This window comes from Lithobates pipiens, unplaced genomic scaffold (genome assembly GCF_037356315.1).
Source record: "Lithobates pipiens isolate NorthernLeopardFrog02 unplaced genomic scaffold, aLitPip1_a1.2 Scaffold_23, whole genome shotgun sequence".
Lineage (NCBI taxonomy): Eukaryota > Metazoa > Chordata > Amphibia > Anura > Ranidae > Lithobates > Lithobates pipiens.
The window spans coordinates 117,893,731-117,965,819 of NW_027507785.1; the positions used below are offsets into that span (position 1 = coordinate 117,893,731).

The following is a 72,089-nucleotide window of genomic DNA, read 5'->3' on the forward strand; positions in this document are numbered from 1 at the left end:
CACACTGACCACTACACTACACTACACACTGACCACTACACTGCACACTGACCACTACACTACACTGCACACTCACCACTACACTGCACACTCACCACTACACTGCACACTGACCACTACACTGCACACTGACCACTACACTGCACACTGACCACTACACTGCACACTGACCACTACACTACACACTGACCAGGCCACTACACTACACACTGACCAGACCACTGTACTACACACTGACCAGACCACTACACTACACACTGACCAGACCACTACACTACACACTGACCAGACCACCACACTACACAATGACCAGACCACTACACTACACACTGACCAGCCCACTACACTACACACTGACCAGACCACTACACTACACACTGACCAGACCACTACACTACACACTGACCAGACCACTACACTACACACTGACCAGCCCACCACACACACACTGACCAGCCCATCACAAACACACTGACCAGCCCACTACACTACACACTGACCAGCCCACCAGACACACTGACCAGCCCACCACACACACTGACCAGCCCACCACACTACACATTGACCAGACTTACTGACTGCTCCCTCTCCCCAGACCATGTCCAATCCCCCGGGCCAGCAACACGACTCCCAAGGGCCAGCCTGAAATTAAACATGGTGGCCAAAGCGTGGGACACAGATCAAAATTAGGAGGACAGAGCTGGATGGAGACACTCACTGGTGTGGAATGTCGCCCCCCCCCCCCCCCCAAAAGTTGCGCCTGGCCCAAGGCCCCCTTCGCTATGCCAATGAGCAGGACAGCATCAGAAATTTTAGCAGGATCAGCAGGTGAAAATAAAAGAAATAAAATCTAAAAAAACAAAAAAAAAAACACACAAGTGCGGCCACCACATCTAAACTTTGTAAAGCTGCAATAAAATAAATGTTTGCTTTGGAGGTGGGGGTAGAGAGAGAGAGTGGGGGAGAGAGAAGGGGGGAGGGAGAGAGAGAGGGGGGAGAGAGAAGGGGGGAGGGAGAGAGAGAGGGGGGAGAGAGAAGGGGGGAGGGAGAGAAAGAGGGGGGAGAGAGAAGGGGGGAGGGAGAGAGAGAGGGGGGAGAGAGAAGGGGGTAGGGAGAGAGAGAGAAAGAGAGAGAGCAGAGAGAGTGAGAGAGAGCACAGAGAGAGCGAGAGGGAGAGAGAGGGAGAGGGTCTGGTCACAATGCTCACTCACTTGGATGCTCTCAGGCAGGCAGAGGTTTCTCTCGTGGCTGTTGGCTTGTTTAATCATCCCGCCCCCACGTTCCCACAGTTGTAGCACACAGACAGGGAGAGGAAGCTCTGGTTTACTGCTGCTGGAAGTGCAAAGAGACCTGTGGGGATCATCTCCTTCCAGCTTACAGAACAGGACAGCTACATTTCGGCACCAGTAGAACACTGCCCACTTGCTGCGCCGGTCTCGCCAACCCCTTGGTATGGCCCTGCTCCTACCCATTGAAATCAATAGGGCAGCGCGGCTATACCGCCAGCAAAGGCGCTTTGCCAGCGTTTTTAACCCTTTTTCGGCTGCTAGTGGGGGTTAAAACTGCCCCACTAGCGGCCGCATACCACCGCTAAAATGATGGTAAAGTGGCGCTAAAAATAGTGCTGCTTTACCGCCGACGCCGCTCCCGCCCCTCTCCTCCAAGTTCCAACTTGTGTTTTCAGCAGAGATAATAAGCAGCTATGTCCCAACACTGATTGCACAGACATGAACCCCCCCATTGTCATCTTAGGGAAAACCAGACCCTGAGGCAGGCCATGCTGTCATTGCTGGAATGTGTGCAAACAAAGAGGATGCAGGAGATCAGCAGGACCAAATTTTAAAAAATAAATGAACAAAGAACAAAATGTGGGAACTGTTTATAATTGAGTCCTTTAGCAAAAATAATGTAATTTATTAGGGTTTCCATCCACTGCCATACTTCCATAATACTGGAAAAATAATAAATAGGGAGCTTTAGAACAAGAAGCCATGTTACCTCAGGAAGCCCAAGGACAAGGAGACGATGGAGATCACATCCAGAATTCCAACTACAACCCCACCGCACAGGACACCATCAAGGCAGGGACCAGCCAGCATGGAAAGACCCCTGTATGACACCTGACCTACCTAGGACCCCCTGGTCTGGGCAGTTTGCACAAGTGCCTGTCTGTGCTCTGTGGTGTGCAATGCCCCCTGTTACAGAAGAAACAGCAGGCAGTGCTGAGGGGAGCTCAGCTGATCAGCTGACCTATAGCTATGTGACCGGAACAGGAGGAGGGTCAGTGCAGTCTGCTGGCGCCGCCCACTCGCAGCGCTGTGCCAGTGCCACATGAGGAATAGGATGTATATATTCCTCTCCTCCCTCTCCCTCCAGCAGCTGAAACAAAGTGACACCCCCATCCACAGACTGCCCCCCCTCTGACATGACATCCCATCCACAGACTGCCCCCCCTCTGACATGACATCCCATCCACAGACTGCCCCCCCTCTGACATGACATCCCATCCACAGACTGCCCCCCCTCTGACATGACATCCCATCCACAGACTGGCCCCCTCTGACATGATATCCCATCCACAGACTGGCCCCCTCTGACATGACATCCTATCCACAGACTGCCCCCCTCTGACATGACATCCCATCCCCAGACTGCCCCCCCTCTGACATGACATCCCATCCCCAGACTGCCCCCCCTCTGACATGACATCCCATCCACAGACTGCCCCCTCTGCCATCCCATCCACAGACTGGCCCCCTACATACCGTCCTTCACGCTAGTTGCCGCGCGGGTTCTCTATTGAAGACCAGCTTCTGGTCTTCTTAAAAATGGACCTCTAGCGGCCGGCGGCAAAAAAACGGGAAATTCAATTTCCCGGGACAAACCGAATTTCCCGGGACATTTCACGGGACAAAATTAATTTGGGACAAATGTCCTAATCCCGGGAATGTCCAGGAAAATTCGGGACAGTTGGCAACTATGCTACTGGCCTGTTTATAGTCCCATCATACATGTTGTACGTCACCACGTTCGGAACGATCAGATTTTCCGACAACTTTGTTCGACCGTGTGTATGCAAGACAAGTTTGGGCCAAAATGCATCAGAAAAAATCAGATGGATTTTGTCATCAGAGAGTCTGAGCGTGTTTACAGGGCATAACTCTTTGCAAAATAAAGTCCTCACCACACAGGCTGTGTCTCACCAAACACGAGCCGTCTTTCCTCATACAGATAGTTTAGCCCTCCCCAGTCTTCCATACACAGAAAATGGCTCCAGGGTAAAGCAAAATCCCTGGGTAGGCTGTGAAATTTATGAGACTCAGAATAACCAGTAGTCTTTGGGGGTTATTTACGAAAGGCAAATCCACTTTGCACTGAAAGTGCACTTGGAAGTAAAGTCACTGTAGATCCGAAGGAGACGTGCAAGGAAAATAAAAAAAACAGCAATTTAGCTTGTACATGATTGGATGATAAAATCAGCAGAGCTTCCACTTATTTCAGATCTTCCCCTTAGATTTAGAGCGACTGCACTTCAAAGTGCACTTTCAGTGCAAAGTGGAGTTACCTTTCGTAAATAACCCCCTTTATTTTCCCTAAAATTTTGATAAAGGTTGCTGATATCTGTATGCAAACTGGCATGAGTGCCATTAAGAATGAATTGAAATTTAGGATTTTCTCAGAATTGTTTTGCATACAGCAGTCCTTCCTAATTAAATCCCACACCCTGAGATATGGTGTTGTAATACAAATTTTATTGGTTGTAAAGCTTATTCATTTTACGCCCATGAAACAATAGATATGCTGAATCCTGAGGTTAGATTCTCATATTTTAAAGAGTCAAAACAAGTTCTATCACATTAAAGTTTTTCTAAAATCAGAATGTTTTTTTATCTTAACCGATTCAGCCCCGGAAGATTTTACCCCCTTCCTGACCAGAACACTTTTTACAATTTGGCACGGCATCACTTTAACTAAAAATTGTGCAGTCGTTGGACGCTATATCGGAACGAAATATGCGTCCTTTTTTTCCACAAATGGAGCTTTCTTTTGGTGGTATTTGATCACCTCTGCGGTTTTTATTTTGTGCGCTATAAACAAAAAAAGAGCGACAATTTTGAAAAAAACTATATTTCTTAATAATAATTTATTCTGGCCATTAAAATTAAAAGCCTAACTCTTAGGCGTGTCAGGCATTTTTATGCTCAAAAGATCCTGTCCTGAATGCGCCTTTGGTGGGTTTTTATTTCTGCCTCTAAATGCCCCTACCTCTAAACTCCAGTAAAGGCCTATAGTGTGCATGGACACAGAGGCTAATATGGAAGGGGGTTTGAAGGAAAAAAAAGCTCAAACACCTGTAAAAGCAGCGAATTTGAGCTCACATGTGGGTGAGGCCTTATCGTTTTTCCATCTAGGCTAGAGCTGGTTTAATGGCAAGCAAAGTCATAGGCTAGACAGCAGATGTCAGTCACCAAGCCCGCAACCAGTCACCAAGCCTGCAACCAGTCACCAAGCCCGCAACCAGTCACCAAGCTCGCAACCAGTCACCAAGCTCGCAACCAGTCACCAAGCCCGCAACCAGTCACCAAGCCTGCAACCAGTCACCAAGCCTGCAACCAGTCACCAAGCTCGCAACCAGTCACCAAGCCCGCAACCAGTCACCAAGCCTGCAACCAGTCACCAAGCCCGCAACCAGTCACCAAGCTCGCAACCAGTCACCAAGCCCGCAACCAGTCACCAAGCTCGCAACCAGTCACCAAGCCCGCAACCAGTCACCAAGCCTGCAACCAGTCACCAAGCCCGCAACCAGTCACCAAGCCTGCAACCAGTCACCAAGCCTGCAACCAGTCACCAAGCCTGCAACCAGTCACCAAGCTCACAACCAGTCACCAAGCCCGCAACCAGTCACCAAGCCCGCAACCAGTCACCAAGCCTGCAACCAGTCACCAAGCCTGCAACCAGTCACCAAGCTCACAACCAGTCACCAAGCCCGCAACCAGTCACCAAGCCCGCAACCAGTCACCAAGCCTGCAACCAGTCACCAAGCTCACAACCAGTCACCAAGCCCGCAACCAGTCACCAAGCCTGCAACCAGTCACCAAGCCTGCAACCAGTCACCAAGCTCGCAACCAGTCACCAAGCCTGCAACCAGTCACCAAGCTCGCAACCAGTCACCAAGCCTGCAACCAGTCACCAAGCTCGCAACCAGTCACCAAGCCTGCAACCAGTCACCAAGCTCGCAACCAGTCACCAAGCCTGCAACCAGTCACCAAGCCTGCAACCAGTCACCAAGCCTGCAACCAGTCACCAAGCTCGCAACCAGTCACCAAGCCCGCAACCAGTCACCAAGCCTGCAACCAGTCACCAAGCTCGCAACCAGTCACCAAGCCCGCAACCAGTCACCAAGCCTGCAACCAGTCACCAAGCCTGCAACCAGTCACCAAGCTCGCAACCAGTCACCAAGCCCGCAACCAGTCACCAAGCCTGCAACCAGTCACCAAGCTCGCAACCAGTCACCAAGCCCGCAACCAGTCACCAAGCCTGCAACCAGTCACCAAGCCCGCAACCAGTCACCAAGCTCGCAACCAGTCACCAAGCTCGCAACCAGTCACCAAGCCCGCAACCAGTCACCAAGCCCGCAACCAGTCACCAAGCCCGCAACCAAGCCTGTAACTTTTTTCTATACATTACACTCCCCGGTCACTTTATTAAGTACACCTGTTCAATATCTTGGTAACACAAATTGCCAATCACATGGCAGCAACTCAATGCATTTAGGCATCTAGGCGTGGTGAAGGTAACTTGCTGATGTTCAAACTGAGCATCAGAATTGGAAAGAAAGGGAATTTAGGCGACTTTGAACATGGCATGGTTGTTGTTGGTAGACGGGCCGCTCTGAGTATTTCAAAAACTGCTGATGTACAGGGATTTTCATGCACAGCATTTCTGGGGTTTACAAAAAATGGTCCATAAAAGAAGAAATATCCAGTTGTGTGGACCAAAATGCCTTGTTGATGTCAGAGGTCAGAGAAGAATAGGCAGACTGGTTGATAGAAAGGCAACAGTAACTCAAAAAACTCAAAAAAAAAAAAAAACTCATTACAAGCAAGATAAGCAGAACCATCTCTGAACACCCAACATTGGGTGCGGATGCCACTCCTGTCTGCTAAGAACTGAAATTTGAGGCTACAATTCACACAGACTCACCAGAATTGGAAAACAGAATATTGGAAAAGTGTTGCCTGGTCTGATGAGTCTCGAAATCAGCTGCAACATTCAGATGGTAGGGTCAGAATTTGGCGTAAACAACATGAAAGAATGGATCCATCCTGCCTTGTATCAAATGTTCAGGCTGGTGGTGGTGTAATGGTGTGGGGGATATATTCTTGGCACACTTTGGGCCCCTTAGTACCAATTGAGCATCGTTTAAATGCCACGGCCTACCTGAGTATTGTTGCTGACCATGTCCATCCCTTTATGACTTCAGTCTACCCCTCTTCTGATGGCTCCTTCCAGCAGGATAATGCACCATGCCCCAAAGCTCAAATCATCTCACCACTGGTTTCTTGAACATGACAATGAGGTCGCTGTACTCCAATGGCTTCCACAGTCACCAGAACTCAATCCAATAGAGCACCTTTGGGATGTGCAGCCGACAAATCTGCAGCAACTGCGTGATGCTATATCATGTCAATTATGGACCAAAATCTCTGAGGAATGTATCCAACATCTTGTTGAATCTATGCCACCAAGGATTAAAGCAGTTCTGAAGGAAAAAGGGGGTCCAACCTGGTGCTAGCAAGGTGAACCCTTTTAAAAAAATAGGTAGCATCAACACTTGCCACTTGCACTGTTGCTCTGCTGTCCCATCACATTAATTCCATAGTATACCACTTGCTGCTAATGTAGTAAAAAGAAATCTGAGGGGGGCACTGACTGCCACAGTGCTGGGTTGGAGGGGTAGCTGGGTTGGGCCTTGTTTACACTAGTGTGGCTTCTCCTATGTCTGCTGCCCCACTGCAATGTGCAACAATGGAAATCACGTTCTTTTTTATTGTGCCCATTCACATCATGGCAACATGGTGCGGAGTGATTTTTAAAATGGTGCAAGTGCTTCAGCCCCATTGACTTTCCTTTCAGAGACTCTGGGAAGAGATAACTGTGGTGCCATGCATCATACGTCACACCACTATTGCAGATCAGGGACTCGCTAAGTAGGGTCAGTATGGCAACCAAGCTGATAGTATTTTCACAAGGTCGATGAAAACAGTTTCCCTTTATAGAGAACCAATCATGATTTGAATTATGCAAGAATGTGAATTGATAATTCTAGATAATTTATTTGTGCACCAGCACCGACTGCCCTCTAATCCATGCGCCCCTAATCTACACACAGGGCGCCGGACACATGGATTCCAATGTTTTTTTTAATGTTTTTTTTTCGAGGCACATGATTAGAGCCTGAGGCTCTAATTGGCTTCAAAAACAGTGGGCTCCGGGCACAGTGAGCCCACCCAGTTGTGTAGCATTAGCAAATTAATATTCGTGTCTTCCTGTTATTCCTCCCGGCCAGTCAGGAAGCAGCGAATTGGCCACGAATCCTAATTTCTGATTGGTTGGGAGGAGAAGCAACTGATGAGACTCAGGAGGAGACGCAGAGGGGAAGCCGCGACCTGAATGTGGTAAGTGCAGGGTTGGCGGCAGGCCTGGTGGGCGATGGGCAAATGATGCGCTGATCAAGCGATAAGAGGGAAAGCGGAGATCGAGCGAGCACTGGGGGGAGGCGGCGATCAAGCGAACGCGGAGTGGGGGGTTGTTTGGCTGGCTGATGGGGGTGGCTGACTGGCTGGGGGGCCTCATGCCGCCTCCTTCCCCAAGAAAATTGAGCACCAGCCGCCACTGCTGTGCACAGTTACATAAGAAAGGTCTATAGTTGCCATCTTCATTTGTTGTACTTACTATGGGTTGAGTTACTAATGGCAAATAATCAGTTCACTTTGCAAGGGATGTAGCATTTGCCCCAGAGCTTAGTGAATGTGGTGAATTCTGCTTTTTTGTTTGCACAAGATTGGATGATGGGAATCATCAGAGCTTTGCTGCATTCACTAAGCTCTGGAAAAAATTCACGGGCAAAGTACAACTTCCCTTGCAAAGTGAACAACCGATTTGCCTTTAGTAAATCAGCCTCTTTGAGAATGTCCATAGATTTCTGATATTTATTGTACTATCACATTCTAGCCTCATACTGATGATATATGGGGGTTATTTACGAAAGGCAAATCCACTTTGCACTACAAGTGCAAACTACAAGTGCACTTGAAATTGCACTGAAAGTGCACTTGGAAGTGCAGTCGCTGTAAATCTGAAGGGTAGATCTGAAATTAGTGGAAGCTCTGCTGATTTTATTATCCAATCATATGCATGCTAAAATGCTGTTATTTTTTTATTTTTTTCCTTGCATGTCCCCCTCGGATCTACAGCGACTTTACTTCCAAGTGCAATTTCAAGTGAACAAGTGGATTTTCCTTTCGTAAATAACCCCCATGGTGTTAGACAGAACTTGAGTGTGTGGAGTGCATTAAAAATGAATGTAGTAGATTCATTTTTGGTGTGTTTTTGGCAGGGTTTTGTGTTTTACAACCTGGCTCCTCTTACAAAACAAAAAGCATGAAAATGCATCAAAAATGTACAAAAAAACTCACAAAAATACACCACACAAACTCACAGAAAAACACATAAAGACACAGCAGCACTAGTGTGAACCTAGGCTAAGTGCACTTTACCCTTAAAGAGGAAGTAAACCCCACCGAAAAAATCTTAATTTTCAATTGTTTGTATTCTACTAAACATCAGCATTCATAGGATCTATATTTTTTCACAAAACGAGCGTCATAAATACCTTTTTTATAACTTATAAAAATCTGTGTCTTGCGGGTATCGCCCGCACCATTGCTACGTCTGGTTTTCCTCTCCTTTGCGGACGTCATTTCCGCCCTTAGTTTAAGTCCCCTCAAGAAATCTCGCGCATGCGCCGTAGCATCATAACAATCCTAACCAAGCCTAGATCTCGGTTGCCGTTACTAAGGCAACAAAGCATTTCATGTGTGTCTCTATCTCTCGCTCTGCTCTACTCTATGATTCATTTCCCTGCGTGACGTCTTGTTCAGTCACAAGGGGGAGTATCAGGAAGAGCAGGGAGATGTGTACATCGCGAGACTTCTCCTCTGCCGCTCTGAGGAGAATGTCACGTACTAGCAAAGGCAGAGAAGCAGGAAAGACACAGGCGGCAATACAATATATGCCGCGCTCGCAAGTCCATACTGCGCAAGCACACATGACGTAATGGACATCAAAACGGCGGTTTTTACGAAAATGACACAAGTGCACTTTCTCAGGCAGCGATCAGTGCAAAGTGAAATTTCCTTTAGTAAATAACCACTTAGTGTATTAGAGTACCCCCACTCTGGATGAAGGAACATAGGGGGCACCTTTGGACAGCAACCTTGTCAGTTTGGAGGGAGGAGAGCGTTAAATGCACTACCAGATTTAGATACACTAACAAATTGAAACCCACCTGCAAACAGCTTTTTCCTTTTGGGATAAATGTTTTACATACATAAATAAAGGCTGATCATTGTAAGCACCCCTGCTATTGTTAAATTGTTTTTCTCATCTCTAAACTAAAATATCTGGAAGGGAGCTTGTTCTTTTGAAAAACAACAGACTTACTGACTGGTTGATGAAACTAGAAGAAAGAAAGTTAAAAAAAAACAAAAAACGAATGCAGCCATCACATCTAAGCCCTTGTACACACGGACGGAGATTCCGTCGGAATGTGTCCTATCGGACCGTTTTGTCGGATATGTGTGTGGTATGCATCGGACTGTTTCCGTCGGAATATCCTTCGGACCAAATTTTCCAACTTGCTGGAAATATTTTCTGACAAAATGCTCCGATCGGACATACTCCAATCATGTGTAGAGAATTCCGATTGGACAAAGTGCCACACATGCTCAGATCAAATTCCTACATCAAAGCTATTGGCTACTAGCCTGAACGTAGTCCCATCGTAACGAAATTACTTCATCACGTTCTGAAAGGTCGGATTTTCCGACAACTTTATCTGACCGTGTGTATGCAACGGTTTCGGACAAAATCCGACGGGCAAAATCCGACGGATTTGGTTGTCGGAATCTCCGACCGTGTGTACAAGGGCTAAGAATTGGTAATCTGCAATGTAATAAATGTTTGCTTTTGGGTTTAATACTGCTTTGACCTCCCTGGCGATATGATTAGTTCTGATTTTAGGTGCTGAAAGCGGTACAATTATTATGCATGGAAATTTGGCGTTTTATATTGTAGGCCTGCAATTCTTAGGAATAACTCTCTTAAATCTGTTCAAACCAGAGTCTAGCAGACATCCCTGGTTTGATAAAATGTATAATATAACCCCTTCCCGCCGAGCGTAAGCAGATGTGCGTACTCGGCATCCGGGGGGTATACCGGGATGATGCCCACACCTGCAGGCGTCATCCCGGTACCGTTTTTTTCAGCAGGCGATTGGCTATCCAGGCATAACAATCGATGCGGCTAAAAGCCGCTTGGCTGTTATGCCGGAGGAGCGGGAGTGGACGTCCCCCCCTCCCGCCGCTGTTACCGGTGCTCCCGCTCGATCAGGAGCACCGATTCAAGTTCTGCTGCCTCCGGCTGCTGGGGAGGAACTTCGTTCCAGTCTCCTCATAGTAAACACGGAAGCAACGTCATGACGTCACTTCTCATTTACGCGGCTGCCAATGGCGCCGGTTTTAACCACTTGCCGCCCGCCCTATTACAAATAGACGGCGGCAAAGTGGTTTCATAATCCTAACCGGACGTCATATGACGTGATCAGGATTATGAGCCGCTGCGCGCCCCCGGGGGCGCGCATCGCGGCGATCGTTGTTGCGGGGTGTCAGTCTGACACCCGGCAACTACGATCTCGGTAAAGAGTCTCCGACGGAGAATCTTTACCACGTGATCAGCCGTGTCCAATCACGGCTGATCACAGTGTAAATGGGAAGAGCCGGTGATCGGCTTTTCCTCACTCGCATCTGTCAGACGCGAGTAGAGGAGAGCCGATCGGCTGCTCCTCTGACAGGGGGGGTCTGTGCTGATCGATTATCAGCACAGCCCCCCCGAGGATGCCCACACTGGACCACCAGGGACGCCACCAGACCACCAGGGATGCCCAGCAGAGGTAATCCTCCCTAGACCACCAGGGATGCCAGTCAGGCACAATGGATGCCAATCAGTGCCCATAATGGATGGCAATCAGTGCCCACAATGGGCATCACTGATTGGCATGCATTATTGTTTGGCACTGATTGGCATCCATTAGTACAGTATAACACCTGTGTTGCTAATGAGTGCCCACCTGTGCCGCTAATGAGTGCCCACCTGTGCCGCTAATGAGTGCCCACCTGTGCCGCCTATCAGTGCCCACCTGTGCCGCCTATCAGTGCCCACCCATGCCCATCTGTGCCGCCTACCAATGCCCATCTGTGCCACCTACCCATGCCCATCTGTGCCGCCTACCCATGCCCATCTGTGCCGCCCATCCATGCCAATACGTGCCAGCTATCAGTGCCAATTTGTGCCACCTATCAGTGTCCATCCGTGTCGCCCATCCGTGTCGCCCATCCGTGTCGCCTATCAGTGTCGCCTATCAGTGTCGCCTATCAGTGCCGCCTATCAGTGCCGCCTATCAGTGTCCATCAATGCCACCTCATCAGTGCCACTTCATTGGTGCCCATCAGTGCCGCCTTATCAGTGTCCATCAGTGTAGCCCCATCAGTGCCCATCCGTGAAGGAGAAAACGTACTTATTTACAAAGTTTTGAAACTGAAACAAAAAAAAAACATTTTTTTTTTCAAAATTTTCGGTATTTTTTTATTTGTAGCACAAAAAATATAAACCGCAGAGGTGATCAAATACCACCAAAAGAAAGCTCTATTTGTGGGAAAAAAATTATAAAAATTTCATTTGGGTACAGTGTAGCATGACCGCGCAATTGTCATTCAAAGTGCGACAGCGCTGAAAGCTCAAAATTGGTCTGGGCAGGAAGGTGTTTAAGTGCCTTGTATTGAAGTGGTTAAAAAGATATACGGTATTCAGAATCGCCGTTTTCGGCGATCTGAATACATTGAAGTGTAGAGGAGGGGTGGGGGGTCTTCTAGACCTCCGATCCCTCCACAAAGAGTACCTGTCACCACCTATTACTGTCACAAGGGATGTTTACATTCCTTGTGACAGCAATAAAAGTGATCAATTTTTTTTTTTTTTTAAACAATTTAGTCATTTTAAAATAAATAAAAAAAATAAAAAAATTTAAAAAAATCTTTTAAAGCGCCTGCGGTCCCCGCAAGCTCGTGAAGCAAAGAAAACGCATACGGAAGTCGTGCCTGCGTATGTAAATGGTGTTCAAATCACACATGTGAGGTATGGCCGCGATCGTCAGAGCGAGAGCAATAATTCTAGCACTAGACCTCCTCTGTAACGCTAACCTGGTAACCGTAAAAATTTTTTAAAGCGTCGCCTATTGATATTTTTAGGTACCATACTTTGTCGTCAATCCACAAGTGCGCGCAATTATAAAGTTTGACATGTTTGGTATCTATTTACTCAGCATAACATTATCTTTCACATTATGCAAAAAAACTGGGCTAATTTTACTGTTTTTTTTTTTTTTAATTCATGAAAGTGTCCCTTTTCCCAAAAAGTTGCGTTTAAAACACCGCTGCGCAAATACCGTGTGACATAAAATATTGCAACAATCGCCGTTTTATTCTCTAGAGTCTCTGCTAAAAATATATATATTATATATATGTTTGGGGGTTCCAAGTAATTTTCTAGCAAAAAATATGGATTTTAACTTGTAAACACCAAATGCCAAAAATAAGCTTAGTCATGAAAGGGATAATAAATAATAATAAAAATTATTTAATAATGTAATCAAATCCAAAAACACAGAAATTTACTCATTTTCAGAATTGTCGCCGTCATTAGATTTAGTGTTTGATGACGGATCTCCCCACAAATCGCTATCGCTCAATTCTGCAAGTGATTCTAATTTATTATCACTGTTTTCTAGTTGGTCTAAAATCACTTTTGACATAAAGGGACAGTTTTTGGTTGCTATGGACAATCTCCAAATTCCAGGCAGAAAAAAACAGTATAATATAAAAGTGCATGCAGGGCACTGGACAGACCACTAGGGACAAAGGGGGTGTGTCATTTTTTTATGTGTATTGTGTGTTTTTACTTTTTTGAATTTAGCGCCGATCTCCGCTCCCGTGCGTCGTAACGTCGCAGGGAACGGAGCTCGGCGACACTCTGGCACTGTGTGAATTCGAGCGGAGGACAGCTCGTACACACAGAGGGGGGACATCGCTGGATCCAGGGGACAAGGTAAGTAACCTCTCCCTGTATCCAGCGATGCGATCCCGAGTCTGGCTCTGGGTTACTGCTCGTGGTACTGAAATCCCAGCCTGAGCCAAACTCGGGATCACTGCTAGGGAGGTTAAAGCATTCCTTGCATTAGGGTAAAAAATTATAGTTGTATCACCCCCCCCCCCCCCCCCCCATCCCTTACCCGAATCCTTTATGGATCCAGTGTTGTGCCTCTCTGTAGCAGCGCTGCTCTCTCTCTCCCTTTTCTCACAGGACATAGTGGCAGCAGCAGGAGTCGTTAGAAAGTTGCTTAACCATTTGCCACCCAAGGATGTCACTACGTCCTTGAGTTGCAGTGGTTATATTGAGATGATACCTGCAGCTACAGGTATCATCCCTGTATCTTTTCTTTCAGCTCTTTTGTTTTTGGATTCTCTTTTTTGTTAAAACGATCCCAGTGCTAATTAGCCGCTGGGCCGCTTTTACTGCCCGCCACCTTTACGGGCTCTCCTGATGGCAATTTTGCTAGCTGACCATAGAGATCATCAAGGACCAGAAGGTCCCCGATCATCTCTATGGTCTAAGAAATCAGAAGGATTATGTCACTTCCGGTTTCAGTTTTGTGTTTACTGGCTGGGTACTGGCCAGTGAAGCAGCCCATCAGACAGATCTGTGTCTGATCGCCTTCTTTGGAGGCCAAAGGAGAGGTCTGGGGTGAGGATGTAAAAGTGTGAACCTAGCCTTACATAGGATGTTACTATAATTCTATCATGTTTTAATTCCTATTTAATAAATCCCAAAATATTATTTGCTTTGCAGACATTACCCCTGAGCTTACTGTTCACCGGTATTCCTAAATCCATCTGTAGGCCTTCTCCAGGTTCTTGTGTGAATATATCTATTTATAACCAGTTGTCCTCCTTAAAGTTCAGATGTTTCACTTTTTTCTTCTGTGACATTCAACCTGTCCTAATGTGTACCAGCGTTATGTACAGCATGTAACAGTGAAACAGTAAAAAAAAATAAAAAATTGGACTTGAAATGTCACGTAGCATTATTTCACAATTCTGAGCAGTTGAGACAAACGGTTATCTGTGTTGCTATTTCCTCCAGCAATCAAAGGCGTTAAAAAAGAGTTACTAGAGTTTCAGCCCATTGGAAACGATCCAGGAGTGGCGTGATCAGCCTCTCATATAATCTGTATGCTTTAAAAAGCACAAAACACACTGCTGCCTACACAGGACTGCCAGCATGTCTCAGCAACTTCTCTCCCGGGCTCTGGTGACAATAAACTGGCTAGCTGGCACCCTGAAAACAGGTCAATCGGGCCCAGCTCTGCGTGTACTGGATGCATCGTTCTACTACCCACCAATTAGGAATGGACGTGAGGAATATGTAGAAAAGCACATACCAGGAGCATTATACTTTGATATAGATGAATGTAAGGACCAGACGTCTCCCTACGAAATGATGCTGCCCAGTGAATCTGCTTTTGCCAAATATGTGGGCAATCTTGGCATCAATAATGCTAGCCACGTTGTGGTGTACGATGCTGATCAAGTGGGCACTTACTATGCCGCAAGGGTCTGGTGGATGTTTAAGGCCTTTGGTCATAAGAATGTGTTTGTTCTGAATGGAGGGTTCAGGAACTGGGAGAAGCAAGGACATCCAGTAACATCTGAAGTAATAAAACCACAGCCAGAGACTTATAAAGCAGTGCTAAATTCTTCTCTGGTAAAGACATTTGAGGACATGCAAAGGAATCTAGACAGCAAACAGTTCCAGCTGGTGGACTCTCGCTCTGAAGGACGGTACACTGGGACAGAGCCTGAACCAGGAGGAGGTAAGGTGGATTAGGGTATGCTCTTTTGTCTATATTAAAGTAGAACTAAAGGCAAAACTTTCTTTTTAGTTTTGGATAGAGTGGAGGGGGATTAGAACACCTGTCAGGTTTTTATTGCTGTCCCAATTAGGAAGATTCACCATCTCTATTTGTCCCATTTACCATTATGATCACTAGCGGGCGAGAAATGGTTAAAACCTCCGGCAATACGCCGCAATATCAGCGTTTTGCCGGCGGTATTACAGCGCTGCCCCATTGATTTCAATGGGGAGCAGCGGTGGAGGAGCGGTAAACACACCGCTCCTTCACCGCTTCAAAGAAGCTGCTGGCAGGACTTTTCCCTGATGTCCTGCCAGCGCACCGCTGTAGTGTGAAAGCCCTCGGGCTTTCACACTACAAACAATGGTGCAGCTTTTTTTGGGTGGATTGCAGGCGCTATTTCTAACGCTATAGCGCCTGCAAAACACCCTGGTGTGAAAGGGGTCTAAAAGTGAAAGTAAATCCCACATTTTGGGTTATCACCAAAGCAGGAATAGTGGGGAAATCTTCCAAAGAGAAATCTAGTTCTAATGACCCTGGTGACAACGTTATGGAGGGATTTCATCTTACTTCCTGTTGCGGCTATTGGACAGGAAGTGAATAAAAATCTCCCAAATGGGACACAGATGGCAAAAAGGGGTTATAACCTTCACTTACTCTATCCAAAATGAAAAAAGTTGTGCTTTTAATTATACTTTAAAGTGGATGTAAACCCTTACATATACCCAGTGAAGTGAACAGCCTTAGATGATACAGGGAATGAAACAAATCTCCCTACATAAGTTTTAAATGTATATCTGGTGTCTTCATCTTTATATACTGTTTATAAAGTGCATATGGTGTTAGAAGATTTTCTTTTCCTGGTTAGCACAGCAGGGAAGTCTGGGCATACAGCCAAGACAGATGATTGGAGGAAAGGCACACACCCTCTCTCCTCATACGTAGAGACTTTCAGAGCTGATTGTTGAATAGTTCAGGGCTCTGCTAATCTACTTATAGCATCCTCCCCAGCACAAAACACTAGCTGCTTTTATAATATGTGACGAGAACTTGTCAGGAGTTTTCAGGCTGATGACAGAAGAACGGAGCAGCAGACAGCTACAGGACATAGTGCTTTGAAGAGAGATAACAAAACTCTGCAGATATATGTGCCCAGCTCAAATGTCATGAATCAGTTTACATCCACTTTAAGGGCCTGTTCACACTGTCTAAATGCTAAATTAGGGGTCTTTAATTACATTTTTTGGAGGTTCCCTAAAATTTCATTCTGGCAGAGGTTTGAATCCAATGTTTGTGCTATAACACATCACAGCCCCCCTTTACATCACAGTCCCCTATACATCTAGGACTTCAACATACCCTTCATATCACAGTCCACTCTACATCAGTGTCCTAAGTTCCTCTATCACATCACAACCTTCCTTAACATCACAGTCCACAGTGTTCACAGTTCCCCTTTACATCACAGACCCCCTTCACTTTACAGCCCCCTTTTAAAACAACGTCACCATATTTTAAGTTTCCTTTCACATCACAGCCCCCTTTTAAATTGCAGAGATTCTTTACATTTCAGTCCCTTTTACATCACAATGCCCTTCATATGGCAGTACCCCTTCACATCGCAGTACTTTACATCACATTGCCGTTTCAATGGAAGCTCATCCCCCTGAACAGCCTGCAGAGGCTGTTAGCAGCCCAGGTGTCCTCTCCCGGGTATCCCGCCTTGCCCCTTGCTAACATTGTCCACAGGGGCAGCCCATTCATAGGGGGCACCTGTGCGCCACCCCCCCCCCCCCCCGGCAGTAAAAAAAAAAAAAGTAAAAAAAAAAAAAAAAGGTCCTTAAGTGCACTGTGTTTGGACGCCAGACACGGTGCACCTATGGAAAGCGCCACGTCTATTCAATCACGAGATTGGAGACATGGTGCTTCATTTGCAGGCGTTTAGCATTTTGTGAAGCGCCGAGTAGCTTCCGTATCATAGTATATATTATTACAGCCGGTCGGGTTGATTGACATTTGAGTTGATGTCACTTCCTGTTTTCTCTCTCCAATTGCGCCCAGGAGAGAGGAACCAGGAAGTATGAGAGGACGGACCTCTCTACAGGAGACATCCCTGGATAGGACAACACACTGCAAGTTAAGTAAGGTTTGATGTGAGACTGCTGCAACTTGGTGGGACACATGTTGCTACAACATGGTGACACATGCTGCTGCAACTTGGTGGGACACATTCTGCTGCAACTTGGTGGGACACATGCTACTGCAACTTGGTGACACATGCTGCTGCAACTTGGTGGGACACATGATGCTGCAACTTGGTGGGACACATGATACTGCAACTTGGTGACACATGCTGCAACTGGGTGACACATGCTGCTGCAACTTGTTGACACATGCTGTTGCAACTTGGTGGGACGCATGCTGCTGCAACTTGGTGACACATGCTGCTGCAACTTGGTGGGACGCATGTTGCTGAAACTTTGTGACGCATGCTGCTGCAGTTTGGTGGGACGCATTCTACTGCAACTTGGTGGGGCACATGCTGCTACAACTTTGTGACGCATGCTGCTGCAACTTGGTGGGACACATTCTGCTGCAACTTAGTGGGACACATGCTTCTGCAACTTGGTGACACATGCTGCTGCAACTTGGTGGGGCACATGCTGGTGCAACTTGGTGGGACACATGCTGCTGCAACTTGGTGGGACACATGCTACTGCAACTTGGTGACACATGCTGCTGCAACTTGGTGGGACACATGATGCTGCAACTTGGTGGGACACATGATGCTGCAACTTGGTGACATATGCTGCAACTGGGTGACACATGCTGCTGCAACTTGTTGACACATGCTGTTGCTACTTGGTGGGACGCATGCTGCTGCAACTTGGTGACACATGCTGCTGCAACTTGGTGGGAAGCATGCTGCTGAAACTTTGTGACGCATGCTGCTGCAGTTTGGTGGGACGCATTCTGCTGCAACTTGGTGGGGCACATGCTGCTACAACTTTGTGACGCATGCTGCTGCAACTTGGTGGGACACATTCTGCTGCAACTTGGTGGGACACATGCTGCTGCAACTTGGTGACACATGCTGCTGTAACTTGGTGGGGCACATGCTGGTGCAACTTGGTGGGACACATGCTGCTGCAACTTGGTGACACATGCTGCTGCAACTTGGTGACACATGCTGCTGCAACTTGGTGGGACGCATGCTGTTGCAACTTGGTGACACATGCAGCTGCAACTTGGTGGGACACATGCTGCTGCAACTTGGTGACACATGCTGCTGCAACTTGGTGGGGTGCATGCTGCTGCAATTTGGTGGGACGCATGCTGGTGCAATTGCCATGTTTATTTTATTTTTTTAAAGTGTACTGTTGTCCCCTATAACCATCTCTTTTCCATCCCAGTGCTACTGATCTGCAACCTCTTTCCTAGGCACTAAACTTATATTCAGAATGTGTGTGAAATCGCACACGTTCCCAACCTGCAAGAAAATGCAGAGCACATTTGCAAATGCGCAGCAAAGGCATTGCATTTTCATACTGTATGGTGCCACAGCTCTATGCAGCTCAGTGCGACAGGTCTCAAAAAAAGGATAAGGGACTTTTTTAGCTGTAATTGAAAAGAATAGGCTGCCTACACACAGAACATGACTTGTAATAGTGTGAACTGAGCCTAATTTCATTGCACAGGAGCAACTTCCTGATAGTGAAAACAGTACAACATGCTTGCTCAGTGTGTGCTGGCACAGCCACTTAAAGGAGTTGTAAAGTCAGAAGATTTCTTATCTTAATGGATTCTAGGAATTAAGCTAAAAGGCCTTCTGTGTGTGGCAGCCTCCCCAGCACACCCTAATACTTACCTGAGACCCATCTCTGTCCAGCAATGTCCACGAGTGTCTCGGTCATCGGAGACTCTCCCTCCTGATTGGCTGAGACACAGCAGCGGTGTCATTGGCTCCCGCTGCTGTCAATCAAAGTCAGTCAGCCAATCAGAATAGAGAGAAGGGGCTGGGTCATGGCTCAGTGTCTAAATTAACACAGGGAGCTGTGGCTCGGCCCGGGTGCCCCCATAGCAAACTGCTTGCTGTGGGGGCACTCAACAGGAGGGAGGGGCCCGGGAAGCAGAGGATTTGGGCTGCTCTGTGCAAATCCACTGCACAGAGCAGATAAGTATAACGTGTTTGTTATTTTTTATTGAAAAAAGACTTTACAATAACTTTAAAGTCCCCACTGAAAGCACATGTGACACAATGGCAATGCAGGACAACTGGGAGACAGAGATAGAGTGGTGTTACTTTCAGTGTTTGAACAAGAATTTTCATAGTAGGATTTATTGTACTAAAAGCTGCATATTAAAAAAAAAAAAAAAAGACTTTTGAAATTATATTAACATGTTAAAATCGGTATGAGATTTTAGTGATTGGTATAACACCTGTTTTTTTTTTAAAGAGCTTGTTATAATGTTGGATTTCAAGGTTCAGTTGGGGGAGACTGATGCCCCGTACATACGGTTGGCAAGTCCAACAGGAGCTTTTATTGTATATTCCGATCAGGTGTATTCCCCATCGGACTTTTTACGCCGAAAATTCTGACGGACCTAGAAAGGGAACATGTTCTATATTTTTCCGAGTATAAGACGGAAGCTATTGACTACTGGCTATTGAACTTCTTTTTTGTAGTCCCGTCATATGTGTTGTACGTCACCGCGTTCCTGACGGTCGGAATTTGGTGTGATCATACGAAAGACAGCTTCAGCGGAATTCTGTTGGAAAAACCGGTCCTGTGTACAGGGCATGAGTTTCAGTGTAAGGTTACTTATAGATAGATAAGATTTTATTTTTATTTTTTTTACTGTTAAGGAAGCTGCAGATTGTTCACATCACACAACCATATATAAGCTCATCCACCAATACAACATATATACCTGTGTGAAAAAAACTCTTATTTAACCACTTCAGCCCCGGACCAATTGTCAGCCTGCACTGCTTTAACTGGTAATTGCGCGGTCATGCAATGTTGTACCCAAACGAAATTTGCGTCCTTTTCTTCCCACAAATAGAGCTTTCTTTTGATGGTATTTGATTGCCTCTGCGATTTTTATTTTTTGCGATATAAATGGAAAAAGACCGAAAATTTTGAGAAAAAAATATATTTTCTATTTTTTGTTATAAGAAAAATCGAATAAACTCAATTTTAGTCATACATTTAGGGCAAAATTTATTCAGCCACATGTCTTTAGTAAAAAAAATTTCAATAAGCATATATTTATTGGTTTGCGAAAAAGTTATAGCGTCTACAAACTAGAGTACATTTTCTGGAATTTACACAGCTTTTAATTTATGACTGCCTATCTCATTTCTTGAGGTGCTTAAATGGCAGGGCAGTACAACCCCCCCCCCCAAATGACCCCATTTTGGAAAGTAGACACCCCAAGGAAATTGCTGAGGGGCATGTTGAGCCCATTGAATATTTTTTTTTGTCCCAAGTGATTGAATAATGACACAAAAAAACAAAAACAAAGTTTACAAAAAGTTGTCACTAAAGGATATATTGCTCATACATGCCATAGTTATATGTGGAATTGCACCCCAAAATATATTCTGCTGCTTCTCCTGAGTACGGGTATACCACATATGTGGGACTTTTTGGGAGTCTAACCGCGTACGGCACCCCGAAAACCAATCACTGCCTTCAGAATTTCTAAGGGTGCAAATTTTTGATTTCACTCCTCACTACCTATCACAGTTTCGAAGGCCATAAAATGCCAAAATAACACAAAACCCCCCAAATGACCCCATTTTGAAAAGTAGACACCCCAAGCTATTTACTGAGAGGCATGTTGAGTCCATGAAATATTTTATATTTTGCCACAAGTTGCAGGAATATTACAATTTTTTTTTTTTTGGCAAAAAATTGTCACTAAATGATATATTGTTCACACATGCTATGGGCATAAGTCAAATTACACCCCAAAATAAATTCTGCTGCTTCTCCCGAGTACGGGGATACCACATGTGGGGGACTTTTTGGGAGCCTGGCCACGTACGGGACTCTGAAAACCAAGCACTGCCTTCCGGATTTAAATATAAAACGCTACCAAAAAAAAACTGTTAGCGATCGCAGGGATCAGGCCTGACTCTGCGATCGCTGCAGTTATGTGTTTAGTGTTTTGTAAGTGACAGTGATCGATTGATACTGCACTTGGGTAGGCTGGGCGGAGGGGCAAAACGCAGGTGCCAGCAGGTATCTGGGCTGATCCTGCTAACAATGCGTTTTTTTGGAACCATAAACTGCTGGGGACGCTAGTATAGATCTGATCAGATCAGATAGTGATCTCTTCAGATACTATACCACTTTATGGTATATGCTTTGCGCGTGGGTGTTAGTGGTACTGGCACTAACCTAGTGCTGCCTGGGGCGACGCAGACCCTGACCCTAAAACCGAATTGATATAACCCGCCAGGTGATCAGGGGGTTAAACATTTATTGGGTAATGAATGGTGGGTGCCCTGATGCTATAAAAATCAAACTAACTAACCAGAGTCACCCGTAACACTTATACGGTGATCACTGGTGAAAGCGTTAACTAGGGGCAATCAGGGGCTTCAAATTTTTATTAGGTAGTATATGGGGGTCCCTGGCGCTATATAAAAACCTGACGGGAACCTAAATAACTAACTGGCTAACCAGCGTCACCAGTGACACTTATACGGTGATCGCTGGTCAAAGGGTTAACTATGGGCAATCAGGGGGTTAAAACCATTATTGGGTAGTATATAGGGGTACCTAGTGCTATAAAAACCTGGCGGTGAACCTAAAAAAATAACTAGCTACCTAGCGACACCAGTGACACTAATGCAGCGATCAGAAAAATGATCGCTTAGTGACACTGGCAAAAGGGGGTGAAAGGGCTAACTAGGGTCAATCAGGGGGTTAAAACCGTTATTGGGTAGTATATGGGGGTACCTAGCGCTATAAAAACCTGGCGGTGAACCTAAAAAAATAACTAGCTACTTAGCGGCACCAGTGACACTAATGCAGCGATCAGAAAAACGATCGCTTAGTGACACTGGCAAAAGGGGGTGAAAGGGTTAACCCTAAGGGCAATCAGGGGGTTAAACCTTTATTGGGGGGTGGTAGGGGGCTACCCTGGACCTAACACTAACTGCCCTGACACTTTTTACTGTCACAACTGACACTGAATGCAGTGATCAGTAAATAAATGATCACTGCAATCAGTGACACTGTGACTGGGAGGGGGGGCAGGGGGCGATTGGGGGGGGGGGGGGTTTGTGTGCCTATGTGTGCCTACATGTTAGTGTAGTGTTTGGTGCACTTACTTTCAGTGTTCTCCTCGTAATCCGGTCAAAAAGACCTCCCGGAGGAGAATGACATCACTTCCTCCCTGCCTGTGTTTACTATACACAGCAGGAGGAAGCTTCTCATTTGCCAGGAGTGATCGAGAGGGGATGGCCAGAAACCAACGGCCATCCCCTCATCCCGGATCGCTCCTGAAGCGAAACGGAGTGCCGCATCCAGCGGGAGGGGGTCCGATCGGACCCCCACCGGCTGGAAGGCAAGCACGTACATGCAGGCATGTACTGGCCATTGGGACTACCGGGAATTTCCCGGTGGGCCGATGGCTCAGTGGGCCACTCTGATGTAAAAAGGGCTGTTGATGGGACACTCTGATGTAAGGGGGCTGCCGATGGGACACTCTGATGTAAGGGGGCTGCTGATGGGACACTCTGTTGTAAGGGGGTGCTGATGGGACACTCTGATGTAAGGGGGCTTCTCATGGGACACTCTGATGTAAGGGGGCTGCTCATGGGACACTCTGATGTAAGGGGGCTGCTCATGGGGCACTCTAATGTAAGGAGGCTGGTAATGGGACACTCTGATGTAAGGAGGCTGGTAATGGGACACTCTGATGTAAGGGGTGCTGATTGGACACTCTGTTGTAAGGGGGCTGGTGATGGGACACTCTGATGTAAGGGAGTTCTGATGGGACACTCAAAATGTAAGTGGGCCGGTCTAGATGAATTCCAGGGCCAAATTTCTGTCCCAGTCCAGCCCTGCGTATATGTACGTGCTTGTGCCTGTACATGTCATTCTGATGACGTACATTGGCATGCGGCGGTCCTTAAGTGGTTAAAGCGGGAGTTCTGCCGTTTTTTGTTTTTAAAAGTCAGCAGCTACAAATACTGCAGGTGCTGACTTTTAAAATATGGACACTTACCCACCCAGCGCGCCTTGCGGCTTCACTTCCCGGTTCCCTACTGCGCATGCGCGAGTCACGCTGAGCAATAAGGATGGACTCCGCTGTCTCTGGGATCCGTGTGTTTCCCAGCAGACAGCAGGGGCCCCGCAGGAAGTGGTGTAAATACCCGCAGAATCTGCGGCTATCTATGCCGGAAGTGGGTGCAAATACCTGTATTGTACAGGTATCTGCACCCCCCTCCCGGCTGAAAGGTGCCAACCGTGGCACCGGAGGGGGGGAGGGTTCCAATGAGTGGAAGTTCCACTTTAGGGTGGAGCTCCGATTTAATTAAACTCATTGTAAATAAATAAAGAGAAAAAAGGAAAAGACAATAAAAGTCCCCGTGCTCACACTCCTGTGTATTAAAAGAGAAGTACGGGTTAACTTCTTTTTGCATACTGTGAATTCTAGTTCTAGTTCTAGCCTACTGCACACCCTTTGTAAAAACAAAGCAAATACCTGATAGAGCGTCTAAAGTTCATCCTTCAGTGTGATCCAGAATATTTATTTTGACTATTCAACACTTTTCCTTTAACCCGTTCACGCAAAACCTAGGTTTCCTTTAAAGCCAGCCATAGATGGGTTGAATCTTGGCTGGTTGTTGCTGAATTGGCCGAGATTTGAACCATGCATGGGCTGGCTGAATGTACCCACTTGGGTACACCCAGCCAGCCGGATTTTACATAGGATTATCATTAGTGTCTAGTTAATCACTGTTTTCTAACTATAGGGACAGCTTCCCTCTCCCCCCCTCCCCCATGGGAGAATACAATGACAGGCATTCCTCTATCAACACTGTCTGTTCTCTTGTGTATGGCCTGCCTAACTGGGTCTTTACATCTGCAGGGCAAACAAGACTACCTTATCATGAGACCACTATGATTGGCTGTCTTGGAGTAAGCCTGACTTGTGGAAACCAAAGAGTTTCAAGTTGATTAGAGACAAGGACACTGTGGGGGGAGTGACCGGATGTGAGAGCACGAGTGAGCGGTGTGAGATGTGAGAAGGCCGCCGGCAGGCTTCTCACCCCGTGTCGTTCTTTGATCTGACGAATCATTTGCTAGGGAAAGCTGACGGAGATCGGCGAGGCGCCGAGGAAGCCCGAGGAGTGTCGGAAAGCTCCGGAAATTGCCGAGTATCGCCGAGTCCCGCCGAGCCTCTGCCAAATATCGCCGAGCCCCGCTGAGCCCCTACTGAAGCATAGACGGAAGCGGAGGGAGACAGCTGAGCGGCTCCGGCGTGGGCGTGCAACAAGTGCTGCGCTGCAGCATCATCTCGAGTGGCGTTCTCGGTGGAGGTGAGAGGCTGGGAGGAGAGAATCCCCAGTGGGGGGAAAGTGCCTGGATGGAAGACAGACACCTATGAGGCACGCGGCATGAAGCACGAGGTACGAGACAGGACTGAGAGGGGGCCGGAGTAAAGCAGGGAGGTGAACCTCTGTTTTGGCTGCATTACAAATATTGGCTATCATCCCTTACCCTCACCTCATGTATGGCTATATAAGACTTATACGGGCAAGTTTGAACTGTAACAATATACTGAAGAAATCATTGAATAGATGGTATAAATAAACTCACGATATTGTATACTGATAGAGGGACATCAGAATTAAGGACTGTGAGTTTTAAACTTTCTGCCTCAGCAAAACAAAGAGCTCAGGAACGTCAGTGTTTTTCTTTTTTTTTCAGGGAAAAAGAGAAACTTTTTTTTCCTTTTCTTTTTTTTTTTTTTTTTAAGGATATTAACCCTGCGGGGTGTTTTTTAGAGCGAAAGCTGATGGATCCAGCCACTTGTATTTAATATACCCAGCATAAGACCCCTCTACCCCCCCTCCTCCCAATTCCTTTTTTTTTCGCCCCCTCCCTCTTGGCTCATCAGTAATAGCTTTGTACACCGGCACCGCCCTGCTGAGCTTGTATACTTGTATATTTTATAGTGACTTGCAGAAAGATGTCAAGGCGGCGTGGAGATGAGCAGGTAACACAGGAGAATGGGGGGGCACAACAGCTTCACTCCTCCAAGGAAAAGAATGCCCAGGCAGCACAAGCAGCAGCAACAAAGCTAGAACGATATGCCCGTACCCCAGGTCAGTCCCCGATAAAGGGGGAACAGTTGACACAGATGTCACAACAGATCCAATTATCGCAAGTAAAAACACACCAGGGGGGAGTGGCGGACAGAAAGAGCCAAGGCCACACAAGCTCAACTGCTGCCTCTGCACCAGGTCACAGGAACGCAAATAAGCGCCAGGGGATGACTCAGAATGAGAAGGAGAGTGAAACCGCTCCCCGAGGCAGTTCCCCTGTTGAGGAGGATCCTACATTAAGGGATGTCCTACAAGCTGTAAACGCATGCAAACTCTCGCTGGGTGAACTGTGTGGACAATTTAAAAGCATGCAAGAGGAATTATTAATGATTAGACAGGATATGCAGAAGGCAGCGGAAAGAATGGTGGTATTGGAGACAAGGATGAGCCAAACAGAGGATGACTTACATCCCTTGCGTCAAGAGGTCAATAGTATGCGGAAGCAATTGTGCAATCAAAATGCTAGAATGGAAGAAATAGAAAACAGGCTACGTAGGGATAACATTAGGATGCTGGGACTACCCGAGAGATGTGAAGGTCTTGATCAGATAAAATTCTTAGAATCCTGGTTTATTGAACTGTTTGGAAGAGAGAGTTTCTCGTCTTTTTTCTCAATAGAACGGGCCCACCGAGTCCCTTTCAAAGCACCTCCCCCCGGGGGTTGCCCCAGACCAATGATCCTTAAATTCTCTAATTATAATGATAAGGTGACTCTGATGCGTAAGGTAAGAGAGATGGGCAATATCACATATGATGGAGCAAGGGTTTCTCTGTACCCAGATTATTCAACGGAAATGCAGAGGAGAAGAGCTGAATTTTTGGAAGTCAAACGTACCTTAAGGACATACAAGGTCACATACGCACTGTTATACCCAGCACGGTTGAGAATAATAGCACTTGGTGGCACTCAGCTATTTGACTCTCCAGCAGAAGCAACCTCATGGTTGGAAGCAAATAAGGGACTGTTGTAGATGTGCTAGGGGGATGGAGTGGGGGGGGGGGGATTGGGGTTTGGAATATTGGCACACGGGGTGAGAGGTGGGGGCGGATTGAATGAGATTTGAATTTAGGATAGATAGAGTGATAGGGGAAGGGGATGATTACTTTTTTCTTTTTCTTTTTTTGCTCCTCTCCATCTTAACCTAACCTATCCCCGGTTGGAAGTAAGGTGGTATGAGAGAATGAAGCTGGAGGAGAGGTGGGATGGAAGGAACGAGTGTGGAAAGGTCACGTGTAATCCCCTAGGGGAACACCTAGATAGGTGGAGGGTAGGGGGGGGGGGGTGGGAGGAGGGAGGGGGGAGAGGGGAAAGGGAGGGCGGGAAGGGTCAAGAAACACTGTGTTTGGAAAACCACAAGAGGGTTAAAGCTGAATTTAATATAGTTTATACACAAATATTAATTCAAAGGGAAAGTATGGAATTTATTAAAATAGTGGTAATGTATTTGGTAAGAATATGCACTTTAATTGGAAGCGTATTGTGCACGAGTGGAATGAAAAACTATAATGCCGCGTACACACGATCGGACTTTTCAACATCCAAAGTCCGACAGACTGATTCCGTCAGACTATTCGATCGTGTGTGGGCTGCAACGGACTTTTGATTCACAAAAGTCTGACGGACTTTAGAAATGGAACATGCTTCAAATTTTTCCGACGGAACTCCGCCGGACCCGGTCCCTTTGAAAAATTCACTCGTGTGTATGCTATTCCGACGGACTAAAACCGACGCTAGGGCAGCTATTGGCTACTGGCTATGAACTTCCTTATTCGAGTCCAGTCGTACGTCATCACGTTCGAATCCGTCGGAGTTTGGTGTGATTGTGTGTGGCCAAGTCCGCTCAGTCGAAAAGTCCGTCAGAACTCTGTCGGAACTCCAGCAGAACTCCGGCAGGACTCCTTCGGAAGTCTGTCGGACATAAGTCCTCTCGTGTGTACGGGGCTTAAGGGTTCTTCATCTGAAGTTTATGTATTTGCACTTTCGGTCTCTTTTTTTCACTGATGTTATTAATCTGCTATGGTTGAGTAATGCAGGATGAAATACTAAAAATGGCCTCATGGAACGTCAGAGGCCTGGGTAGTCCAGTCAAAAGAGCTGTAGTATTCTCCACGCTGGAGAGGTATGGGACAGGACTGGCCTGCCTGCAGGAGACACATTTAACTAAAGCAACTATACCCCAATTTAAAAATAGGAGGTACAAGGTTCAGTATCACTCTACTTATACATCCTACTCGAGAGGAGTGAGTGTGATCATAGGAACTGGGGTGAGATTCTCCTGCAGGCAGGCCAGTATTGATGAATTGGGTCGTTTTGTTTTTTTGTATTGTACTCTGGAGGAAAGACTATATGTTTTGACGGGGGTTTATATACCGCCCCCGTTTAAAATGGAGGTGGTGTACAGGCTCATGGATTTTCTGGTGGATAAGGAGGACGTGCCAGTCATAATTTTGGGAGATTTCAATGAAGTGCTTGATAGTCGGATTGATAGATTCCCCATTAGAACTCGAGAGACAGGGACAACGAGATTAAGTCAATTTCTGAAGGAGGTCGGATTAATAGATATGTGGAGAGTGGGGAATGTCGGCGTCAAGCAATATTCGTGTTTCTCAAGTTCATACTCAACACTCTCCAGAATAGACCTGGCCCTTGGCAATGAAGAAGCATTACAAACTGTGAGAAAGATTGAGTATATGCCCAGAGGAATATCAGACCATTCACCTTTGATATTATCAGTAAGCATAGGGAGAAGGGAAAAGATGATGGGGGCTTGGAGAATCAGTCCATTTTGGCTCGAGCTAATGAAGGATACAGAGGAGGTTTTAAAGAATTTAAAAGAGTTTATAATGTTCAATACAAATACTGCCCCAATCGACATAACTTGGGATGCATTAAAAGCATTTGCCAGAGGGATACTGATTCAACAGGTGGTTAAAATTAAACAAGAATCCAGGAGTTGGGAGGAAAGAATTAGGAAGGAAGTAATAGAGGCAGAGGTTAATTATATTAAGGACCCAACATATGAGAAACGAGTAATTTGGGAAAATAAACAACAGGGGTATAAATCGGTAATTACTAAAAGAGAAGAAAATAAACGTGTATTTCAGAAACAATGTCGTTTTGGGGAGGGAGAGAGGGTGGGGAGAATGCTGGCTCAATTAGTGAAAGCTAACTCCCCCCCTTCCACCATCCCAATGATCAAATCTATGGATGGGGTAGTCACCACCAGTGGGAAGGAAATAGTTGAGATTTTTAGGGCCTACTATGTAGATCTATATAGAACAAGGGAGCAGAGGAAAGAAGAAGATATGGTGTCCTTCCTGGAGAAAGTGAAGCTTCCAGCTCTCACCCAAGAGGAGAGAGAGGATTTAGAGGCCCCTATAACTTTGAGTGAGCTACAGCAGGCGGTGGCCGGAATGGCCCCCCAAAAATCTCCAGGCCCAGATGGACTGCCGGTGGAGATATATAAGAAATATAGTGAGATCCTACTGCCGGAATTGCTCAGGACTTTGGAAGGGGCAAAGCTAACGGGGAGATTACCAGCTTCCATGATGGAGGCGATTATTATTGTGATACTTAAAGAAGGGAAGGACCCCCAGGACGTAGCATCGTACAGGCCAATATCGCTCTTATGCTCTGACATTAAAATACTGGCTAAGGTACTCTCAAACAGGTTAAATAAAATCATTAAGAGGCTCATACACCCTGATCAGACAGGATTTATCATGGGAAGATCAACTAGTATGAACATAAGAAGGGCATTCTTGAATATACAAACACCAGCGATGAACGAGGGAGCGAGAGCCATCCTATCTTTGGACATGACCAAGGGCTTTGACAGCCTAGAGTGGAGGTATTTATGGCATGTCCTGGAGGGGTTTGGATTCGGACCCACGTTCATCGATTGGATTAAAATGATGTACAGTGCACCAAGCGCAAAAATAAGAATTAATAGGGATCAGTCTGAAAAAATAGAAATGAGTAGAGGTACACGACAGGGATGCCCACTCTCCCCGCTGCTCTTTGCTATGGCGATGGAACCGTTGGCAATTGCCGTTAGGACACATTCTGAGATAGTCGGGTTCCAAAGGGAAGGGGGCAGGGAGGAGAGAATCGCTTTATATGCGGATGATGTCCTCCTTTTCTTAGGAGATACTGGCCAATCCCTTGAGAAGGTAATCAAACTGGTAGAAAACTTTGGAGGATTCACGGGCTTGTTAATAAATTAGGGGAAATCATAGCTGCTCCAAATTGACAGCTCGAGTGCGGTGACTGCACTGGGAACACCACAAATGGAGGTGGTAGGGCATTCAAATACCTAGGGATATACTTAACAACAAATGTTGGCCAATATGTGGACAAAAATATAAACCCGTTACTAAGTAAATTTAAGCGGAACTGCGATGCCTGGAGTCGGCTTCCTTTGTCGGTGGCAGGCCGTTGCAGCCTGATTAAAATGATATGGCTACCACAATTGTTGCATGCCTTACATAATGCACCAGTTTGGATATGCAAGAGATGGTTTAGAAAGGTTGAAACCCTCTTTCGGGAGCTGATTTGGAAAAAGTGACAGGAGAGAATCTGGCTACAGGCGTTGCAGTTACCAACGGACAGAGGGGGAATGGCGGTACCTTGCCCCAGGAATTATTATCTAGCAGCTCAGCTACAACATATGGTGGACAGTGATCAGGAGTAGTGATGGCCGAACGGTTCGCCCGGCGGTCGTTTCGCGGCGAATTTCCGACTTTCGCCGTCCGCGGGTTCGAACGCCTTTTTCCGTCGTTCGCCCCGGCGGACTTACGTGTTTAATGTATACAAGAACTTTAACCTTTCGTGACACGTTTATCATGTGTTACAGGACAACCAATTGAGACATGACAGCTCATGGACACTTGGACATTCCCCCTAACCTATAAATACACCCGATCCGGTGGCCATTTTACATTCTTTCTTCTGTCACTGTAGGGAAAGGATCCTGTGTGGAGTAGGGACAGAGAAAACGCTAGCTATTTGGTACACAAAAGTTCTTTTCAGGACTGGTATAGGTGTTAGGTCAGCAGCCTGAGTTTCTTTTGTCAGTTTAGATAAAGGGACAGAGCGCTGTATGCTGCTATTTTAGGGACAGCTCAGCCAGATTAGTCTTTCTTCATCATCATCATCATCATCATCATTAGCTGTTACTATCAGGTCCACAAAAGAGCTGTTCCAGCTAATCGTTCCAGCCTACTCTTTTTTGCCAATTTGTATAGGGACAGGCAGGAAGCAGTGTGTCAGGCAGTGAGGATAATTTTAAAGACTTGCTGTTACTATTAGTTCCACAAAGGTTCTTTTCAGGACTGGTATCAGTGGTACGGTAATAGGCTTGTACACGTATAATATTCTTTCTTCCAAATATAGAAAGAATATTATACTTGACTGCTGCCCTTCTGCTGCAGTCTGCTAATCATTCACAACTCACTTGTTCCACAAAAGTTCTTATAAGGACTGGTAACTTGGTCTGTCTAGGGTGCTACGGTACATAGGCTTGGGTGCGGTACAGTCTGCTGTTCTGTAAGGACCGCTATCGGTCCACAATAGATAGGGTTGCCGTGCACTACTGCTGACCGCTGCCCTATACTGCAGCAGTCCTTCAGCGGTATAGGGACTGACGCACAGTCTGCTAAACACTAATACACAACCTGCTTGGTCCACAAAAGTTCTTATAAGGACTGGTAACTTGGTATAGGGTGCTACGGTACATAGGCCTGAGTGCGTTACAGTCTGCTGTTCTGTAAGGACCGCTATCGGTCCACAATACATAGGGTTGACGTGCACTACTGCTGACCGCTGCCCTATACTGCAGCAGTCCTTCAGCGGTATAGGGACTGACGCACAGTCTGCTAAACACTAACACACAACCTGCTTGGTCCACAAAAGTTCTTATAAGGACTGGTAACTTGGTATAGGGTGCTACGGTACATAGGCCTGAGTGCAGTACAGTCTGCTGTTCTGTAAGGACTGCTATCGGTCCACAATACATAGGGTTGCCGTGCACTACTGCTGACCGCTGCCCTATACTGCAGCAGTCCTTCAGCGGTATAGGGACTGACGCACAGTCTGCTAAACACTAATACACAACCTGCTTGGTCCACAAAAGTTCTTATAAGGACTGGTAACTTGGTATAGGGTGCTACGGTACATAGGCCTGAGTGCGTTACAGTCTGCTGTTCTGTAAGGACCGCTATCGGTCCACAATACATAGGGTTGCCGTGCACTACTGCTGACCGCTGCCCTATACTGCAGCAGTCCTTCATTGGTATAGGGACTGACGTACAGTCTGCTAATCACTAACACACAACCTGCTTGGTCCACAAAAGTTCTTATAAGGACTGGTAACTTGGTATAGGGTGCTACGGTACATAGGCCTGAGTGCAGTACAGTCTGCTGTTCTGTAAGGACCGCTATCGGTCCACAATACATAGGGTTGCCGTGCACTACTGCTGACCGCTGCCCTATACTGCAGCAGTCCTTCATTGGTATAGGGACTGACGTACAGTCTGCTAATCACTAACACACAACCTGCTTGGTCCACAAAAGTTCTTATAAGGACTGGTAACTTGGTATAGGGTGCTACGGTACATAGGCCTGAGTGCAGTACAGTCTGCTGTTCTGTAAGGACCGCTATCGGTCCACAATACATAGGGTTGCCGTGCACTACTGCTGACCGCTGCCCTATACTGCAGCAGTCCTTCATTGGTATAGGGACTGACGTACAGTCTGCTAATCACTAACACACAACCTGCTTGGTCCACAAAAGTTCTTATAAGGACTGGTAACTTGGTATAGGGTGCTACGGTACATAGGCCTGAGTGCGTTACAGTCTGCTGTTCTGTAAGGACCGCTATCGGTCCACAATACATAGGGTTGCCGTGCACTACTGCTGACCGCTGCCCTATACTGCAGCAGTCCTTCAGCGGTATAGGGACTGACGCACAGTCTGCTAAACACTAATACACAACCTGCTTGGTCCACAAAAGTTCTTATAAGGACTGGTAACTTGGTATAGGGTGCTACGGTACATAGGCCTGAGTGCGTTACAGTCTGCTGTTCTGTAAGGACCGCTATCGGTCCACAATACATAGGGTTGCCGTGCACTACTGCTGACCGCTGCCCTATACTGCAGCAGTCCTTCAGCGGTATAGGGACTGACGCACAGTCTGCTAAACACTAACACACAACCTGCTTGCTCCACAAAAGTTCTTATAAGGACTGGTAACTTGGTATAGGGTGCTACGGTACATAGGCCTGAGTGCAGTACAGTCTGCTGTTCTGTAAGGACCGCTATCGGTCCACAATACATAGGGTTGCCATGCACTACTGCTGACCGCTGCCCTATACTGCAGCAGTCCTTCAGCGGTATAGGGACTGACGCACAGTCTGCTAAACACTAACACACAACCTGCTTGGTCCACAAAAGTTCTTATAAGGACTGGTAACTTGGTATAGGGTGCTACGGTACATAGGCCTGAGTGCGTTACAGTCTGCTGTTCTGTAAGGACCGCTATCGGTCCACAATACATAGGGTTGCCGTGCACTACTGCTGACCGCTGCCCTATACTGCAGCAGTCCTTCATTGGTATAGGGACTGACGTACAGTCTGCTAATCACTAACACACAACCTGCTTGGTCCACAAAAGTTCTTATAAGGACTGGTAACTTGGTATAGGGTGCTACGGTACATAGGCCTGAGTGCGTTACAGTCTGCTGTTCTGTAAGGACCGCTATCGGTCCACAATACATAGGGTTGCCGTGCACTACTGCTGACCGCTGCCCTATACTGCAGCAGTCCTTCATTGGTATAGGGACTGACGTACAGTCTGCTAATCACTAACACACAACCTGCTTGGTCCACAAAAGTTCTTATAAGGACTGGTAACTTGGTATAGGGTGCTACGGTACATAGGCCTGAGTGCGTTACAGTCTGCTGTTCTGTAAGGACCGCTATCGGTCCACAATACATAGGGTTGCCGTGCACTACTGCTGACCGCTGCCCTATACTGCAGCAGTCCTTCATTGGTATAGGGACTGACGTACAGTCTGCTAATCACTAACACACAACCTGCTTGGTCCACAAAAGTTCTTATAAGGACTGGTAACTTGGTATAGGGTGCTACGGTACATAGGCCTGAGTGCAGTACAGTCTGCTGTTCTGTAAGGACCGCTATCGGTCCACAATACATAGGGTTGCCGTGCACTACTGCTGACCGCTGCCCTATACTGCAGCAGTCCTTCATTGGTATAGGGACTGACGTACAGTCTGCTAATCACTAACACACAACCTGCTTGGTCCACAAAAGTTCTTATAAGGACTGGTAACTTGGTATAGGGTGCTACGGTACATAGGCCTGAGTGCGTTACAGTCTGCTGTTCTGTAAGGACCGCTATCGGTCCACAATACATAGGGTTGCCGTGCACTACTGCTGACCGCTGCCCTATACTGCAGCAGTCCTTCATTGGTATAGGGACTGACGTACAGTCTGCTAATCACTAACACACAACCTGCTTGGTCCACAAAAGTTTTTATAAGGACTGGTAACTTGGTATAGGGTGCTACGGTACATAGGCCTGAGTGCAGTACAGTCTGCTGTTCTGTAAGGACCGCTATCGGTCCACAATACATAGGGTTGACGTGCACTACTGCTGACCGCTGCCCTATACTGCAGCAGTCCTTCATTGGTATAGGGACTGACGTACAGTCTGCTAATCACTAACACACAACCTGCTTGGTCCACAAAAGTTCTTATAAGGACTGGTAACTTGGTATAGGGTGCTACGGTACATAGGCCTGAGTGCAGTACAGTCTGCTGTTCTGTAAGGACCGCTATCGGTCCACAATACATAGGGTTGACGTGCACTACTGCTGACCGCTGCCCTATACTGCAGCAGTCCTTCAGCGGTATAGGGACTAAGAGTTTTGTCACAGGGTGATTTAAAAAATGACAGGCAGAGGAAGAGGCAGGCCCTTCCGCAGGGGTGGTAGGGGTAGGGCAGGAGCAACAGCCTTGAGCCAAAGTGGGAAGTTGCAGAAGGTGCGTTCAATTACTTTAAAGGACGCACCAGACTTGGTTGAGTGGCTCACTCAGCCTTATTCTTCTGCACCCTCCTCATCCTCTCGATCTGCACCCTCTTCTTCACTCTCTGCTATGTGCACCCCCAAAGACACTACCACCAACAACACCACCACCACCACATACCTTCCGCTTGAGTGCAAATGGGGGCCTTCATGCTCCAGTGTTTTAATAGGGACCCCCGTATAAAAAGCATGAGGGTCAAGGACCAGTACTGGGTGGCAACGTACTTAGATCCCCGGTACAAACACAAAATGGCGGAAATGTTACCGCCGTCGCAGAGGGCTGTCAGAATGCAGCACTTCCAGGCCTTGCTTCGAGAAATGCTGCATTCTGCTTTTGCGTGCGCTGGCAGAGGAGCAATTCCCACTCCCAGAGAAGGATTTGCGGGTACCAATCCAACAGCGCCTGCAAGAAGAGGCCGGTTTGAAGATGTGTTGGTGACTTCGGATATGAGGTCATTCTTTCAGCCGACCCATCGACAGGTGTCATCCGGATCCAGCATCAGGGAACGCCTAGACCGTCAGGTGTCCGACTACATTGGGTTAACGGCCGATGTGGACGCTCTGAGGAGTGATGAACCCCTAGACTACTGGGTGGGCAGGCTTGACCTCTGGCCAGAGCTTGCCCAATTTGCAATCGAACTGTTGGCTTGCCCCTCATCCAGTGTCCTGTCCGAAAGGACGTTCAGCGCAGCAGGGGGGATTGTGACCGATAAGCGTACTCGCCTAGCTCACGACAGTGTTAACTACCTCACATTTCTAAAAATGAATGAGGCATGGATCTCGGAGGAATTCAACACATGTGATCAGTAGACCATGTATATGTCTATAAACAATTTTTGGAATCAATCACACAGACCTTCTTAATTCATTTGGCTCACTTCCCTGACCCAAAAAAGCACACCGTACTATATGCCCCTACCCTCCTCTTTGAAGAGGTTGAGCGGTGTCATATTTCTACTGGGGCTGCTTATTATGAGGGGTTCCCACCATCCCTGTGCTGTGCTGACTTCCTCCTGGGTGTTCTTATTATGAGGGGCTCCCACCATCCCTGTGCTGTGCTGACTTCCTCCTGGGGGTTCTTATTATGAGGGGCTCCCACCATCCCTGTGCTGTGCTGACTTCCTCCTGGGGGTTCTTATTATGAGGGGATCACACCATCCCTGTGCTGTGCTGACTTCCTCCTGGGGCTGCTTACGGTGCTGCTGTCAGCGCTGTATGTCACGGAGCTGCTGTCAGCGCTGTATGTCACGGAGCTGCTGTCAGCGCTGTATGTCACGGAGCTGCTGTCAGCGCTGTATGTCACGGAGCTGCTGTCAGCGCTGTATGTCACGGAGCTGCTGTCAGCGCTGTATGTCACGGAGCTGCTGTCAGCGCTGTATGTCACGGAGCTGCTGTCAGCGCTGTATGTCACGGAGCTGCTGTCAGCGCTGTATGTCACGGTGCTGCTGTCAGCGCTGTATGTCACGGAGCTGCTGTCAGCGCTGTATGTCACGGAGCTGCTGTCAGTGCTGTATGTCACGGAGCTGCTGTCAGCGCTGTATGTCACGGAGCTGCTGTCAGCGCTGTATGTCACGGAGCTGCTGTCAGCGCTGTATGTCACGGTGCTGCTGTCAGCGCTGTATGTCACGGAGCTGCTGTCAGCGCTGTATGTCACGGAGCTGCTGTCAGTGCTGTATGTCACGGAGCTGCTGTCAGCGCTGTATGTCACGGAGCTGCTGTCAGCGCTGTATGTCACGGAGCTGCTGTCAGCGCTGTATGTCACGGTGCTGCTGTCAGCGCTGTATGTCACGGAGCTGCTGTCAGCGCTGTATGTCACGGAGCTGCTGTCAGTGCTGTATGTCACGGAGCTGCTGTCAGCGCTGTATGTCACGGAGCTGCTGTCAGCGCTGTATGTCACGGAGCTGCTGTCAGCGCTGTATGTCACGGTGCTGCTGTCAGCGCTGTATGTCACGGAGCTGCTGTCAGCGCTGTATGTCACGGAGCTGCTGTCAGCGCTGTATGTCACGGAGCTGCTGTCAGCGCTGTATGTCACGGAGCTGCTGTCAGCGCTGTATGTCACGGAGCTGCTGTCAGCGCTGTATGTCACGGTGCTGATGTCAGTGCTCTGTATTACGGTGCTGCTGTCAGTGCTCTGTATCTCCTGCACCCTCTTGTTTGCCTACCCTGGTCCCTGACCTTCCCTCTCCTCCATTGCCTTCATTAGCTCCATAGTCCTGAATTGTCAGAACAATTTCCCAAATAAAAAAAAAATGCTTGTAGTTATCGATCCCAAATTCACCTCATACATGTATTATGCTATTGTCCAGGTGGTGGGACTACGTGCTACCCCCTAATAATTACCCCGTGGCCGCAAATTCGACCTAAAGGTTTGCGAAATTCGCCTCCCATTGAAGTCAATGGAGCCCGCGGCGAACGGTCGTTTTCGCGAACGTTTGTGCCCGTTCGCGTTTCGCGTTCGCGAAACGTCCCGTCGGAAGTTCGTCCATCACTAATCAGGAGGAAGTGGGTAGTTCAAAAAGCAGCGGGAGGCTGGTAGAGGCTCCACATGAAATACTGACTGATGCTTTAGAGGCAAGCTCTTTTAAACGTAAGGACCCTACAATAGTAATGATGAGTAAAATATGGATAACTGCAAAAAAACTGACGGGGAGTAAGGAATGGTCAGAATATACGCCCCTATGGGACAATAAGAACTTGCAGGAGGTATTATTAATAGGGAAGATTAATACATGGGAGGAGAAGGGGATAATAAGACTGGGTCAATTATATGAGGGTGGAACCCTGAAATCATTCATGGACTTAAAAAAGGAATATAACATTCCACAGCAGACATTTTTCCGATACTTACAGCTACGGCATGCTTTGGAAGCACAGTTTGGTTCCCAGACGCCCGAGCTGGATAAGACCTCTCTGTCACAGAAGATACATAAGATAGATAAATCCAGGGGGTTTATATCTATCATGTATGAACTATTATGTAAAGGCCCCAATAAGGAACTTGTTCTGGTAAGCAAAAGGAGAAATGGGAGGCGGATATAGGAGCAATTACAGAGGAACAGTGGAGGAGAGTGTTGGAATTAGGACCATTGACCTCGGTCTCCCCATCACAAAGAATATCGCACTAGATACTGATTCACCGTGCCTATTTTACCCCCAAGAGGTTGCTTATGTTTGGAAGGAGGACAGACGCTGACTGCCCCAGATGTGGGGGCTTTGGAGACCTCATACACATGTTGTGGAGATGTCCAAAGCTGTTTCGGTACTGGGAGGAAATAGTGGAAACCATAAACAGGATCTTTGGGACAAGGCTAGACCTGGACCCAGGAACCTGTATATTGGGTTATAGGAGAGTCCCCGGGGAAGGGTGGAACATAACAACTGCAGTCACACGGTGCTTGTTTCAAGCACGGAAACTGATCGCACAGAAATGGCAGGCGACGGGAGCACCTCTTTTGAGGGAATGGACCCAAGCTATGAATGACCTGATGTGGAAAGAAAGGACGGTATATATACGTAGGGGAAATCTTAAAGGGTTCGAGAAAATATGGGCCCCTTGGTGGAAGGAAATGGAGCATCCACTTGATTAGTTATATCAGATGTGCTAAGGATAAGATAGGCTATAACACCTTTTAATAATCGACTCGTAATAATGAGGATTATAGAGTTTGTGGTGGTAGTTGCACGAGGGGGGGGGGGACTGAGGGGGGGAGGGGGAAGGGGGAGATAAGGGGGATGGATCCATAGGTTAGTAAATTCCATATTCCATATTCTTTTATAATATGTATTTTTATTTGTAAAGTAATTGGATTGTGATATGATGAAATGAAAAATAAATAAAGAGAAATTAATACAAAAAAGAGACAAGGACACTGTAGAGTCTGTACTGGGCCTACCCCGAGCCACTTGCAAGTTTGTATGGAGGAATAAACTCACCAACAGGCACAACGATCTGGCATGGAGGGCAATCCAAGGATTACCTTTGCGAATATTAATGCATTCTAGAAACCTGAGCAGATAGCGGCACCATGAAGAAACTACTTTGCCTGTCTTCTGGTAGTGCCTCTTTGCTCAGAACCTATTGAGGGTTCTGGAACCAGGTCTCAAAGACTTTGTACCACAAACAGCCACCCATGGCTGGGACAAGGGGTGGGCAGGAGGGGCAGCAAACTGCCCTGCAAACTGTGGTACCATGTGAGGTGGGGGGCACCACAAGGAGAATAGGGGGAGGGGATTTGTGAATGAATGAATGAATGAATGAATGAATGAATGAATGAAATACTTATATAGCGCAAAATGCGAACTGAATCGCCTCTAGGTAAACCATTACAGTGATCTGCACCCCGAGCCCACCCTTTTTAGAAGCCTGTTATATCCTCTGTCTCTAATCACGTTCTTCAAACCCCCCTCCATTGGAATCCATGTTTCGGCATCCTGTATGTAGATAAGGGGGGCCGGTCGCATGGATGGGGGGGGGTGGCGCCCGTGTGCCCCTAATGGGCGGGCCACCACTGATTGTCAGTCTGGGGGGAAGGGAGTGCTAGATGTAGATATACTAACAAATTGAAGCCAAATTCCAGCTAACACATTATAAGCAGTTAATGTCCATAAGTCCCTTTTTGATTCTTCTTTCACAATTATAAGCAGTTACAGCAAACAGTTTTTCCCTTTTGGAATAAAGGTTTTACATAAAAATATAAAATAATCATTGTAAGCACACCCGCCAGTGGTAAATGCTTTGTCTTATTGTAACTAAAACATTCTGCTGGAGAGCTTGTTCTTTTAAAAAACAACAGACTTACTGGCTGAGGTAAGCAGGTGAAAAACAGAAGAGAGAAAGCGCAAAAAAGAAAATGAATGCAGCTATTACACCTAAAAAATGATAAGCTGTAATATATTAAATGTTTGCTTTTGGGTTTAATACCTCACTACCCTGTTTCCCCCAAAATAAGACCTAGCGTGATTGTCGGTGATGGCTGCAATATGAGCTCTACACCCCAAATAAGCCCTAGTTAAAGTCCTTGTAGATCTTATTTTCAAGGTAGGGCTTATTTTTGGGGAAACAGGGTAGGGCTTATTTGGGGGGTAGGGCTTATATTGCAGCCATCACCGACAATCATGCTAGGTCTTATTTTCAGGGAAACAGGGTATGGAAGCCATATTGTCCAGAGTTGTGGGCTGGAGACATTGTTAAATCTTAGTTCTATTACAAAATGAAGAACTGTGACAGATTTAGCCTGTGATGGGCAATATACCAATGCAAATAATTAAAAAAAAATAATAGGAGGAAATAATAAAGGATAAGACTTACAATTTTTATCATTTTGTTCATGTTTCTAATAATTTGTTTTGTTGAATTTACAGAAATTTTCCCCGGACACATTCCTGACTCCTTAAACCTCCCGTTCACCAGCTTTTTGACAGAAGAAGGATTTGAGAAGTCACCTGAGGAGATGCAATGCCTTTTTCAGGATAAAGGAATTGATCTGAAGAAGCCCCTGACAATTACGTGTCGGCGTGGCGTAACAGCCTGTCAGCTGGCCTTAGCTTCCTACATTCTGGGCAAGGAAGATACTGCCATCTATGATGGTTCATGGTATGAATGGTTCCATCGGGCCAAGCCAGAACAAAAAATCACTGTCTGGAAAAATGACAAATAGCTTGGAGTCTATCTGACTATCTGTGGTATCCTGGCATTGTCTTGATCACTAGAAGCCGTGTAACAAAGAGATAGCCAGCTGCAGAGGAGTCAAGTGATACTTTTTAATTGTAGGTGGAGGTTTAGGGCTGTTCGCTATGCCAGGCTAAACCAATTCTTTTCTATTTTACCAAAAGACAATGAGTCAAAAGTTCCTAATTAACCCCCTTGGCCCCAACAGAAGGAGTCACCTTAGAAGAAGCTACCCTGTTTCCCTGAAAATAAGACCTAGCATGATTGTCGGTGATGGCTGCAATATAAGCCCTACCCCCCAAATAAGCCCTACCCTGTTTCCCCAAAAATAAGCCCTACCCTGAAAATAAGATCTACAAGGACTTTAACTAGGGCTTATTTGGGGTGTAGGGCTCATATTGCAGCCATCACCGACAATCACGCTAGGTCTTATTTTGGGGGAAACAGGGTATCTCTGTTTAAGACCCCATTCACACTTGTGCAACTTGTCATGTGACTTTCACAAGATAATTACAATGTTCGTTTTTTAAATCGAATGACATAGTGTGCTATGCCAACCTCCAATAGAAGGGCTGGCATAGACTTGTGTATCTGGGTTAACAAACCCTTTAAGCTTTGATAAAAAATACTGGAAGCTGATTGGTTTCTGTGAATAGCTGCACCAGATTTTGCACTGTCCAGTTTTAGTAAATCAAGCCCAATGGCTTCTTGGGTTTGCCCAAAAGAGTGGAATCCCCAGATTATCAATAATCTGAATGTTTTCTAATGATTGTCCAGCAGGCGCATCCAGCAGCGGTCACTACAAATAATTACTGGCCTTGCAGAGAGTGACCTGTCATTATAGTAAAGGGAGCCCGAGGCTGTACCCTCTCTCATCCACAGCTGGGAACTAAAGATTTCTGCCACTACATTTCATACCAGCCTTAGAGCCCTTTCACACCGTGCCACCTATGGTGTCAGTGATAAAGCGACGCTTTACAGTAGTTTTAGTGGCGCTATTCGGCTAGTGGGGTGGTTTTAACCCCCCGCTAGCAGCCGAAAAGGGGTTAAATACGCCCGCAAAAAATGCTGCCGGAGCTGCGTTTTGCTGGCGGTATTGCAGAGCTTCCCCATTGTTTTCAGCGGGGAGGAGCGGTGGAGGAGCCGTGAGTTCCCCGTTCCTTCACCGCTCCAAAGAAGCTGCTGGCAGGACTTTTTCTCACACCCTGCCAGTGCACCGCTCCAGTGTGATAGCCCTCGGGTTTCCACACTGGCGTGAATGGAGCCGCTTTTTTCAGGCACTATTTTAGCGCTGTATCGCCTGAAAAACGCCCGCAGTGTGAAAGGGGTCTTAATAGCTGGTGTGAATATAACCTTACACTCCATGTAAACAGTAGCCTGTCTCTGAAGCAAGTTTGTACTTGCTTGGTCTGCATACGCGGAATCTCAATAGAAGATCATTTAACTTCTGTACTTATTTTGATGCCTGTGCTGGGCTGTTTCATTGAAACACTGATGTTTATGCAGAGACAGCCACAATAGACAAGGCAATCCAATGGGGGTAATTCTATAGTAAGGATGAGTAAAGAGAACATTATGCCCCCGTTCACACCAGTGCACTTGACAGTTCCAAATTGCAAGACAAGTTGCCCCTATTGCATACCTCCCAACTTTTTGAGATGAAAATGAGGAACACCGACCAGCAAAAGTATGCAGGCATAGGACACACCCCTTGCCACACCCCCTTAAAGGAGAATTGTACAAAAAAATAACAAGATTGGTTAAACGTGCTTTTTTAACACTACTATTCCTTTATATTGGCTTTTGGAATTTACAAATGCAGCATTTTAGAAATCAGATGAAAGGTTTAGCACAGAAATATAAAAAGTGCATTTTATATACATCTATATGGATCAGACCAAAATGAGGGACAAATGAAGGGGAAAGAGGGACAAAGGGACATTGCTCGAAATCAGGGACAGTTGGGAGCTATGCCTATTGTTGGAAATGGAACTGTTCCAATTGGTGTGACTCCAACTTTGCGGTGCTGAACTGATTTAAAAAAAAGGTTCCTGCACTATTTTTTGCGGTTTCAGATGCGACTTGCATAGATATCGGCTTATGAAGTTGCACAGATGTCAGGCAAGTCGCACCTAAAATCTCAGCTTTAAAATTGTGCTACTTCAAGTGAAGTAGCACGTCTTCAAAGTCACATTGAGTGTGAAGACTTTTAACACACATTTCGTTTTGATACACCTGGAATGTATTTAGCTGATTAAAAATAGAGGTTCAGGCTAGGTTTACACTGTGGCTTGTGGGAATCATGCTGTTCCCGCATCCGTAACTAAGCTTGCCACCTTTTCTTCAAATCAAACCCAAACACTTTAGTGGTGCACAGCAATTTTTATAGTATAAACTATACATATATTTTTCTATTAAATAACATTTCTAATCATATGACGTTAAAAACAAGAGTCCCCCTTTACATCAGAATCCACAGAGTTCCCCTTTTAAATCTGAATCCACAGAGTTCCGCTTTTACATCTGAACTCACAGCGTTCCCTTTCACTATAAGGGAGAACTCTGGGGGCTCTAACATAAGGGATGCTCTGAGAACCCTGGTTTAAGGGGAACACTGAGTACTCTGATGTACGGAGAGGACTTTGCTGTAAGGGGGAACACTGTGGCCTCTGGTGTAAAGGAGAACTCTGATGTAAGAGGTGCTCTGAGAACCCTGGTTTACCTTAGTGTACTCACTCAGAAGCAGGAGAGAGAAGGGGGAGACTTCAGTCACAGACAGGAATGGATGGTGAGCTCACTCCCCCCTTGGCTGTCAGCACCTCTCATCCAGATGAATCTGAGGCTGCTAGACTTCCAATTTCCAGCTCCCACTATCCCTTTCTGAGGCACAGCGCTGGAGATTTAAGTGTGGGCAGACACAGGGGCTAGGGGCGGGAGAGAGGTGCATAGCAAGCCCTCTTTCCTCTCCTGTCTGTGTGTTTTTTTTTGGGGGGGAATTGTTAGTGCTAGCTTTGGGCAGTGTGAAAAAGAGTGTAACACTCTCAGCTTAGCCAACTGCAACCAGCAACCATGAGAAGCCATAGTCCAGACTGAATAATGTGTCCGGGTTTCAGGCAGTCTGAAACCTGGACGCATGATTCCAAACCCAAACTGTCCAGGTGAATCCCAGACAGGTGGCAACCCTATTCGTAACCACCTGCAGCCAAAACATGATGCTTGTTAGAGAAGCATGGGGCTGCCATTCATTCCCACACATCTCAACCAGTGTTTGTGAGTGCGGGAGCCGCAAGAAAATCGCATGGTGCTTTTGCACCGTATAATTTCCCTGCCGTCGCATTGTTTCAAAAGTGCAAGCACCTGTTTTTTGCAAAAAACGCAAGCACAGCAACCCAGCCAAAAAAATGGGCTGTTGTGCCCACACAAACATGTGCTGCAAGCCTGCACAAGTGTGAACCTAGGGTCAGTTGGGTTTAAATAATTTTTTGTGAACAATAGGCTTGTGTATATTTTGAATGGAAAATAATATTAAATAAATATAATTGATTTATTTCTAAGAGCTAAGAACTTCATTTGTGATATTGTGTCTTTGTGCCTTTTTTGTATATAAGGATATGAAAAGCACAGCTTAGTGCAGGATGCCATGGTTATATTATCTAACAACTACCTTAATTTATTACTCAACACTTGTTATGATATATTGTGGAACTAATTAAGAGTTTTACACTAAGGCCCCTTTCACACTTGTACGACTTGTCCTGCGACTGCAAAGTCGCAGGACAAGTCGTACCCCATGATTTCCAATGAGTGCCATTCATATCTGTGCGACTTCAAAGTAGTCCCTGTACTACTTTGGTCCGACTTTGATGCGAGTGGAGGTCCATAGACCTCAAGTTTATACAGGCATTCCCTAAAATCACGTCAAAATCACAGGAAAATCGCACATCTTTAAGTCGCAGCAATGTGAAAGGGGCCTTAAGCAGAGGAGGGTTCAATTGTCTTAAACAAAACATGAATCAGTGCCAAGTATACTGGGTGTAAGGTCTGGTTCACACCTGTGCATTTTGCAGATTTGCACTACAGAACGTGTTCTATAGGAATCCATGTTAAATGGACTGTAGTGCATCAGGCCTTAAGCTCAGCGATCAATGGAGTTAAGAAATAACACATCAGTGATATTTAAGGAAATTGTCAGCCATTTAAAGAATATAGATTGGGGGGATTATATCATAGGTCTCTGAATATTGTATACAAAGAAAGCCTGGGACTTGGTTACAGACAGAAAGCATCCTTGAACCAAAAAGAAGAAATGTTTATTGGTACAAAAAAAGATAAAAAAATTAGTCTATACAAAAAATATTCTAAACGCACAATATCATCAACTTTTCTTCCCAACAGGGAATGATAACAACAAGCACCATACAGAAGCAAGTAATTGTGTCATCACCAATTTCCCAACGCGTTTCAATTGTAGACAATCTTCCTCAGATGAGTCAGGTGGAGCATGCATAAATAGACCAGATTCACAAAGCTTCGTGCTGCTGCAGCGCATCTCAAGGGGGTCACATCCATATGTCCCACAAGGGATTTAGGAGAGATGGCCAGGTGGAATTAAGCCAATATGAACAATCAGCCCACCCAATAATCCAGCCAGTGTTAATGAAGGCGTGTGTGAGGATGGCAAGGGCTGGATACGGGAGCCACAATCAGCCCTGCATGATAGCAGTCTATGGTATATAAACTGGATGTCTCGGACTGCATGTGTGTGCCATTTAAAAAAATAACATTTAATCTAGTTATGTTTTCATTAGAAAATCATTAAGCCCCCGTTCAAATCGGCAGAATTTAACATGAGATTTTACAGGTCGAATCGGAGTCTATTGCCGGCAATAGGAGCGTCCCAATCTGTGCGACCCCGACTTGATGGCACTGCATCGATTTCCAAAACTCATTCCTGCACTACTTTTGGTGACTTCAGGAGTGATTTCAATAGACATCTGTACATGAACCCACACAGATGTCTTTCAATTCACCCCTGAAGTCAGACTGAAATGAGGCTTTGAAATTTTGCGAGTTCAGTTGAAGTTAAAAGATTTTAAAGCTGTGTTCAGTGTGAACGAGGGCTAAAAAAAAATTTTTTCACATACAACTAAGGGCGCGTACACACGGGCGGATTGTCTGCCCAACTAAGTTCGTCAGACAATCCGACAGACAGTCCGTTCAAAATTTGCATGAACGGACTTGACCACACACGATGAGCAGACAGTCCGCTAAAAGCGTGCGCGATGACGTCTACAGCACGTACGACGGGACTAGAAAAACGACGTCCTATACACTGCAATGCAACCTTCGGCCGTGTAAATCCTTTCTGAGCATGCGCCATACTTAGTCCGTCCAACTTGCCTACACACGAGCGGACTGTCCGCTGAAACCAAGTTTGGACGGACAAAACCAAGTTTGAACGGACTGTCTTACGGAAATTCCGTAAGACTTTGTTCGTCAGATTGTCCGCTGAAAAAGTCCGCTGAAGCCCACACACGAGCGGATTGTCCGCTGAAACACTGTTCAGCGGACTAAGTTGGACAGACAATCCGCCCGTGTGTACGCGGCCTAAGACAACTACCTGCTATCTTCTTTATAATAACACTATACACATAATTGCAAGAGAGAAGAGCAGGATGACCTCATCAATTTGCTGATTCTCCCTCATTGTCCCCTCACAGACTGGGCCAAAATAATGACTGGGTTGAATTGCTTAACTGCTGAGGAGAAAAGTGATGTAACCAACCTGTTTTTTCTGTCTGGCAAGGGTACCAACAATTGATCAAAAGTACTTGGCTGAATATACTTTCCCCATGTAACACCATTGGGTGCCTGAACAGTTAACCACCAACACTGTAATGTAGGAGTGAGTTTTATACTCTGCATTCCGAATGCCGCGTACACACGACCAGACTTTTTGGCGGACTAGCTCCAAGGTCTTCCCGACGGACTTTCGACAGAGTTCCGATGGACTTTCCAAATGAACGAACTTGGCCACACACTATCACACCAAAGTGCGACAGACTTGAACGTGATGACGTACGACCGGACTAGAATAAGGAAGTTCATAGCCAGTAGCCAATAGCTGCCCTAGCAACGGTTTTTGTCCGTCGGACTAGCATACAGACGAACTGATTTTTCGACCAGACTCGAGTCTGTTGGAAAAATTTGAAACATGCTTTATTTCTAGGTCCGTTGGATTTTTGGGAAAAAAAAGTCAGCTGGAGCCCATACACGATCGTAATATCCGACGGATTCATTCTGTTGGACTTAGTCTGTCGAAAAGTCCAGTCGTGTGTACGCGGCATAAGAGTACCAGGTTTTTCTCATATTCATAGCGACTAAACAAGAGAAGAAGAGAAGCAGAATACCAACTGTAAGGTAAGTACTGTATATGCAGCTGGGTAGGTTGGCAGTTAAAGTGGGAAAACTTTTTTAACCTTCTGGGGACCAGAGTTGGCCTTCAACTTGAAGATTAACACCTAATTTAAAGAATGACGTCCTCCTGTTGACAACCGTGACATACAGTGTTCTACTGTATGTGTTGTATAACAACCTTCTCCAGACAATCCCAGGGTTAGAGCTATAGAAAACAAACAAAAGTCACCACATTATAAGTGCTTTGGCCATGAAGGTTATAAATAATGTGATAATTGGAAACCAAACAAAACATCCATCTATGACAGATGTGGAGGCATGCAGAATATATACATCATATACATAATATCAATGGTACACAGAGCAACATAAAACCTATTCAATTCATTAATGGATTTTTTCTTAATATGTATGCTTTTAAAATTGTGGATTTATTATAACAAAGATGTATGCTTTTACTGTTCTGTTTGTATGCATACCATTCATGGAAGAATGTTTTCTATAGTTTCTATACATCATATTTTTTTAACATTATCATATAGGAATTGCTGTGGGAAAAAAGGACTTCCAGGAGGCACATCCTTAGCAGGGCAACGTTAACTAAATACAGGTATACCCCACTTTTAAGTACACAATGGGGTTTATTTACTAAAACTGGAACGTGCAAAATCAGGCTCATTTCTGCATAGAAACCAATGAGCTTCCAGGCAGAAGTGATTTTGCACTTTACAGCTTTAGTAAATAAACCCCATTGTGCACTTGAAAGCGCTATGAATAATATTGTACTTCAATAATTACTTACATATATTGTTGATACATTACTTATTTTAACAATGTATCGACAATATTGTAAGATATGCAGGTAGACAGGACATAGCAAAAAAAGACTTAAAATCCTGTGTTTTATTGAAAATCGTAGGTCACATCACATCAAATAGTCCACAGCAAAGGAAAAGCGTACAAGCTGACGCGTTTTGCACTGGGATCAGTGCTTACTCATAGCTGCTATGAGTAAGCACTGATTGCAGTGTGAAACGCGTCAGTATTTTTGTACCCTTTTCCTTTGCTGTGGACTATTTGGTGTGATGTGACCTACGATTTTCAATAAAACACAGGATTTAAGTCTTTTTCCGGTGTGCGGCTATCCAGAGTTTTGTCCTGTCTACCTGCCTATTGTGTATGTATCAGCCAGCACCTGGGGCTCACTGATAGGAAGAAGAGCATTTGCCCTGGAGGGCTATCTTGGAGCGGTGGTTCCCCTTTTTCTATCTCCCACAATCTCTGGACTCTAAATATATGTAACATAACTGTGATTGTGTGTGCTTATAAAAATACATGAAAGAAGGTGTCATTTATCTGCGATGAAGTGCTAAAGTGCTTCCAAAAATTTAATTAAAGTGGATGTAAACCCAATGCCATCCTTTCTAAACTACTGTCATAGGGGCTATCTATAAGGATAGACATGTATCATGTACCTCTACCTGTCAAATGTCTCCCCCGTCTGCTATGAGAGCTGAAAAACTGAAGATTCTGTGGGTGGGTCTGTTGTCTAGAGCTCGGTGGGTGGAGTCATGATGTCAGTAGACGCCCCGCCCACCTCTACACTCCCCTTGTCAATATGCATTTTCTCCTGTGTATTTCTTACACTGAACTTCTGCTATGATCTCTAACATCCAGTGAAAAGACACAGGAAAGTAACTACATGACTTCAGCATGCCTAATTATGCTGAGGTGTGGAACATCCAATCCTTGCAGAGCAGCAGAAGAAAGGAGTGGGGGAGGGAGTTAAAAAATAATGCATGTCTCTTAGGTTAGTGCACGAGATATGTAAATCACCTGTCACTCACAGCAAGGGGGAGGATTTGACAAAGTTTTTCTCTGTCAAGATTTATCTCTCTGAACAATAAAAGAGGATTGCTCAGAGATGGATTAACTCTTTGTGGCAAGATTGGGCTCAAATGATAGGAAATCTTATACTATACATTATAACATAAAAAAAAAAAAAAAAAAATTGAGTTTACATCCACTTTAACTAAATAGTGCAACAGTCAATAGTGTCAACACGTAATAGAAAAACAGAAAACGCATACCCTTGACCAGGGTAGTTATGGTCTTACAAGGAAAAAATAAATTTCAAACATTTAACAAATGACAAGTATAAAAGGTAATCTGTAAAATAATGTTTAACAAAAAAATACATAAAAAGTGTGGAGGGGTTGGAAAAATGTTAATTTAGAGCAAGTGCAGGTTATGAGCTAGCAAAAGGGGACTATTTTTACTAGCTGGTATGGAAGCAATTGAAGTGTTTTTGAGAACATTATTTTTCTCCTCAACTTAAAGCAGACCTTCGGTTATTTTTTCAACTTTCCATCTATTAAATCTTCAGTCCTTTTTGATTTAACTTTGGATAGTAAAACATTTTATTTCTGCCAGTAAATACCTTATACAGCCCACTTCCTGTTTCTTGTCTGGTCATTAGCCTAGGCTTATGACATCATGCACAGCTCTCTTACTCACTCTTATGAGAAATTGCCAGGAAGGGGGAGGGCTGAGTCATAAGAGGGCTAATGAGAGCTGCAGAGCTGGGGGTGTGCCTCTGTGTGTCTGTGTAAATTCAGGAAGTGAACAGGCAGCAGCTTCAGCTGCCCACGGTTAAAATGGCTGCAGCCAGACTTAGTGGAGGGAGATTTCTGCAGCATATTTGGCAAATGCAGAATCACAGTATATATATAAAATATTCCAAACCTGCGTGCTGAAAATTTATCGTCCCTAACTACAATAGCACACTGCTCAGCGCTTCAGGATTCCGATTTAAAAGAAAAATAATAATAATATTTGGACCAACACTTGTGATCACTAAGAAATTCAATTAAATCAGAAGAATAATAGTAATAGCTGCTGCTTATTTAAAACATACATAATATAAAATAGTATATATATATAAAAAAACTGATAAAACTTCAAAACAGAAAGTTCACTAATTAAATATATATATATAGCAGCACTCAACATGCAAGATCTTGTTCAGATGTTGTTCATATGTGCTCTTGAAAAAATGGTGATAGAGTCCAACACGTGAAAAAAGAAGAAGAAAGATCGGAACCACCTTCCACCTTTGAGAGCACATAAGGTGGAAAACGTCAGGGGGAAGGTGGTTCCGATCTTTCTTCTTCTTTTTTCACGTGTTGGACTCTATCACCATTTTTTCAAGAGCACATATGAACAACATCTGAACAAGATCTTGCATGTTGAGCGCTGCTAAATATATATATATATTTAATTAGTGGACTTTCTGTTTTGAAGTTTTATCTGTTTTTTTATATATATACTATTTTATATATATAAAATAATATGCAAAGTGGTTGGAGGGAAGCTTCACAATGGCAAAGATGTTTTTATTACAAATTATGTGAGCAGACTGCAGTTCCTCTTTCAGCAAAAACCTGTCATAGGAAGGTTGTTACAGCAGGTGAGGGTGTTGGCGACTGCTGCTTGCCTGCCCTCCCCCCTAGCCATAGCATTTTTCTTCTACATTTGCTGTCGCCTGCCCTACCCTCTGCATTGTATGTTGGCTGTGTGCCACCCTACTACTATATCCATAACAAATGATGATGAAAAATAAATAAATATAATAAAAAGGGAAAAAAGCCCAACAAGTGAAAACAAAAACAAAAATGGTGTCATGGAATCCGTCACTCTGGAGCCACCCAGGCTAGGAACTTTCTGCTAGATTACCATTCCCTGAAAGAGTATTCAGACCCCTTGAAATCTTTCACATTTGTTACAACCAAAAACGTAAATGTATTTTATTGGGATTTTATGTGATAGAAAATGATAAATGGTTTTCAACATTTTTTACAAATAAATATGTGAAAAGTGTGGTGTGAAATTGTATTCAGTCCCCTTGACTCTGATACTCCTAACAAAAATCTAGTGGAACCAATTGCCTTCAGAAGTCACCTAATTAGTAAATAGAGTCCACCTGTGTGTAATATAATCTCAGTATAAATACAGCTATTCTGTGAAGCCCTCAGAGGTTTGTTAGAGAACAGTAGTGAACAATCAGCATCATGAAGGCCAAGGAGCAGACCAGACAGGCGAGGGATAAGGTTGTGGAGAAGTATAAAGCAGGGTTAGGTTATAAAAAAGCATCCCAAGCTTTGAACATCTCACCGAGCACTGTTCATTCCATCATCGGAAAATGGAAAGACATGGCCATCCACCTAAACTGACAGGCCGGACAAGGAGAGCATTCATCAGAGAATCAAAATGTGGAAAATGTCAAGGGGTATGAATACTTTTTTTCAAGGGAGGGCTTGCAGCACAAGGAACTCAACCAAAGAATTTTTAAATACATTAAAAGAGATTAAAAAAAATATATATATATATTACGGTATATATAGTAGCGTGCATTAAGACGGCTCTCGTTCACTTACATTGATTTTTACATGTTGTCCGACCTGAGGCGACTAGGGGCGACCTGAAGTCGTATCTGAGTCGCCCCTGTGTGAACCGGTTCTAATAGTTTTCCTGTGGACAGTTTCTCCCGCCTGAGCTGTGGATCTCTGCAACTCCTCCAGAGTTACCACGGGGCTCTTGGCTGATTGTCTGATGAATGCTCTCCTTGCCTGACCTATCAGTTTAGGTGGATGGCCATGTCTTGGTAGGTTTGCAGTTGTGCCATTCTCTTTCCATTTTTGGATGATGGTTTGAATAGTGCTCCGTGAGATGTTCAAGCTTGGGATATTTTTTATAACCTAACCCTGCTTTAAACATCTCCACAACTTTATCCCTGACCTGTCTGGTGTGTTTCTTGGCCTTCATTATTATTATTTTTATTATTTAAGGTATTTATATAGCGCTGTCAATTTACACAGCGCTTTACATATATTAGAGCTTACAATCTAATGTCCCTAACTCACATTCATATACTAGGGCCAATTTAGACAGAAGCCAATTAACCTACCAGCATGATGCTGTTTGTCCTCTAAGGTTCTCTAACAAACTTTTGAGGGCTTCACAGCACAGCCATATTTATACCGGGATTCAATTACACACAGGTGGACTCTAGTTACTAATTAGGTGACTTCTGACAATTGGTTCCACTAGATTTTAGTTAGGGGTATCAGAGTGAAGGGGACTGAATACAAACGCACGCCACACTTTTCAGATATTTATTTTTAAAAAAATTTGAAAACCATTTATTATTTTCCGTCCACTTCATAATTATATGGTCTATCAAATAAAATCCCAATAAAATCCATTTACATTTTTTGGTTGTAACATGACAAAATGTGGACACTTTCAAGGGGTATGAATACTTTTTTAAGGCACTGTATGTACTCAATGCTGCATGCTACTGCTGTGTGTTTTAGACAATAAACACATCCATATTACATTGTTTCATTGTTGAGCCTCTTCATACACAGCTCATTTAAAATCCCAATCCTCCTTTTTATGTATGTATATAAACCCAGTTCCCTGGAGACTCTGCTCAAGCCATAATCACATAGGAGGAAGAGGAGTAGAAGGAGGATGAGGCCAGTGAGGGAGGAGGAGAAGAATGTAAGTATGTGACTTTAAGAGGATTAACATGTCTTCCTGTGTAAGTTCTTGTTTTTCCTGTCTGTACTTGTGCCCTCATGTTAATTAACCGGTTCCCGACCAGCGCACGCTGATGTAGGTCGGCAGAATGGCACGGGCAGGCATATTGGCGTACAGGTACGTCCAGTCTCTAATGCCGTCTCACGGGGCGGCTGAACGGAGAGATGCCGTTGTAAACAGCATCTCACCGTTCTGCCTAGCAACTAGTGACACTGATCTCTGCTCCATGTGATTGGAGCAGAGATCAGTGTTCACTAAATGAAAGCCCAGCCCCCAACAGTTAGTAACACACCCCTAGGAACACTTAACCCCTACACTGCCACCGACTGGTTAACCCCTTAACTGCCAGTGTCATTTACACAGGAATCAGTGCATTTATATAGCAGTGATTGCTGTATAAATGACAATGGTCCCAAAAATGTGTCAAAAAATGTCCGATGTGTCCGCTATAATGTCGCAGTCACAATAAAAATCGCTGATCGCCGCCATTACTAGTAAAAAAATGTATTAATAAAAATGCCATAAAACTATCCCTATTTTGTAAACACTATAACTATAACTTTTGCGCAAACCAATCAATAATCGCTTATTGCGATTTTTTTTACCAAAAATATGTAGAAGAATACGTATCGGCCTAAACTGATGGAAAAAAATGTTTTTTTATATATTTTTGAAGGATATTTATTATAACAAAAAGTAAAAAATAATGTTTTTTTCAAAATTGTCGCTCTATTTTTGTTTATAGCGCAAAAAATAAAAACTGCTGGGGTGATCAAATACCACCAAAAGAAAGCTCTATTTGTGGGAAAAAAAGGACGTCAATTTTGTTTGGGAGCCACGTCGCATGACCGCGCAATTGTCAGTTAAAGCAACGCAGTGCCGAATCGCAAAAAGTGGTCTGCTCTTTGACCAGCAAAATGGTCCGGGGCTGAAGTGGTTAAAGGGATTGTAAAGTAAATTTTTTTATTTTTTTTTAAATAATAAACATGTTATACTTACCTCCACTGTGCAGCTCGTTTTACACAGAGTGGCCCCGAACCTGCTCTTCCGGCTGTCTCTGATTCCTCCCGCAGGTACTTCTCAAGTTCATGCGAGCTCCCTCACATGGTGAGAAGCACCCGTGGGCGCACTCCCGTGATACAGCCGGCGGCTATAGCTGCTCGCGGTATCACACGGCCCCTCCCCTGGCGCGGTGCATCATTGGATGTGATTGACAGCAGCGCGAGCCAATGGCTGCGCTGCTTTCAATCCATCCACTCCAGCCAATCAGCGGCCAGGCTGAGTGGCGAAGAGGACGGCGGGGGCGAGGGCGGGATTTTCAAGGGGTCAGGTAAGTAAAACGGGGAGACTGGGGGCGCCGGCAGTGTGAGATGTTTTTTCACCTTAATGCATAGAATGCATTAAGGTGAAAAAACATTTACCTTTACAACCCCTTTAAGTGAGACAGGTGCAAAATGTTACAATGGTATAATTTGATGTTACACTCTGTCCTCAGGTTGACCCCTGAACTGGAGGTAACCAAGCTGGAAGGGTTAACATTTTTTCCTGCCGCTTTTAGCAAGGTTACCAACACACATAAAAGGGGCTACAGTACCTCCGAGCCTCTAGTGGGGCTCCTGGAGTATTTCTGCCAAAACGATGAGAGGGGATGATGAGAGAAAAATCAGGGTTCCTGGTGAAAGTCTTAAACCTGGAGAAGTTCATAGACTCGTAACTGTTAACCACTTGCCGCCCGCCCTATAGGCAATTGACGGCGGCAAAGTGGTTTCATAATCCTGACCGGACGTCATATGACGTGATCAGGATTATGAGCCGCTGCGCACCCCGGGGGCGCGCATCTAGGCGATCGTTGTTGCGGGGTGTCAGTCTGACACCCGGCAACTACGATCTCGGTAAAGAGTCTCCGACGGAGACTCTTTACCATGTGATCAGCCGTGTCCAATCACGGCTGATCACAGTGTAAATGGGAAGAGCCGGTGATCGGCTTTTCCTCACTCGCGTCTGTCAGACGCGAGTAGAGGAGAGCCGATCGGCTGCTCCTCTGACAGGGGGGTCTGTGCTAAACGATTATCAGCACAGCCCCCCCGAGGATGCCCACACTGGACCACCAGGGACGCCACCAGACCACCAGGGAAAAGGTAATAAAGGTCATAATCCTCCCTAGACCACCAGGGATGCCAGTCAGCACAATGGGTGCCAATCAGTGCCCATAATGGATGCCAATCAGTGCCCACAATGGGCATCACTGATTGGCATGCATTATTGTTTGGCACTGATTGGCATCCATTACTATAGTATAACACCGATGCCGCCTATGAGTGCCCACCTGTGCCGCCTATGAGTGCCCACCTGTGCCGCCTGAGTGCCCACCTGTGCCGCCTATGAGTGCCCACCTGTGCCGCCTATGAGTGCCCACCTGTGCCGCCTATCCATGCCCATCCGTGCCGCCCATCCGTGCCACCCATCCGTGCCGCCCATCCGTGCCAGCTATCAGTGCCAATTTGTGCCACCTATCAGTGTCCGTTCGTGTCGCCCATCCGTGTCGCCCATCAGTGCCGCCTATCAGTGCCACTTCATTGGTGCCACATTGGTGCCCATCAGTGCCGCCTTATCAGTGCCCATCAGTGTAGCCCCATCAGTGCCCATCAGTGAAGGAGAAAACGTACTTATTTACAAAGTTTTGAAACTGAAACAAAAAAAAACATTTTTTTTTTCAAAATTTTCGTTATTTTTTTATTTGTAGCGCAAAAAATAAAAACCGTAGAGGTGATCAAATACCACCAAAAGAAAGCTCTATTTGTGGGAAAAAAATGATAAAAATTTCATTTGGGTACAGTGTAGCATGACCGCGCAATTGTCATTCAAAGTGCGACAGCGCTGAAAGCTCAAAATTGGTCTGGGCAGGAAGGTGTTTAAGTGCCCTGTATTGAAGTGGTTAATCATGGACTTGCTACTTTATGGACTTGCTTTCTGCCTAATTTGTGCATGTTTTACAGGGCACTAAAGAGATCTTTACATAGGAACTGTATTGATGATGTCTTTTGAGAACTGTACTGGTATTAGCAACCACCTCAGTAAGGGTAATACTTACCTTACAACTTGGTCTCATGGTAGCTGGTGCTGTAGTCTGGGCGCAGGCCCACAATGTCATCACGTACGTTGTACAACACAGGACCAGCTGTAGCTGCTGGTTCTGCATTGGGCTTAAAGACAGGGCAAGATGGTGGACACAACCAGAGAAGAGGAGCAGCTTTGTGGGATCAGTTGTCACTACCAAAACCAGAAGGCAAGAAACCTGTGGAAACATGAAAAAAAGGTAGGTAATCCCCTCTATTGGACCCACCTAAGCTAAATAAGCAATTTTGGCTGATCTGAAGTTGGTCTTTATTTAGTGGTAGTATTACTGTGCTTCTATATTTTTCTTATATTATTTCTATAGGGACCAACAGAGTTTTTATTTTAACTGAGCCTTATTTAGCCTCCCGATCAAAGAAAACCGGTCATGAGAGAAACACAGAGACTTCTGTTCCTTACCTCTCCTTCTCAAATTGCTAGTTGATTGGCTGTCATTTTGACCCTCTTGATCGAATACTTGAGTCATTAACCTAAAATACGTATGCAGATTAGGGATGAGCTTCGTGTTCGAGTCGAACGTACGTTCGACTCGAACATTGGCTGTTCGTCCGTTCGGCGAAGTCCGAACATTTTGGTCCGTTCGCGTCAAATTCATGTGGCGCTCACGGCCCACAATTCACTGCGATGGCGCAGTGCATTGCTGGCTCATGATTGGCCAAGCATGCACTGTGACCCCGCATGCTTGGCCAATCGCAGCGCCAGCAGCGAGGAGAGCCATGATTGGCCACAGGCAGGATGCCTGTGGCCAATCATAGCTCAGGCTGTGTAGTGCACGCCCCACACTATATAAGGCCGCCATCGCGGCGGCCTCGTGTAGTGTGTTGGTGTCTGAAGCAGTGGGTGTTCTGTGTACCTTCAACACAGTACACACCGATCGTTTTCGGCCGATTTTCTATCTTGCTGTTGTGTAGTGGTTATTGTCTGCGTGCCCTGACCGCAGTATACACCGCTATATTCACCTCACCTATATAGCTAGTGATCTAACTTTTATAATAGAGCTTGCAGTCAGTAGTGTTAGGAGTGCGTGCTGTCTGCGTGCTCTGTACCCAGTACATACCGCTATATCCACCTACATAGCTGTTCTCTATTTGAGCCCACTTGCCATCTGCAGGAGTTATTGGAAGTTGTGTGTGCCTCCAGCACAGCACAGTATACATCTGTATATACCCCTTTATCTCTGGTGTTCTCTGGTTATTGTCTGCGTGCCCTGACCGCAGTATACACCACTATATTCACCTCACCTATATAGCTAGTGATCTATCTTTAATAATAGAGCTTGCAGTCAGTAGTGTTAGGAGATAGTGCGTGCTGTCTGCGTGCTCTGTACCCAGTACATACCGCTATATCCACCTACATAGCTGTTCTCTATTTGAGCCCACTTGCCATCTGCAGGAGTTATTGGAAGTTGTGTGTGCCTCCAGCACAGCACAGTATACATCTGTATATACCCCTTTATCTCTGGTGTTCTATAATAAAGGCATCTGCAGGAGTTAGTGGGTGTTGTGTGCCTCCAGCACAATATACACTACCCAACTGCTGTTTTACCCAACTCCCTTCAGGCCATTACCATGTCTGGAAGGCCAGCAAGGAGAGGCAGACAGGCGCGAGCCGATAAAAGAGGGCAAGCAGGCTCTGTGTCTAGAGACAACAGTGCTGGTCGTGGACGCGGTGCATTGTCATCAGCACGTGGCCATGGGACATGCTTGTCCTTCTTTTCGGCAGCTGGACATGTTGAACCGCAACATGCCAACGACTTGGTAGAGTGGATGACCAAGCCCTCTTCATCCTCCTCATCCTCTCTCACCCAGTCTCAGGGTAGTAGCAAAGCAGCTGCCAACGCATCGTCTTCCCTCCTCTCAATGTCATCATCAGTGACTCCTTCCCTAGACCCACCACGTCCTCCTGAGGAGTCTCCTGAACTCTTTGAGCACAGTGTTGGGTACATGCTCCAGGAGGATGCCCAGTGTTTTGTGGGCTCTGATGATGACACTCAGCTAGAGGAAGGCAGTAGCGTGAGCGCAGAGAGAGGGGATGCTCAAGAAGTACAGCAATCTGGCAGTCATGTTCCACAAGCTGCAGCATACTGCCAGGTTTGCTACAGCGATGAAGAGGGAGGGGATGATGAGGGCACTGACTCCACGTGGGTGCCTGGAAGGAGGGAGGAGGAGGAGGAGGAGGCACATGTCCAACGAGGCAGGATGCCCTCCGGGGGCCAGCTTAGGGCAGCACACCGACTGAATCACACCGCAGAGCTCCGCCTGCGCGTTATTCTAAAAGTTCTTTGGTGTGGGCCTTTTTTGAGACGAGTGCATCAGATCGCACCGCTGCTATTTGCAACATATGTCTCAAGCGTATCTCACGTGGCCAAAACATCAGCCGCTTGGGCACCACATGCTTGACGAGACATATGTTGACCTGCCATGCAGCTCGTTGGCAAGCGTACCTCAAAGACCCACACCAAAGAACAAAGCGGACCTCTCCTTGCTCCTCATCAGCTGGCATCTCCAACCCCACTAGACCTTCAGTCCTCTCTGAAACCTGCTCTGAGAGGAATGAAGGTGTAGAATTAGGTTTGTCACAGCCAAGTGCTTCCGGGAACTCTGCTAGCGGTACACCCACGTCCGATTATAGCAGGCAAATGTCCCTGCCCCAGCTGCTGGACCGGCGGAAGAAGTTCACTCCCAGCCATCCACATGCCCAGCGGTTGAATGCTAGCTTGGCTAAATTGCTAGCACTTCAACTGCTGCCTTTTCAGTTGGTAGACTCGGCCCCCTTCCGTGAGTTTGTACAATGTGCGGTTCCTCAGTGGCAGGTCCCCAAACGCCACTTTTTCTCACGGAAGGCGATTCCGGCTCTCTACCGGCATGTGGAAGGCAATGTCCTTGCCTCGCTGGACAGGGCGGTCAACGGTAAGGTGCATTTTACCGCTGACTCATGGTCCAGCAGGCATGGACAGGGACGTTACCTGTCTTTCATGGCCCATTGGGTCACTCTTCTGGCAGCTGGGAAGAATGCAGGACAAGGTGGAGTAGTGTTGGAGGTTGTTCCGCCACCACGCCTCCAAAATGCTACTATTGGTTGTGACACACCTCTCTCCTCCACCCCCTCCTCTTCTTCTTCCTCCATGGCCTCTTCCAGTGCTCTGTCCTCAGAACCAGCGGTGCTCCGTAGGCGTTCCAGGGGCTACGCAAGTACGCAGGCAAAACGATGCCATGCCGTGCTTGTGCTGGTTTGTTTGGTGGACAGGAGCCACACTGGGGCGGATGTTTTGTCAGCTCTGCAGGGGCAGGCCGAGAGGTGGTTGACGCCACGCCAGCTTAAGCCAGGAATTGTGGTTTGCGACAATGGCACCAACCTCCTCTCCGCCCTCCGACAGGGACAACTGACCCATGTGCCCTGTGTAGCTCACGTCCTTAACCTGGTGGTGCAGCGGTTCTTGGGCAGATACCCCGGCTTACAGGATGTCCTGAAGCAGGCCAGGAAAGTCTGTGTGCATTTCCGCCGATCATTTAATTCCTGTGCTCGGCTGGCTGAGCTCCAAAAGGAGTTGAACCTGCCCAAGAACCGCCTTATATGTGACATGCCCACCAGATGGAACTCAACATTGGCCATGCTGCAGCGGCTGCACACGCAGCAGAGGGCCATCAATAAGTACCTGTGTGACTACGGCACCAGGGCAGGGTCAGGGGAGCTCGGTTTTTTCTCACCACGCCAGTGGGGCATGATCAGGGATGCATGCACTGTCCTGTCACCATTTGAGGAGGCCACAAGGATGGTGAGCAGTGACAGTGCATGCATCAGTGACACTGTACCTCTTGTCCACCTCTTGGAGCATACGCTGCGTGGAATAATGGACAGGGCACTTGAGGCAGAACAGAGGCAGGAAGAGGAGGACTTCCTTGCCTCTCAAGGCCCCCTTTATCCAGACAGTGTTCCTGCTGTGCCACCCATCACACAGGAAGAGGATGAGGAGGAGGAAGAGGAGGAGGAGGATGATTGTGTCAGCATGGAGGTGGAGGCTGGCACTCAGCATCAGCAGCAGCAGCAGTCTTGTAGGGATGATTTACAGTCCCAAGAAACACGTGGACTTGTACGTGGCTGGGAGGAGGTAGCTGCTGATCATGTTGTCCTTAGTGACCCAGAGGACTCCGGACCGAATGCCTCAGCTAACCTACGCTGCATGGCCTCCCTGATCCTGCAAAGCCTGCGGAAGGATCCTCATATTCTTCGGATCAAGGAGAGGGACCATTACTGGCTGGCCACTCTCCTTGATCCACGGTACAAGGGTAAGGTTGCCGACCTTATCTTGCCATCGCAGAGGGAGCAGAGGATGAGACATCTCCGGGAGGCCTTGCAGAAAGGTCTGTGCAACGCGTTCCCAGAGACTGGGAGGTTACAAACTCCTGGTCCTGGACAACGTGTTGCTGAGGCATCGGTCAGAAGGAGCGGTGGAGAAGGTGGCCGTCTGACTGATGCTTTCAGACAATTTTTTAGTCCGCAGCCCCAAGGTATGATCGGTTCCAGCACCCATCGCCAGCGTCTGATTTACATGGTGCAGGAATACCTAGGGGCAAGGTCAGACTTGGACACCTTTCCCACCGAAAATCCTCTGGCTTACTGGGTCTTGAGGATGGATCACTGGCCAGAGCTTGCACAGTATGCAATTGAGCTACTGGCCTGTCCTGCATCCAGCGTTCTTTCGGAACGCACCTTCAGTGCTGCTGGTGGCTTTGTTACCGATCACAGGGTGCGCCTGTCCACCGAATCAGTTGATCGACTGACCTTCATCAAGATGAATCAGTCTTGGATCACCCACAGCTACCAAGCACCTGAAGCTGATGTAACCGAATAATTTTTTTTGAAATACCACATCCCTTCAAGACTGCCTATGCTGATGCTGAGTGACTGTCCTGTTATGTTGATTGTCTATCCTCTTCCTCCTCCGCTGATATGTTGGAAGAACATTTCTGGTTCTGGTTGATGCCATCAGCCCAATTTTTCTGCCCCTGTTTAACAGGGGCGTTTAAGTACAATTTTTGATGCAATGCTTTGCAGCAGGGCTAATTCCTGCAATCAAACAAGAGTATATGGGAGAGGTTGCAGTGTGGTGGCACCAGCACCAGTGCCTAAGGCCCAATTTTTCTGCCCCTGTTTAACAGGGGCATTTAATTACAATTTTTGATGCAATGCTTTGCAGCAGGGCTAATTCCTGCATTAAAACTAGAGTATATGGCAGAGGTTGCAGTGTGGTGGCACCAGCATCAGTGCCTAAGGCCCAATTTTTCTGCCCCTGTTTAACAGGGGCGTTTAAGTACAATTTTTGATGCAATGCTTTGCAGCAGGGCTAATTCCTGCAATCAAACAAGAGTATATGGGAGAGGTTGCAGTGTGGTGGCACCAGCACCAGTGCCTAAGGCCCAATTTTTCTGCCCCTGTTTAACAGGGGCGTTTAATTACAATTTTTGATGCAATGCTTTGCAGCAGGGCTAATTCCTGCATTAAAACTAGAGTATATGGCAGAGGTTGCAGTGTGGTGGCACCAGCACCAGTGCCTAAGGCCCAATTTTTCTGCCCCTGTTTAACAGGGGCGTTTAAGTACAATTTTTGATGCAATGCTTTGCAGCAGGGCTAATTCCTGCAATAAAACTAGAGTATATGGCAGAGGTTGCAGTGTGGTGGCACCAGCACCAGTGCCTAAGGCCCAATTTTTCTGCCCCTGTTTAACAGGGGCGTTTAAGTACAATTTTTGATGCAATGCTTTGCAGCAGGGCTAATTCCTGCAATAAAACTAGAGTATATGGCAGAGGTTGCAGTGTGGTGGCACCAGCACCAGTGCCTAAGGCCCAATTTTTCTGCCCCTGTTTAACAGGGGCGTTTAAGTACAATTTTTGATGCAATGCTTTGCAGCAGGGCTAATTCCTGCAATAAAACTAGAGTATATGGCAGAGGTTGCAGTGTGGTGGCACCAGCACCAGTGCCTAAGGCCCAATTTTTCTGCCCCTGTTTAACAGGGGCGTTTAAGTACAATTTTTGATGCAATGCTTTGCAGCAGGGCTAATTCCTGCAATAAAACTAGAGTATATGGCAGAGGTTGCAGTGTGGTGGCACCAGCACCAGTGCCTAAGGCCAAATTTTTCTGCCCCTGTTTAACAGGGACATGTAATTACAATTCTTGATATAATATTTCACAGGAGGGCCCCTTCCTGTGCCCACCCAGAGTAACGGTGAGGACTTATAGTGTTGTGGCACCAGCACCACAACCACCAAAGGTCAATTTTTCTACCACTGTTCAACAATGGCATGTAATTACAATTCTTGATATAATCGTTCACAGCAGGGCGCTCCAGCGCCCACCAAGAGTCACTTTGAGGGCTTACAATGTTGTGGCAAAACCAACACCTTGTTCCGCCATTTCTGCAGAGCATATAGGGCAGGCCCCTACTTTCAAACATCCAACTTACAAACATCTCCTACTTGCAAACGGAAGGAGACAACAGCAAGTGAGATGAAAAAAGATGGACGACAAAACAAATTATACAGGGGTGATAACCCTTCCCTATGTTTTCCAAAAAGCTTAAAAATAGTTTTTTTGGCTGGAGCTACACTTTAAAAATGTACCAGTTGAAAATTACAAACAGATTCAACTTAACACAACAAACCTACACAGTCCCTGTCTTGTTTGCACCGCCTGTATACTGCTGTTCTGAGTATATAGGGCCTGGGGGCCACACGCATTTCCTTTTTTTAATATGGGTACAGGGTTCCCCTTAATATGCGTACAAGACCCAAATAGGCTGGTAATGGGCAGGGAGGGCTACCCATGCCATTTTTCTCAATGATTTTCAACCATATTGCAGGAACCAGATATAACATTAAAACCGCAAGCAGTTTTAAATGGTGTTATTTCCGTTTAATGTCATTTTGTGCAGGGACTGTTCTAAACACGGGAAAGACGTGGCACTTCACAGGCATACTACAGACACCCCCCATGCACCATATTTAAAGGAATATTTCACTTTTTTTTTTCACTTTAATCGTCATTAAAATCAGTGCTCCCGCCAAAACGGCCATTTTTAAAAACATTTTAGGCATTGACCCATGTCCCCTGGGGCAGGAGCCAGGTCCCCAAACCCTTTTTAGGACAGTATCTTGCATATTAGCCGTTAAAATTAGCACTTTTCATTTCGAACGTTCGAGTCCCATAGACTTCAATGGGGTTCTAACGTTCGTTCGAATTTGGGGTCCGTTCGAAAGTTCTGGTGCGAACCGAACCGGGGGGTGTTCGGCTCATCCCTAATGCAGATAAATAATGCTGGCTTTTCTTTAACTTTAGTGGGCTGCATAGTTGTTATAAGTAGTAGTTCTGAAAATAATGGAGCAAAGGGTCAGGGTCAGCATACTGTAATAGCAAAGCAGCTAGCATTTTCAGAACTATAGCAGACTGTATATTCCTCTTAAGACATGTTTAACAACTATTAATAAAATATACAAGGCCCATACCTTATAATTTAAAATAAATATACCAGTAAGAGTCACTACAACCAATATTTGGTAAATGTCACATTCACAGCTTTTGTATATGCCTCAAAATTGTAATGAGGAGGAAAAGTAAAGATGTCAATGACAATTGTGTAGCAGTACAATACATTCAGCCAGGGCCGATCCCAGGGTCACAGACGCCTGGGTGCAGACATTTTTCCGGCGCCCCCACATTGGCGTGGTCATCTTACTAACTCTTTCCCTTTACAAATGTTTCTATGGCTACTGCTCAAACACAGAGATGCTCCCCTAAGAAGTCTTCATTACCCTGGGATCCTCCTATGATCTTTTAACAATAAAAAAAATGAGTACAATAATGTCCCCCATCAGAGTCCCCCCGCAGCAGGTGTCCACCATCAGAGACCCCCCACAGCAGGTGTCCACCATCAGAGACCCCCCACAGCAGGTGTCCACCATCAGAAACCCCCCACAGCAGGTGTCCCCATAGATCAGTACCTATCCAATAGATCCCTGTAGCTCGGCCGCGCTGGGAGCAGAAGCATGTTGCAGGGGGCGGGCATACGTGGCATCTTTGGTTACTAGGAGGGTGGCACTCGGAGAGCATTTATGGGAGTGCACTGGATGATTGGTAGCAGCTCCGGCCAACCCAGAAGCCTCTCATCACACCGCCTATGGGAGAAGAGCCGACACATGCAGAGGGGGCGGGGCAGACAGGAGACTGCTCCACGCGCACTGGACAGAAAGATTAGTGGAGTCTAGTATCGGAACGTGTTCCGGTACTAGGCTCCACTGCGGTACTCAGCACAGATTCCGGGGACAGCGGGAGCGGTATGCCGCTCTTGCCAGTTGCTGTTGGAGAGAGCAAGCGGGATGGGGAACAGCAGCACATGCGCTCTGCCTCTGGACACAGACAAGGAGGAGGGAGGGGAGCACTCTGGAACTTCGGTGCCACCACCTCTGCAGCGCCCATGTGTGGAGCACCCCATGCACCAGCCTAGGATCGGCCCTGCATTCAGAAGAATCTGCATGGGTTAATAGTAAATATCTCTCCCTCCATAAAAATTGATAGTAGCAAATACATAGAATCACATAATGTTTCATTTTCTACAATTAGTACACACTGATAAAACTTGCATTAGGCTGCTTTTTTTGTTTGTTTTTTAACAATACATTTTTATTGAAACTTATTAATTAACAATACAAATTGTCATTTACTTGTGCCATATGTATCCAACATGGTTACATTGATTTAAAAAGGTTTTAAGCTGTTTTTTTTTTTTTTACATTTACAGGTATATTGTGTAATTTCTTGAAAAGAGAATGCATTGCAAATTGAAAAATGGTCTAATTTAACACAGGACATTATTTAAAAAAGGTGTTCAAGATCACTACACAGTTTGGATTTTGGTATGGGATGTAGGTAACAACATGGGTTTTATTCCATTTTGCACATCTTGTGTGCAATTTTGTGTGAAAATATTCTAAGGACTCGTTCACACTGTTTTATATCAGTTTCACACATTTTGCACTCTTAAAGACAAAGCAAATGACAGTCTTTGAGGCTTGAAAAAATTAACCACTGTAAGAAAACTAAGGATTTGTGATACTGTTTATAATACAAGGTGGATAACATTTCAACGAACAATTGATCAAACTGTCAACAAAGCATGTTTTAATCATTGTGAGAACGTGATCGGAAATTTTTTCAGACATAAAGCAAAAGCAGCTTCTACTAATGCAATTAAGTGGAACCCTGCTCTACCAGAACATCATGATCTTATAAAATGAGTTGTTTACTAAATACGTCACAGAACGGTTCGGTTGACTAATTACGGAGCTAACATACAGTAGCGCTCAAAAGTTTGCAAACCCTTGGAGAATAGGTAATATATGTAACATTTTTAAAGAAAAAGAGTGAGCAGGCAAAACACATTTCTTTTATTTCTTATGGGATTCATAATCAACTGTAGGTCATAATGGAATGCCACAATTATAAAACAAAACATGGCAACAAGTAAACAAATAGTCACGTGAAATTAGTTTCAGTCTGAATTTAAATTCTGACAAATTTTTGGTTATTCAAGTTTTTAGATGTATAGTAAAGATTTGGATGTATAGTAAAGAATTTATTCGAAATCAGTTTAATTTCTTTTCGTATATTTGTTTTCTTAAGAATTCCAAATTTTCAGAGTGTTTTGAAGGCGAATGAGTCAAAAATTGATCGACCGTTTTGAATTCTGTGTGAAGAATATCGTTGTTAAGGAGCGGGCCGGGAAGCCGCCGCCGTGTCCTTAAAAACCGATTACTCATTAGCTATCCGCGTGCTTTCCCGCTGAGAAATGACATGTAAACAAAAGAATGCCGGCAAAAGAAAATTCAGAAAAAACGGCGTGGGGTCTCCCCCAACATCTATATCAGACCCTTATCGGAGCCTGCAGCCTGGCAGGTCAGGAAAGGGGGGCGCTCCTCTCCTGAAATATACCAGGCCACATGTCCTCAACATGGAGGGGCCCTGTCAAAGACCTCTTCCCCACAACCCTGGGCGGTGGTTGTGGGGATCTGCGAGTGGGGGCTTATCGGAATCTGGAAACCCCCTTTAATAAGGGGGCCCCCAAATCCCGGCTTCCCTCTATTTCTTAAATAACTAAGGTGTAAGCCACGGAGCGATGTCGCCGGGTGGCCCTGCCTTCTTGTGACATTATCGACCAAGGCACGCTGGGCCATTGACTTCGCAAGGGGGCGGGGTCACCAGATAACATCATTGGGTGACTTTGCCCCTTAGTTATTTAAGAAATGTCCGACAGAGGAGCAGACAGATGAGCGGGAGCCTTTGATAAGACTGTCGCAGGTGATAAAGCTGCCCATTCGTCTTGCTAATATGCCTCCAGGTCAAGCAAAATCTGATTGTCTTGCATGAACTGCACGTTTGAGATCTTTCCAGGGGGGGTCAACTTTGTCTTGTTATTAGGGCCATTGTCATGCTGGAAAGTCCAAGAATGTCCCATGTGGAACATTCATGCAGAAGAATGCAAATTGTCTGCCAGTATTTTCTGATAGCATGCAGCATTCATCTTGCCATCAATTTTCACAATATTTCCCATGCCTTTAGAGCTCACACACCCCCAAAGCATCAGTGAGCCACCACCATGCTTTACAGCAGAGATGGTATTCTTGTTGCTAGAGGCCTTGTTGACCCATCTCCAAACATAGCACTTAAGGGTGTGACCATAAAGCTCTACTTTGGTCTCGTCACTCCAGATTACAGCGTGCCAGAAGTTGTGAGATGTGTCAAGGTGTTGTTGGGCATAATGTAAATGGACTTTTTTGTGCCATTGGCGCAGTAAAGGCTTCTTTCTGGCAACTCGACCATGCAGCTCATTTTTGTTCAAGTATTGTCGTATTGTGCTCCTTGAAACAACCACATCATCCTTTTCCAGCGCAGCGTATACTGAGTTTACCTATACAGTAGGTTTTTCTTTGTATGCCAATCAATTCTTCTGGCAGTTGTGGCTGCAATCTTTCTTGGTCTACCTGACCATGGCTTGGTAACAAGAGAGCCCCTAATTTTCCACTTCAAGTGATTGAACAGTACTGACTGGCATATTTAAGGCTTTGCATATCTTTTTATATACTTTTCCATGGTTAAAAAGTTCCATTACCTTGTTACACAGTTCTTTTGACAGTTCTTTTCTGTTCCCCATGGCTCAGTATCTAACCTGCTCAGTGCATCCACGTGAGAGCTCACAAACTCATTGACTATTTATACACAAACACTAATTGCAATTTAAAAAGCCACAGATGTGGGAAATTAACCTTTAATTGCCATTTTAATCTGTGTGTCACTTTGTGTGTCTGTACCAAGTCCAAACATTCCAGGGTATGTAAACTTTTAAGCAGCTCCATTTGGGTGATTTCTGTTTATTATGATTTTAAAAGGAGCCAAAAAAAACTATGATAATAAATAGCTTCACCTGATCACTATCCTTAAATAAAAGACAGTTTTTTTGGCACGATCAGTCATATTTTCAATATCAATGCCAAAATGTCATGATTTCTCCCAGGGTATGCAAACTTTTGAGCAAAACTGTACACCGTTCGGCTATAAAATTATGATCACCCACCATACCCATCAAGGCATATATTCCATTAAACCTCTGATGGTATGCTATGGTGTCTGGCACCAAACTCTCAGTAGCATATCTTTTAAACTGGTCGTTAACCTCACACATGAAATATAAGCAAAGCATATGCCTCTATAGTGTGTACTTGTCTCAATCCAGACACTAAGTGTCATTTCATGTCTTCTGCTTTGTTCCTCTGCTATTGGCATGAGTCACTCCTGACAAGTTTTCCTGACACCAAGAGGTAACAGAGGAGGGAGCCCCAGCACACCGCTTGTGATTGGCAAACTCAGCTCTGCTCCTTTTCATTAGGTAACAATATAGGAAATAAAGACTAAAAAAATAAAAAATAATGCAGTCACCAAATCTAAGAATTGGTAAGCTGCAATATAATAAATGCTTGCATTTGAGTTTATTACCAATTTAGGATCTTACTCTGAGGTCCTTTGACTCACATTTTCTTGCGAGTATGATGCCTCTTAGACTATGGGTTGTATTAAGTGGAATTCACATAATAAGATATAGTTTATAAAGCATAATATTAGAGATTATAATTATTGATATCATTCCAGATAGCACAATCACCAGGCAGGCTCCCCTGGATATTCACCGCAGCCTCTGCTCCATTCTCTGGATGTCTGTGCCTATATCTTTATGATTAAAGCATTTTCTGATTATGTTAGAACACGTTAGGAAAGTTCCCTGTTTTATGATTTTCAATCTACATACTGTACATACTTGTGAAACCTGTTTATGTTATTCCTGATTATCCACTTCCTTTGTGCTCATGATGAAGTTGATTGTTGGTTCCACAAAACATGTAGGATTTCTTCACTACTATGATGTTCCTCTATGTGCTTTGGATACCATATACTTATAGATAAATAATAATAAGATGTTCCCTAATATCAAAACGATGTAAAGTATAATGGTGTGCAAGAAAGAGAGGGTTTGGGACTTGAAATGAGGTAGCTCTAGCATGGCTAAAAGATTAGTCAATGTAAGAAGACTTGTTTTATTCAATATATAAAACACATGCCATGGCAAAATGAGTACATGCATGGTAAAACAAGCATATCATTCAAATATTATTAACCAAATATTCATAAAAACAATCATAGCAACTTTGAGATGACATACTGAGGTATAAAACAGTTGTCCATCATATGAAAAGCTACATGATGGGGTAACTTAGGAGTGGATTAAATAAAAACCATCTAAAAAGAAAATGGTGCATCAAAATTAGCTCGACACCCGTTTCATGGTTTCCTACCACATCATCAGGGGCGAGTGCACCAATGTCTGTAAAAAATTTTTTACACCCAAACACAAGGGAGACTTTATATATAAAGGAGGGGAGAAATAAACTCATTGCTCTAAGTACTACATTTCAACTGAGTCTAAACCATATGAACATGAGAACTGGTGGCTGCTTGAAATGTTCATCCCGGGAGCTGAGGAAAGGGCCCACAGGAAAGCAGGAAGCAAGTCATGATCCTCAGAGGAAAGGAAACTGATCAAAACGGAATCTATTTGGGCTCCAATGCTGTGAAGGTGAGTAAATCAAGTAGACTATTAGTACATGATATAATGTGAATAATGTTAATGATATGCTTGTTTTACCATGCATGTACTCATTTTGCCATGTCATGTTTTTTCATGTATTGAATAAAACATGTCTTCTTACATTGACTCATCTTTTAGCCATGCTAGGCCTACCTCATTTAAAGTCCCAGACCCACTCTGTCATGCATATAGGTATAGGGATGGAGATGTGTGATCCCACATATCTCATTTAATGTCCCAAACCCACTCTGTCATGCATATAGGTATAGGGATGGAGATGTGTGATCCCACATATCTCATTTAATGTCCCAAACCCACTCTGTCATGCATATAGGTATAGGGATGGAGATGTGTGATCCCACATATCTCATTTAATGTCCCAAACCCACTCTGTCATGCATATAGGTATAGGGATGAAGATGTGTGATCCCACATACCTCATTTAAAGTCCCAAACCCTCTTTTTTTATAATACAGTGTGGACTTTGAGATGGGGGGTCTTTTGTATATGCACAATGTTATAGTCCAACAAGTAGTTTGCCTTTTGTTAACATACTTTATGCAATATGCCTACAGATTGTATATGTTTTAATGCATTGGTGTATCTATCTGTGGTGGTTCACACCCATAATTCATCATGGTGTTCTGCAACATTGCTCTCCTATGAGTGCCCAAGGATTCCCCAGGTCTTTCATATCCCTAGTAATGCCTCCCACTATGAATTGCAAGACTTTAATACAAACTTTTCACTCATGTTCTTTTCTGTTGTGGAATGGAAACTCTAAAATATTGTGCAAAGCATCTGAGTGTTAAAATGTACAATTGCGATGTATCTGAAAAGCACATTGTGAACAAATATGTGTTATATTTATAAAAAACAAAAAAACAAAAACGAAAACTGCACTTAGTGACTGTGTAAGCAACCTGCACTAACACCTTATCATAGTGTGTGGTAGACTTTGTTAACACTAATTACTAAACAAAGTCCAGTCTATTGTGTTTTTGTCAGACAGTTTTAGCCTTTGTACACATGGCCGGACATTCCGACAGAAAATGTCCGATCGGACCGCGTTGTCGGATAATTCGACTGTGTGTGGGCTCCATCGGACTGTTTCCGTCTGAATATCCGACGGACAAAGGCAAAATCCGATGGATTTTGTTGTCGGAATATCCGACCATGTGTACAAGGGCTTAGAGTACAGAGGTCTGCCAACACTAGAAAATTGCAGTTCCAGAAACAAACAGAGCTTTTGTAGTATGTACCTAAAAATACACAATACGCAGAAATACGCAAGTAAAATTGTTCAAGGTTGAAGACTGAGATGTGTCTGTTAAAGAAAAACTCCAGGAAAACATTTTTTTTTTTCAAGTAAAACTGTGCCATGTAACAAATAGTTAACACTCATGAGGTGTATGTCACCTCCAGGATAGCTGCCCTTTTATTAAACTTGGATGGTCCAAAATTTCCTTCAATAAACCGTGACAATGGGTGAGCAACTACATGCCAAATGAGGTTTAATGTAAAACAATGTAAAATAATTCATTTAGGTGGCAAAAATATGAATGCAATCTATACACTTCGGGGAGAACCTCGGGGGGAATCTAGGATGGAAAAGGACCTGGGGGTCCTAGTAGATGATAGGCTCAGCAAGCTCCTGCTAACAAAGCAAACAGAATATCATCATGCATTAAAAAGGGGATTAATACCAGAGATAAAACAATCATTCTCCCGCTCTACAAGACTCTGGTGCGGCCGTACCTACAGTATGCTGTCCAGTTCTGGGCACCAGTCCTCAGGAAGGATGTACTGGAAATGGAGCTAGTACAAAGAAGGGCAACAAAGCTAATAAAAGGGCTGGAGGATATTAGTTATGAGGAAAGGTTGTGAGCACTGAACTTATTCCTCTGGAGAAAAGATGCTTGAGAGGGAATATGATCTCAATGTATAAATACTGTACTGGTGACCCCAAAATAGAGCTAAAGCTTTTTTGCGGAAGCGAGCTTAATAAGACACGTAGCCACTCCTTAAAATGAGAAGAAAAGAGGTTTAACCTTAAACTATGTAGAGGGTTCTTTACTGTAAGAGCGGCAAGGATGTGGAATTCCCTTCCACAGGCAGTGGTATCAGCGGGGGGCATCAATAGTTTCAAAAAACTATTAGATAAGCACCTGAACGACCACAACATACAGGGATATACAGTGTAATACTGACATAATCACACACATAGGTTGGACTTTATGCACTTGTGTCTTTTTTCAACCTTACCTACTATGTAACTATGACGGGAGTCATGCACATTGGTACCCCCATCAATTACATAAGACCAGTCCTAATAACTTATCGAAATATGGCACTGTACTTGAGCTTCAGTCTAAATTCAGGGGTGATATTTTATGTATATAACCTTTGATCCACATGTAGAAAATGTTGCCAGAACATCTTTTTTCCACTTGAGAAACCTGAAAAGCTGATCCATACATTTGTGTTCTCCTGACTTGACTACTGCAATGCTCTACTCGCTGGTGTACCTAGATCCACTATTAACACACTTCAATATGTTCAAAATTCTGTAGACAGAATCGTGACTAGATCTAGTACAAGTGAACCGTGATCCCACCCTGTTGTGTGACCATAGCGAATACATTTTTGCTATTTTTCAACCACAGTGCCTCCCCGCCAATCAGGAGGCAGGTCAGTAAGACCTGTTTCCCGATTGGCCAAAGCGCTTTGGCAGAAGAGACTCACAGGGGAGGAAGCTGGAGGATCCAACTCCTCCGCCGTCGCTGCTGCCCACACTGAGACACAGGAGGAGAGGACCCAACAGTCTGGTAAGTTCTGAACCTGCTCCCATGTGGGGGTTAGTACTGCTGGTGTGCATGCCTCGTGCCCCACGGAATGGAGGAGGAGACGCACGGGATCCACGGAGGATGCAGGTTCCCGTGCTTTTCTGGATTTTCCCATTTCCAAATTTCCATATTTCCGAATTTTTTAATTTATGAATTCATTAAAAATAATGAATTTTGATCATAACGAATGACCCGAAAAACGGAAAATTAAAAAACAAATAAAAGTAAAACTAACACATTTTTTGGCAGTGCACATGTTTACTAACAACACAATCTGTGACCCAGAATACTGAGAGTGGATTGATCAACCAGACACAACAGAGCAGCCACTGATTACTTCGTTGTTCGCCACAGTCTTCACAATCTTCCGCTGACATCTTCCCTTTTGAGACAGAGAAAGGGACTGAGGACAGACATTCCCCAGTCTCTTTCTCAGCAGCCTCAGCACAGCATTGAAGATG

General features: G+C 45.4%; 1 protein-coding gene and 1 long non-coding RNA gene across 2 annotated transcripts; one reads left to right on the forward strand and one right to left on the reverse strand.

The window, feature by feature from the left end:
- Window positions 1-14,603: 14,603 nt before the first annotated feature.
- Window positions 14,604-43,995, forward strand: LOC143927838 (thiosulfate sulfurtransferase-like). Its single transcript, XM_077452254.1, has 2 exons — window positions 14,604-15,268; window positions 40,133-43,995. Exons 1-2 carry the CDS (start codon window positions 14,677-14,679, stop codon window positions 40,426-40,428), a joined length of 888 nt encoding a protein of 295 aa, XP_077308380.1. The 5' UTR covers window positions 14,604-14,676; the 3' UTR covers window positions 40,429-43,995.
- Window positions 43,996-44,733: 738 nt separating this feature from the next.
- Window positions 44,734-55,775, reverse strand: LOC143927840 (uncharacterized). Its single transcript, XR_013262330.1, has 2 exons — window positions 55,552-55,775; window positions 44,734-47,061 (listed from the first exon to the last, which is right to left on the reverse strand). It is a non-coding gene; the product is annotated as an uncharacterized LOC143927840 (long non-coding RNA).
- Window positions 55,776-72,089: the final 16,314 nt, after the last annotated feature.

Bases quoted from the DNA above. Each gene is read 5' to 3' on its own strand.
- LOC143927838 (XM_077452254.1), top strand. From the start codon at position 14,677: ATGTCTCAGCAACTTCTCTCCCGGGCTCTGGTGACAATAAACTGGCTA. The intron at 15,269-40,132 runs GTAAGGTGGATT...TTGAATTTACAG, and splicing joins AGAGCCTGAACCAGGAGGAG to AAATTTTCCCCGGACACATT.